This window comes from Urocampus carinirostris, chromosome 4 (assembly GCF_059441175.1).
Source record: "Urocampus carinirostris isolate Australia breed hairy pipefish chromosome 4, RoL_Ucar_1.0, whole genome shotgun sequence".
Lineage (NCBI taxonomy): Eukaryota > Metazoa > Chordata > Actinopteri > Syngnathiformes > Syngnathidae > Urocampus > Urocampus carinirostris.
The window spans coordinates 39,760,874-39,821,821 of record NC_142352.1 but is presented as its reverse complement, the minus strand read 5'-3'; the positions used below and the strand labels follow the sequence as shown (position 1 = coordinate 39,821,821).

The 60,948-nt window shown below is 40.7% G+C and overlaps 1 protein-coding gene and 1 pseudogene across 4 annotated transcripts; one reads left to right on the top strand and one right to left on the bottom strand.

Moving 5' to 3' along the window:
- Nucleotides 1-11,877: 11,877 nt before the first annotated feature.
- On the bottom strand, nucleotides 11,878-12,039 carry LOC148367541 (U2 spliceosomal RNA; annotated as a pseudogene).
- A 165-nt stretch (nucleotides 12,040-12,204) lies between these two features.
- Nucleotides 12,205-51,007, top strand: LOC148367540 (uncharacterized). Of its 4 annotated transcripts, XR_015850339.1 has the most exons (11): nucleotides 12,205-13,469; nucleotides 18,207-18,358; nucleotides 18,496-18,612; nucleotides 23,424-23,678; nucleotides 24,160-24,304; nucleotides 29,134-29,264; nucleotides 35,749-35,867; nucleotides 35,965-36,330; nucleotides 36,723-36,981; nucleotides 41,565-41,630; nucleotides 50,599-51,007. XR_015850339.1 is itself a non-coding variant. In XM_088334523.1 (9 exons), exons 1-9 carry the CDS (start codon nucleotides 12,571-12,573, stop codon nucleotides 36,921-36,923), a joined length of 2,382 nt encoding a protein of 793 aa, XP_088190649.1. In that variant the 5' UTR covers nucleotides 12,205-12,570; the 3' UTR covers nucleotides 36,924-38,315. The 4 variants fall into 4 exon arrangements, 2 of the variants coding, with proteins under 2 accessions (XP_088190649.1, XP_088190647.1); XR_015850338.1 differs by lacking the exon at nucleotides 50,599-51,007 and having other exon boundaries at nucleotides 41,565-42,591; XM_088334523.1 differs by lacking the exons at nucleotides 41,565-41,630; nucleotides 50,599-51,007 and having other exon boundaries at nucleotides 35,968-36,330; nucleotides 36,723-38,315.
- Nucleotides 51,008-60,948: the final 9,941 nt, after the last annotated feature.

The following is a 60,948-nucleotide window of genomic DNA, read 5'->3' as shown; positions in this document are numbered from 1 at the left end:
AGCAACACTTGGTTCACTAGTGCGAATCTTGACACACATTTGATTAATCCAATCTGGAATACCATCAGGAAAAAGATCCATTTGTGTATTCAAAATTCATACTTCCAAATATCTAAACATGACGTAAATTAGGAACCATCTTTGTGAAATTGGTGTTTATTTTTGTTTGTTAGTATTTGTAAATAATCACAATCAGTAGTCCAAGTAGGGTACTAAGGTTCCATCCTACGTTATAGTTGCTAGAACATACCTGTCAAGCTCCATGGCTCCATGCCCTTACAAAATGTCGTATTTTCCCTTACAAAATACAAAAAAATCGTACATTTTTTTTCAAACGTGTTTACTCATGTAGTCTAACATGTTATATTGTACATGTGTTTTGTTATATCATTTTGTACATGTTCTTAATTATAAAATGAAATTGTTAAAAGCGTTACTGAAATATCCTTTAATAACACTTTATTTTTTGGAGGAAAAAATTAGGCATTTGTATTTTGTACACCAAATCACAATATCAACCATTGATGCTTTTATTTTAAATTTGAATGAACGAATGAATAACTTTCTTTCGAACATTAAAATAAAAACAGAAAAAAAACAAAAACTCAACAACAAAATAACGTTTTATTGTTTGAATAAGCTTATAACATAGAAAACGATTACTATTTTCGGAAGCGCAGCAGAATGCGCGTTCACGCGAGGCGGGGGAGGATTTTGCAGGGGAGTCAAAATTAGGCACTACAGTGGCAGACGCATGCGCACAGTAGCATCAAACGCTCGCTACGTTTGCAACGAAAATTATATATATATATATATATATATATATATATATATATATATACACAGTGCATCCCGAAAGTATTCACAGCGCTTCACTTTTTCCACATTTGTTATGTTACAGCCTCATTCCAAATTGTATTAATTTAATCTCAAAATTCTACACAAAATACTCCATTATGACAATGTGAAAACGTTTTTTTTTTAATACTTTTTTTGAATTTATTAAAAAAAGAAAAGTAAGAAATCACATTTACATAAGCCTTTGCTTAATACTTTGTTTATCCACCTTTGGCAGCAAATACAGCCTCAAGTCTTTTTGAATATGATCCCACAAGTTTAGCACACCTATCTTTAGGCAGTTTTGCCCATTCTTCTTTGCAATAAGTCTCAAGCTCAATCAGGATGGATGGCAGACGTTTGTGCACAGCCATTTTCAGATCTCTCCTGAGATGTTCGATCGGATTCAAGTCTGGACTCTGGCTGGGCTACTCCAGGACATTCACGGAGTGGTTCTGAAGCCAATCTTTTGAGATCTTGGCTGCGTGCTTTGGGTCGTTGTCCTGCTGAAAAATGAACCTTCACCCCAGCCTGAGGTCAAGAGCGCTCTGGAGCAGGTTTTCATCCAGGATATTTCCATATATTGCTGCAATCATTTTTTCTTCTACCCTGACTAGTCTGCCAGTTCCTGCTGCTGAAAAACATCCCCACAGCATGATGCTGCCACCACCATGCTTCACTGTCGGGATGGTATTGGCCTGGTGATGAGCGGTGCCTGGTTTCCTCCAAATATGGCGCCTGGCATTCACACCAAAGAGTTCAATCTTTGTCTCATCAGACCAGAGAATTTTTTTTTCTCATGGTCTGAGAGTCATTCAGGAGCTTTTTGGCAAATTCCAGACGGGCTTCCATGTTCCTTTTACTAAGGAGAGGCTTTCGTCTGGCCACTCTGCCATACAGGCCTGATTGGTGGATTGCTGCAGAGATGGTTGTCCTTCTGGAAGGCTCTCCTCTCTCCACAGAGGAACGCTGGAGCTCTGACAGAGTGACCATCGGGTTCTCGGTCACCTCCCTGACTAAGGCCCTTCTTCCCCGATCGCTCAGTTTAGAAGGCCGGCCAGCTCTAGGGAAGAGTCCTGGTGGTTCCAAATGTCTTCCATTTACGAATAATGGAGGCCACTGTGCTCATTGGGACCTTCAAAACAGCAGATTTTTTTCTGTATCCTTCCCCAGATTTGTGCCTCAAGACAATCCTGTCTCGCAGGTCTACAGACAGTTATTTTGACTTCATGCTTGGTTTTTGTGCTCTGACATGCACACTCAACTGTGGGACCTTATATAGACAGGTGTTTGCCTTTCCAAATCATGTACAATCAACTGAATCTACTGCAGGTGGACTCCAATTAAGCTGTAGAAAGATCTCAAGGATGATCAGTGGAAAAAAGATGCACCTGAGCTCAATTTTGAGCTTCACGGCAAAGGCTGGGAATACTCATGTAAATGTGATTTTTTAGTTTTCTATTTTTAATAAATTCAAAAAAAGTTAATAAAAACTTTTTCACATTGTCATAATGGAATATTTTGTGTAGAATTTTGAGATAAGAGATTAAATTAATCCAATTTGGAATGAGGCTGTAACATAACAAAATGTGGAAAAAGTGAAGCGCTGTGAATACTTTCCAGATGCACTGTACATACATTATATATATATATTTATATATATATATGCATGTGGTGGGTTGGCCGGTCCAAATTGTCCCTAGATGTGAATGAGAAAGCGAGTTGTCTGTCCCTGTGTGCCCTGCGATTGGCTCGCAACCAGTTCAGGGTGTCCCCTGCCCACTGCCCGATGATTGCTGGGATGGGCTTCAGCACCCCCGTGACCCTACTGAGGATAAGCTGCTGATGAGATGAGAATGAGATGAGATAAATCTACTTAGAATATTCATTGCATGTATATGACATGGCTATTTTCCATCTGCCTTCAGTATGTACCTGTATTTACCGGTACTCATTTTCATTCATGCAATGTTTGCGTTTTGTCATCTGCTACAAGCCAAGTGAACTTCTCTTTCCACGATGCTTCTAATGTACCTTTTTCTGTTTTGTAGCGTCATCAACTTTGTTAGCTTCTTTTGAATCATTCTTCTGGGGCTAAGGTTTTGGCTTGATTCCCAACCACTTATCCATTTTTCTTGTTCTCTGTGCATCTACTTTGGAAAATGATATGCACGACCTTATAACGCTCGGGAAAGTCCGGAAGCATGAAGTAATTCGATGCAGGCTTCTGATTGGCTGCCAAGTATGCAAATTGCCAAACGCACCGAAATTCCGAAATTTTCAAACCGAAAAAAGATTTCAAAATCGGAATAAAGCAAACGTTTGTTTCAAAGAAAATTAATAATAATAACGAAAACATTTTTTTTTAAAGACAGAGACATTGTGTAAGTTGTACGCCCGACGTAAAAGATGCTCGCCCCGGGCGTCTGGGCAGACGTTATTTCAAACACTGGTAAAACTAAAAGTACGCATTTATGCTCAGATTTGTCAATAATAATGATAATAATAATAACAATAACAATTGTGTAGCGGTGTACCTGACTTTGATGTTAGCATAATGGATTCAGTTCCTAACAGGTGAATGGTGAATGAGAATCTACATGTATTGGCATCCCCTTGAACTTTGTGACCTTTGGCAACATTTCAGACTTAAACCATAACATTCATGCTTTTAATCATAAACAGGGCATTCTATGCTAAGATATGTTAATTTTATGCCCTTGCTCTTTTTGTATGTAATATTTACCTTTTTAGGAGGTATAACGACTAATTTGTTATTTTATTTCTTTAATTCATTCACAAGTAAGCTACTTTTAGTTGTGTATTGATTCAATTGTTTGTTTGTTTGTACATGATTCAAATTGAATCGTTTCTTCCGGCGCCGTCACGAATGGCAGCCACTCCAGCAGCTCCCGTGTTATTTTCAATTGTTCTCGATTGTTCTCGATTGTTCTCAGCTCAGGGATGCTGCTGGAAATGTGAATTTCCCTTCGGGGATGAACAAAGTATCTATCTATCTCTTTCAAGCAATCCAGTATGTAGTCAGCACAGGTCAAGCTACCCAGGATCCTGATAAACAGTATAGAAAATGAATGAACGGCTACATTGGCAACTCTTTTTTATTATGAATCCAAAAAACATATTGCAAACTACACTGACAACATAGTTGAACTTAGTTTCATAAAATGCAAATAAAAGCGCTCAACAGAAATCCCAAACTAATATGCAGGCTTCGCAAAGAGCACCTGCGAATTTCTGCTCGTACTCCCTGGAAGTTTTTCCACAGCTGTTCTCCATGACTCGTGTTACCGGATGTAAGAGGATTATTTTAGCTATGTGTTTATCCATTTTCTCAAAAATAGGAGTACAGTACAAGACGTTTTTTAAGTCCCGTGAGGTATGAACCAGACGAGTACATTTTCAACAGGTTTCTGGGGAAAGAAACTTGGAGAAGAAAAGTTTGGAGAAGTGTGGGATATGGGGCTGTTCCTCATGCCTACTGAAGCAGTAGCACAGATTATGTTCTAATTAGTGTAAAAGAAATTCTACAAAGAAGTAATGGTCTGGGTAAATCGGGTCAAAAGGGTTCATGACTACAGCCATGAGACTCTTTAACTCCACCCGGGGGAGTAAAAGCCCACACATTAAACCCCACCCCCACATTGCATATTACCCTATTTTTATTACAGTGTGTATTTTATGTATCACTATTTAAATACTCTATATCAACACATTATATTGGGTATTTCTGTATTCTATGTATTTTATCTTATTGTATTATTATTTTATTTTCAACACAAGGATACTGCTATCCATCCATCTATCTATCTATCCATTTGTCATGAAGCATTACAGGCTACATGTAGAGCTGTAGCTATCCATTAGGCAAGGGATTCACAGCCCCAAAGGTTGAAAGAGTCATTTCCCATTAAAAAAGTAAATAAATAAACAGCTTTAGGGTCCCACAGGTTAGTGAAGCCAGCACTAAGCAAACCAGAAAATTGCTTGGGGGACGCTATTCTTTTACATTAGAACAGTCAAATTTTCTAAAAATCAGCCCTCCCTCACTTTACTTTGCTCATAGCATGCAACACTTCGAACATTTTGGTGTAGAGAAATAAAAACGAGATGACGGTAGAGAAAAACAAAATACATTGGGGAGAAAAAAAAAACAAAAATGTGAATAGAATAAGTAAATGTTGTTTAGGGTTTTCTGAATGTATACACGTGTACTAGAATGACAATAAAGTAGATCTGAATCTGAATCTGAATGTGGAAACAGGAATAAATGCGCAAATGTAATTTCGTTTTCTTCTTGACGTTTGTTTTTTGCCATGTTACTCACCGTTATTATTTGTATTTACAACTTAAGCCCATCTACAAGCACTACCGTGTAAATATTTAACTATTTATCCTAACATTATTTAGTATCTTAATTTTCTCTTGAAATTATTTACTCCATAATTATCCCGGAATGCCATGAGTATTTTTGTTGTAAACAATGCTTCCTGCGATTTTATCAATGACAATAAAGGCGATTCTAATTCTAATGCTATTAAATGCTCCTAGATTGTCATGAAAAAAAGAAGTGATATATATTATGGTACTCTTTTAACGCTTTTATTACAGAGGGAAAAAAGTCAAACAGGTGGTGGTAGGGGTGAGAAGAGTCTCTTATAATCGGTATCACGAGGCTGCAATGTCCTCCAGACTTATATTTTAACCGTCTCACAACCCGGATCTATAATTTCTTGTTCTTCGAATAATTGTTCAGCCAAATTTGCTTCCTGCTATTTGATACAATGTGCGCATTGATGAAATAGCCGTGCTATATCTAGTGCCATGTCATTTTCAAGTCAAGTCATTTTTATTTGTATAGCCCTAAATCACAAAGAGTCTCAAAGGGCTTCACAGATTGTTACACTATATTACACAGACTATTTTCAACCGACAAGAGGAGTAGGTTATTCGTATGCAATGGAGTAGAAGTGAGTTTTAAGTTTATATTTAAACATTTCCACTGAGGTTGCAGATCGGATCTCAGGGGGAAGAGCATTCCACAGCACCGGTGCCCGGATGGAGAACGCTCTCGCACCAGCAGAAGACTTCTTTGCTCTCGGGATCATCAGAAGACCGGCACTCTCAGATCGTAGGCTTTGGACCGGGACATAGTGGCAGATCAGATCTGAAAGATAAGAGGGAGAGAGTCCATGTATGATTTTGTACAATACTAAGAGAACCTTGAAGTCACATCCACATCTTTGGCTAACTGGGAGCCAATGCAGGTTAGCCAAAATCGGTGTTATGTGATCGTACTTTTTTGTCCTAGTTAAAAGCCTCGCTGCGGCATTTTGTACTAGCTGAAGAGACTTGATTCTGGACTTCGGGAGACCGGAGAGTAGTGCATTACAGTAATCGAGACGGGAGGTAACAAATGCATGAATTATTGTTTCCGCATCAGACTGAGACAGTATTGAACGGATTTTAGCAATGTTACGAAGATGGAAGAAGGCAGTTCTAGTAATTTGCTTTACATGCATCTCAAAGGATAGATCAGGGTCAAATGTGACACCTAAATTTTTAACTGAGTCACTCTGTGTGATGTGACATTTGTCAATGTTCACAGCAGTTTTTGAGAATAAGTCACGGCATTTAGAAGGACCAATGACTAACATTTCGGTCTTTTCAGAGTTAAGACGCAAGAAATTGAGTGACATCCACTCTTTTATCTCAGTGAGACAGGCCTCCAAATTTCCACAGTTTAGTGTGGAAGATTCCTCCAACGGAAGATATAGTTGAGTGTCGTCTGCGTAGCAGTGGAAGCTGATATTGTACTTGCGAATAATATCACCTAATGGAAGCATGTAAATGTTGAAAAGTAGGGGGCCGAGCACTGAACCCTGCGGAACACCGCAGGTAACATTAAAGGGCTCAGATGTCGTTTCACCATATTTAACACAGTGCGTCCTATCTGAGAAGTAGGATCTGAACCACGAGAGGACGGTTCCTGAGAGACCAATCCATTTTTCCAACCGTTCTAGTAGGATATTGTGGCGCACTGTGTCAAAAGCAGCACTAAGATCCAGCAGCAGCAAAAGTGATGAAGCGCCAGAATCCATTGACATTAGGAGATCATTTGTTACCTTGATCAGAGCTGTCTCAGTAGAGTGGTTAGCCCTGAATCCTGATTGCATGGATTCAAAAAGGTTATTCTCAGATATGAAAGCATTCAGCTGCTGTGCCACTACTCTTTCGAGTAATTTAGAGAGGAAAGGTAGGTTTGACACAGGTCTGTAATTACTTAAGATTTCTGGATCAAGGTTGGGTCGTTTCAGTGTGGGTTTAATAACAGCGGACTTAAAAGCTGCTGGAACTACACCTGAGGAGAGTGATGTATTTATAATATTTAGAACTGAAGGCCCAAGGACGCTAAAAAGACTTTTAATAAGTGAACCTGGGAGCGGGTCGAACTGGCAAGTTGTCGGTTTGGCCGCAGTCACCACTTGTTTGAGATCATCAAGTGACAGTTCACTAAAACCGGCCATTTTCCCAGGGCAGCCACCCTGTCGTGCATCTGTAAATTTCAGTCCTTTAATACGTGTGGTACTAATAGTATCTTTAGCAAATTCTTCCTGTATGCATTGAATCTTCTTAGTGAAGAAGACCATTAAGTCCTGAGCAGAATGTGTCTAACTATCTGCGATAGTCTGTTGCCTAGTAAGCGATGCTACAGTGTCAAAAAGGGCTTTGGGGTTGTTCTTTTGAGACGCAATCACCTTCGAAAGGTAGGCCGATTTTGCAGAGGCAAGGGCCGCTTTATACTTTAACAAGCTGTCACACCAGGTTTGATGGAAAACCTCAAGCTTGGTAGCGCGCCATTTTCTCTCCAATTTCCTGCATTCTTTTTTAAGGGTTCTAGTTTCATCAGTAAACCAGGGTGTGCGTCTTTTAGGACGTGATTTTAGTTTTATGGGCGCTATGGAATCCAGCACACTAGTCAGGGTGGTATTGAACTCATTCATGAGTTAGTCAATCGAGCCATTGTATTTAGGAAAGGATGCAACTGCTCCAGGAAGGAGTTCAAAGAGCTCAGAAACTGTGCCAGTGCTTATATTGCGTCCGCTAAATCCTTCAGCTTTTTTAACACTACATTTAGTTAGCACCTCAAATGTCACTAAATAATGATCCGAGATAACGGTAGTACACGGTAACACCATAATGTTTGAGGTTAAAACTCCTCGAGTCAGAATCAAGTCTAGCGTGTTCCCACTTTTATGGGTTGGCAAATCAACCAGTTGAGTAAAACCAAATGCATCAATTAGAGAACTAAACGCAATAGTAAGTGAACTGTGTGGGGAGTTCATATGAATGTTAAAGTCTCCCATAATTATAATTTTGTCTGCATAGGTTACTAGTTCAGACAAAAGTTCAGCAAATTCGTCTAAGAAAGTTGTGTATGGCCCAGGTGCACGATAGATAGTTATTACATCAATTGACAATAGAGGGGACCGCATCACAAGAGCCTCAAACGTTTTGTAATTATTAGAGGTCCGTGGATTAAATTTGAGCGATTTTTCAGAGATTAGCGCAACACCACCACCCCTTTTCAGCGTGCGTGCTATATGACTACTCTCGAAGTCTGGGGGAGAAGCATAATTTAGCGCTAAGTACTCATCCGGGCGTAACCACGTTTCACAAAGACCCATACATTTAAGTTTATAATCACGAATAATGTTATCAACAAGTAAAGCTTTTGGAGCAAGCGATCTAATATTTAACAGACCAAATTTTAGCTTTGCTGAATCATTTGACTTAGCTGAACTCTTTGTAGTCTTTGTCGAGATCTTCAAAAGCTCCCGGCGTTGGGGCCGTTCGTGAGCGCTGAGTTTAAAGCTTCGGTTGTCCGGCGAGGAATGAATGGTGGAATTAGTTACATCCTCGCGTCCATCTTGCTGCTTAGACTTCACACGCTTCACACATCTACCTGCACGGCAACCACGCTTCTGTTTTCTTTCTTTACGGCGCCGCCGCCGTCGCTTATTAAGAGGAATAGATGTCCACAAGGATGCCGGGTCTCTTTGAAGTTCGCTTGGTATATCATAGGCGGTATAAAAAGTGCCCGAAAAGTCGAAATCTAGACGCCCACCCAACCGAATAAGTTCGTCCCTACTGTAAGTGTTTTTGGCCACACATGTGTCCAAAAGTGAAAGCAAAAAAGACAAGAGAACGGCAATAAATAGAAGATTAGCTGGAGAGCTACGAGCCGCAAGCATGTATCCATGCGCAGCCGCCATCTTGAATAATGTTCGCTATGTTGTTGTCAAAGGAGATAAAGATAATTCTAATTTTAATGCTATTAAATGCTACTCAATAGTCATGATAAGTCAGTTTATTGTCAATTCTGCAGCATAAACAGAGAATTGAAATTCCTTTTCTTTCAGCCCTAAGTATCTAGAAAATAAAAAAACACTGCCATGACAAACATGTAGATCCCAAAAGCCAAGAAGAGATCCGCAGGTTCGAGAGCGTTCTCTATCCGGGCCCCGGTGCTGTGGAATGCCCCCTGAGATTCGATCCGCAACCTCCGAGGAAAATGTTTAAATCCAAGCATAAAACTCACTTCTACTCCATTGCATACGAATAACCTACTCCTCTTGTCGGTTGAAAATAGTCTGTGTAATATAGTGTAACAATCTATGAAGCCCTTTGAGACTCTTTGTGATCTAGGGCTATACAAATAAAAATGACTTGACTTGACTTGATTTAATTTGCAATAGTCTTTGATCAACACAGCACAGCCCTTTGAGACTCTTTGTGATTAAGGGCTATACAAATAAACATGACTTGACATATAAATAGCGAGTGCACACAGAAATCATAAAGTGCATAATGGTTCTGAGTTGTGCAAATGTATGTATGTAGTTAGCATATTTTTTATATCATTTTACTCTTTTAAATCTTTTATTACATCTTTATCCTATCTTATCGGCACACATGGGAAGTCTTGTATCTCATTAGTGCTTGGAATATTCAGTAAAACAAAATTTCAAAGAAGTAATTTCAAGTAATTAAAATGACTCTTCATTCCTGAAGTTGAAAAATGCAATTTCAAACTGTAGATACAAAAAAATACATACAAACACTTTGCAATATTTTGTTGTTTGGAGACCTCAGGAATCCTTGCTAGCGCACTGGCTCACAGTGCTCACATTTCTAGTAATGACACAAATTTCTCTCAGTCGACTAAGAATATATATACATCCTTTTTTTTCTTGCGGATTTCTGTCTTTGATATCTAAGTATCATTCATACCTGTCAACTTGTACGTTTTTGTCGTACAAAGTACGTTTATTATGCATTTTAAGATGTGTACGACGTACAAGAAAATCTGTACGGAAAAACGCAAATATGTGAATTATGGGTACTATCCGGTATATCGAATATCACGAAACGGCAAATCAATCAAGTCAAACGAGTTCGCTGCGGTAACCTCTATCTCGATACTTTTTTTTTCGTTGCAAACGAAGCGAGCGGTTTGATGCTACTGTGCGCATGCTTCTGCCGCCTGGGGATTTCCCATCATGCATCATTCCGTGGTAGTCGTGTAGTGAAAGGAAGTCCGTCTCTTTTTAGAGAACCGGCTTTTTCGGCTCAACTCATTAAAGAGAGCCGGATCTCAAACGGCTCACTTGCTTTGATGCATTATATTATGAATTATAACGTTCAGATTTCAGATTCAGAGATACTTAATTGTCATTCGTGTACACGTGTATCCAGAACGAAATGTCGATACATCTGACCCGCACAGTTTCCCTGAGCGTCACCAGGGATAGATAAGTTTAACCATGTCTTTGTCAGAATTATAGCGCAGCAGTTCGTCATCTCGCGGTTCGATGTTATTCCAGTTGTAAATGGTCCAGTTTATTGTCCAGAGAGCGAACGTTGGAGAGGAAAATGGATTGGAGAGGCGTTTTGAAGGGTTTAGTCTTTAGCCTAGCGGTTAGCCCGGCCCGACAACCTCGCTTCCTCCTCCGGTCACACCGCTCTCTTGCCACTCTGCTTCGCTGTTTTGTAGGCCGCTGGGTCTTGTTGACGTAGCAGTCCGAGGCTAAGTAAACACTCCCGAGTGGTCGTAGCACCGAGCGCTTGATTTCTGGATGATCGCATATCCAGCAAAAAAAATAATAAATTAATCTGCTGTTTAAATTGACTTTGTTCGCCGTCAAAACTGAATCGAAGACTGGATTTTATGACCAAAGTGTCAAAAAATGTAGCGAGCCGATGTAGCCGCAGACGAACAGGCCGCCGCCATCTTTTTAAAGAGGTTAAGAAAAAAAGGAAGTATAAAAGGACAAAATGAAAAAAGACAGATTTGTGGTTACCCCTTTAATCAGAATATTACCAATAATAATTTAATGCAGGAAATGAATTAATTTGAATAAGAAAATTCTTCTTAATTATATTTGCATGTACTTTTTCCTTCTACAGTGAACGTCCAAGCTACCTAATTTTAGAACTTTTTTAAATAATAAACCTCATTCATGTCAAGCAACTCAGAATCTCACAACAAAATGTTAATTAACAATGTATATGATATGAAACACATGTACAATATAGCATGTTGAACTACATAAATAAACACGTTTGAAAAAAATATGGTTATTTTGTATTTTAAAAGGGAAAATATGACAGTTTGTAAGGGCATGGATCCCTGGAGCTTGACAAGTATGGTAATGACACCAATTTCTCTCAGGGAATATATATATCCTTTTCTTTTCTCGGGGATTTCTGACTTTGACATCTGAGTATATCGTGTGTAGAACAATCAAAATGCACGTGTTATTTTAGGGACATAAACACACGTGTTATTCTAGGGGGGGTTTGGGGTTTTTAAGGGTTATTGATCTATCTTCGTTATTCATTATCCATTATCCGTTATCGGTCAGTTCATAATACGCTACAAAGCCTAGGAGCCGGGACACTTACTCTCAGCCAAAAGGCCAAGCTAAGGTCCTAGCCCTAAAGCCTTGCTGCGATCATTGCGAATGCACCGTTCCCGGAGGTACTGCAATACCGGGCCGATGCGTGGAGTGGACAGAGCAAGCTCATATTCCATCTCCGAAATGCAAAAATAAAAGGTAGTGACTTCATAGAAAGTACACAAAAGGCCAAGCTAAGGACTTAGCATCAAGGCCAAGCTATGAGTTCTATCCTTCATAGACTATGCCATAGACTCCTCATTTAATTAAGGAAACCGAACATGGGACATTTTCGACATGTGTTCACGTCAAGGATACATCATTTAGAACGTACAACATTTAACTAGGATATCAAATGTTTGCGTGTTGAATGGACACAAAGTTTCACTTCGGCCTGAATTCCCGCAAGCAGCCCAACCCCAAGAGTAGCCCGTGAAGACGCAAAGCGTGCGTAATAGAAGCGCCCTGCCCACTTGCTGCCAATTTGGAATACGCAAAAACGCGCAGCGAAGGCGCACTGGATCCAGATTGCTTTGTGGCTTTACCGTGATCGCATTTGCGTGCCTCCCCTTCCAAAAATTGTCTCGCGAACACGTTTTCTTTCCACACAACCGCTCGTCGGTTTTGTTTGTTGACAGCTATTTTAATAATTTTCTTTTTTAATTCATCGGGGGAGATCCTCCTTACCCACATCCTTTGAAGAGGCTCGCGATCTTGGACGTCACTTGGATCATCCCGAACAAAAAAAAGGAAAATGTTCTCCGGAGTTGTTAATCACACACTTCGGGACATGCTCCAAAGCAGCAGCACGTTATGGCCATCTCCGTTTCTCTGGGAGCCCGCGATGGACGCCGGTGACACTGGCGAGCACCTCCAACGCCCCGGGTGTTTGTACCAAGAGGAAACCGCCAAGTACAGGTGCACTCGAGAAGAGCGGGAAGCCATGTTTCAAACTCCCGAGACGACGCCGGTTGTCCCCGCCGCTTCTCTGGACTTTTACCCGGGGGGCTCCGTCGCCTTGAATTCGAACATACTACACCACGTGACGAACATCTTAACGCCGGTCATGGCGCACCAACAAACGGAGGTGTTCGGTTACGTCCAAGATGGCGAATATCCACCGGAGGCCTTCGGCGTCAGCGTGAAGTCCGAGCAACGGAGCGAAGTAGAGGCTCCGTGGGGCAACGCGTACAATTGCCGCGTCTATAACTCATACAACAACCGCGGCGGCGAGAGATTCTGGGGTCGACAGAGCGCGGCGACACCTCACGTCAGCGGGGCGGACGCGGCTTTCGTCTGCGAGCCGTTTGAGAGGAACAGCGGGCGAAGCCAGTCTTGGTTCCCCGGCAATGGGATGCTGACGATGCCCTACACCAACGCCACCCCGGCTTTTGGATCCACCTACACGTGGTGCCGGGGAGCCCCGAAAGGGGTACGAAGAGGTCCAAGCTACACTGCATATCGTCGTTTTCGCCACGCCGAGGTGCCCAGGCTCCGACACCCCGGGAAGTCCCTAAAGGAGTCGAAGAAGGTCAGGGCCAGTAGAGGGAACGCGAGAGACGACGTTGCAGTGCTCAACAACAACAACAACACTAACGCCAACTTTATCAAGACCGAAGTGGCACAATGGATGGACCTCTCCTACGATTCCAGGTAAGAAGCAAACTCCGAAATGTTAAACCCTTTAACAAAAACAAAACTTCAATTAAAATAAATCTCGGAAATTAAACTAAAAAGAACCCTTTATTTAACCTTCGTGCTGTCCTCACTTTCATACCTGTCGCGCTCCAGGGGCTCCATGCCCTTACAAACTGTCGTGTTTTACCTTACAAAATACAAAATAATCTTACACCATATTTTTTTCAAACGTGTTTATTCATGTAGTGAAATTTCGGAATTTCGGTGCGTTTGTCAATTTGCATACTTGGCAGCCAATCAGAAGCCTGCATCGAATGACTTCGTGCTTCCGGACTTTCCCGAGCGTTATAAGGTCGTGCATATCATTTTCCAAAGTGCGGAGTTTGTATGTTCTCCCCGTGCTTGCGTGGGTTTCCTCCGGGCACTCCGGTTTCCTCCCACTGTTCCTCCCACGTTCCAAAAACATGCATTTCAGGTGAATTGGCCGGTTCAAATTGTCCCTAGGTGTGAATGAGCGAATGAGTTGTCTGTCCCTGTGTGCCCTGCGATTGACTGGCAACCAGTTCAGGGTGTCCCCTGCCCAATGCCCAGAGATGGCTGGGATGGGCTGCAGCCCCCCCGCGACCCTAATGAGGATAAGCGGTACGGCTAATGAGATGAGATGAGATATTGTTAATTGACATTTTGTTGTGAGATCCTGAGTTGCTCGACATGAATGAGGTTTATTATAAAAAAGAGTTCAAAAATAAAGTAGCTTGGACGTTCACTGTAGAAAGAAACAATGCATGCAAATATATTAAGTAGAATCATCTCATCTCATCTCATCAGCTACACCGCTTATCCTCATTAGGGTCGCGGGGGGGCTGGAGCCCATCCCAGCCATCAGTGGGCAGGGGACACCCTGAACTGGTTGCCAGCCAATCGCAGGGCACACAGGGACAGACAACTCATTCGCTCATTCACACCTAGGGACAATTTGGACCGGCCAATTCACCTGAAATGCATGTTTTTGGAACATGGGAGGAAACCGGAGTGCCCGGAGGAAACCCATGCAAGCAGAGAACATACAAACTCCGCACAGGAAGTCTGGAGTTGGATTTGAACCCATGACAAGTTCCCATGACATGAACTGTGCCGCACAAACGCTAACCACTGCGCCGCCGTGCTGCCCAAGTAGAATAATACATTTTCTTATTCAAATTATGAATTCATTTTCTGCATTAAATTATTGTTGGCAACATACTGATTAAATGGATAACCAAAAACCTGTTTTTTTTTTTTCATTTTCTCCTTTTATACTTTCTTTTTCTTAACTTCTCTACACAACATAATTCGTAATATAATGCATCAAAGCAAGTGAGCCAGCTTTCTTTAATGAGTTAAGCCAGAAAGGCCGGTTCTCTAAAAAGAGACAGACTTCCTTTCACTATAGCAAGCCGCTCGCTTCATCTGCAACCAAAAAAAAATGGTACAGAGATAGGGGCTTCCGCTGCGATCTGGTCTTGATTGATTTGCTGTTTCGTAATAGTCTGTCTATACCGGATGGTACCCATAATTGACAAATTTGCGTTTTTCCGTACAGATTTTCTCGTACGTCGTACACGTCTTAAAATGCATAATAAACGTACTTTGTACGGCAAAACCGTACAGGTTGTCAGGTATGAGTAAACCCTTAAACAAATTCATGAATTGAGTAAAATAAAACACAGACTGCAATTAAAATAAATCTTCGAAATTAAACTAAAAAGAACCCTTTATTCAATCCTCATGTTGTCCTCAATCACCATCTTTGTACTGTACTTTATTTACAGCTTACCTGAAAATATGTGTGAAATTAAATATTTTTATACTGCTGAGACAACATTTAAAGTTAAATAAAATATAATTTGGGGATTTTTTCTGTGTATTTAACAACACAATGGGAAGGGCATTTTGACTTCAAGACAACCGATTGATTTATAAAGTAACTCTTTTGATATAAAGAGGGACCAATTGTTTCACACGAGTTTTACTTTGTTGCCATGCTTTAAAAAAATAATTACCTCAATCTCATCTCATCTCATCTCATTAGCCGTGCCGCTTATCCTCATTAGGGTCGCGGGGTTACCTCAATCTTGGAAATTAAAAAAAAATAACCCTTTGTTTGGATTTTTTTTTCATGACATTTCTAGAATAACTTCGATGTCTCAGTCCGGAGTAACTATTTTTGTCTTTATATAAAGAGAGAGCAACTATTTCACATTTAGACTTTTGTCCTTATTCTGAAAGAATAACTTTTACTTTGTTGCCATGCTTGAATAAAAATAATCACTTCAATCCTGGAAATTTAAAAAATAACCCCTTGTTTGGAATTTTACATGTATTTCATCACATTTCTAGAATCACTTTGATGTCTCAGTCATAAGTGACTATTTTTCTCTTTATAAAAAGAGAGCAATGATTTCACATTCAGACATTTGTCCAAATAATAGCAGTGAGAGAATAACTTTTTTTGTTACCATTGCTTAAATAAATCTATATGGTGAATACAGACTTGTACATTTTGAAATATGACAGTTTGTTTAGAAGTTGACATGTATTTCATAGTAATATCTGCTTATGCAAAGAGAATAACTTTGATTTGGGTGTCTCAAATTAAATTCTAACTAATTATTTTGTCCAATATAAAGGGGAAACAATTTTTTTCACATTAAAACATTTATTATTATGGAGAATAACTTTGGCTTTGAAATAAGCGATCCCAATTTGGAAATGTATAAATATAAACCTGAAATAATTTATATCTGTAATTGTATTTCATTTATTCTTCCCCAGGGCCATCACAACCCTAAACAAGCATGCAAAACTGATAATATATTTGGTACGACTTATTTCGGAATTTTGGGGGTTTCTGCTAAATGTTATTGCACTACTTTTTAATGCATTATTCTTTAAATGCACGTTGATATCAATGACAATTAAATACATTCATATTAATGATGGGGAAATAACTTGGACGTGTTAATTGTGAGTTATCCTATAAGTAACACTTATGTCTTGTAAAAAAAGGGGAGAAAGTAGTTCAAACATAAACATTTTCATATCGCGAGTCTTAAGCAACTCTTATCTGCAATATAAAGTAGGAACAATCTTTTAACAGAAACATAGAGCTAAATGTATAAAAGAAATAATTGCTTTCATGACACACCTTAAAAACAATAACAAATATTGTCTTTAAAATAAACCGTAATATCAAATATCTATTTTCATTATTTGTTTTACTATGAAACTGTTGATATTGGGAACATTTTAACCATTAAAATCACATTTAATTTTATCCAAACTATGTTTAAGCTTTCAATCAGACATGAATACGTTTCTGATAAATTCTTGAATCTTACGGCTTCCTATCAAAATCTTGAAAGTACCTCCTCCCGAGAGTGTTCAGTTGTAGGGTCTCTGGGGAAAAAAAATTGCGGCTCCAATTTTTGTGTGCAGTTTTGCCCTGATTCTATAAACTTATTAATTCAAAATCATGTTATTTGAAGACTTTCAATTTGTGTTAGTGCTGTTTTCTTTTTAACAAATATGTGTCTTGTGATTATGTTGTAATTTATTTCAGTGGTAATCATGCTCAAAACCAGCTGGGACAAACTCAAGGATGAGTGGGAGAAGTAAAATAATATTTATGGCCGGATTTAGAAAAAAACCTACGGTCGATATTAACATGTTTTCCAAACAACATGGTGTTTTTTTCATCAAGCAATAAATTTTATTATTCTATTTCCATATTACGGCAACTTCATGTACTACGTTAGGAACGTTGTAAATTAAAAACCCGTACCATAAAATGGCATAACTTGGGTCCTATTTTAAAGGAAGTACATTTGCGTTTTAACTGAATGTTACAAATAACAGTTGCAAGTCTCCAGTCCATAATTATGAGGAACAATCATTTTTCAAAAACTTGTCAACAGAGTTTAGTGGACAACAGACGCCTGCTGTCATCCCTCACGCATTTGGGCTATTTTTGGTCCTTGTTTCAGCTCAGTACACCGAGACTATAAATCATATTCTATTGGTGACGAATTACGATCAATCATGAGAAATAGGTGGTGAGAAAATTTAATGTATAACTCACGACGATGATAACTGTGTTCTCACTAAGTTTGTTGTCACTCAGCATGTGATTGACTCCAGATGTAGATTTACTTAAGAGTCAGATGTTTTCTGTTTTAACTGAAGCACTGTACAAAAAGGCCAGAGGAAAACTATCTTGGGCAGGGCCGCAGGTCCTTTGGCATATAAAATGCCCCCTTCACCCCAAGAAATAATTTTATAGCTCCCTTTTCATGAGCCAAAGTGGTTTGCTGGGAAAGCATGATGTCACCTCTTGATAGCAAACAAACCTGGACGAGCGGGTAGCTCTTGACTTGACTTGACTTGACTTGACTCTTGTCGTAGATGTCTTCAGAACTTAGTCAGGGCACGTTGGGATCATAGAGGGATTGGAGTAAAACCATTTTTTGATGGTGAAAGAAGAACTAATACCCAATGCAGGTCAAAACATTTTGATAGATGGTTTCATCCTAAATGTGTCATTGTTTGTGTAATTGTTTTCTTACAGGAAAGGAAGGTTTATCATGATTTCTGCACCTACAGAAAACATTTGAGTCTACCTTATATTTGTAAAACGTTTTTCTATGCAGTAGCTAAGAGCGCAGCTTTTCCAATGTTGTGATCAACAATTATACACACGTGTCATGTTTGCAGGTTTGAACCCCGCAGAGAGCACATGATGCCAATGGAGTTCTTCTACCCGCCACAGAGAGCATGTCTGATCTGTTCTGACGAGGCATCCGGGTGCCATTATGGGGTACTCACCTGCGGCAGTTGCAAGGCTTTCTTCAATAGAGCAGCAGAAGGTAAACTGGGTCAGAAATGAGTACCGCGGTGGGAAAACTCACAGACTGTAATATATTGTACTCAAATGACACTTGAGGCACTGCTCTTAGTTTCCTCCTGACCTACACCTGACACTGGCACTTGTTTTTATTGAAAGGAAAGCAGAATTACCTGTGTGCCAGCAAGAATGACTGTACCATTGATAAGATGAGAAGGAAAAACTGTGGATCCTGTAGGCTGAAGAAGTGCTTCGAGGCTGGGATGACTCTTGGAGGTAGGGTGGATGAAATACTATGAGAATGGGAAAAAAAATTCTGCACGAGCATGGATTAAAAATCCTTAAAGTAGTGGATTAATTCCTTCTAGCTTCAATCCCAGTGTTGCACCCTTCGAAAAAAGCGGGTCATTTGTAAACACGTTTCACTAATGGAGCCTTAGTGCTCTTGAAAAACAATGCAATGATAAACAAGGATGTGCTTGACACACAGCTTGGTGTGTTGTGTATAAAAATGTTCATATAATTTCATTTTATTTGATCATATAACAGGGAAGACATGGCCTACTTGGTGATATAAATCATTTTACTCTTGTAAAAATCTGATTTATTGTCAGTTGTTACCCATTAAGTAGTCATATTTCTTTTAAGCACGGAAACTAAATCATAGTCTGCTAATATTGAACAAAATAGATGCCAAGTTCTATTTTCCAATAAATATTCAAACTGAAGTTTGATTTGATACCATTCTGGGAGTAATTTTAAACATTTCGATAATGCATTCTTTAGTGTTGTCCCTTTCGAGATGTTCATTATGATGCAGCACCAGGATCATTGGGTACGTTTCAATAATAATATAATAATAATAATTTCCTTGTATTGTCATTCTGTGTAACAATGTACACAGAACGAAATGTCGATTACACCTGACCCGTTGTAGCGAGCCGATGCAGCCGCAGCCAACAGAGGGCGCCGCCAGCCATTTTTTAAGTCTTAGGTATGACTCGGCCGAGGCGCGAACCAGCGACCTCCCAGTCTCAAAGCGGGCGCCTTTCCATCTAGGCTACTGAGCTGGTTATGCAGGCAATAATTCGATTGGACACAGAATATTCCTAGTATTCCGATTATGTAAAGCCATGTAAACATGCACAATAATCCAAATAAGGTTTTAGTCTAACTGTGAGTATCCAGATTGCAGTGGGTGGGTTTGTCTTTTGAATTTTCCAATTACACAACCATGTATGCGCATTCATGTCCACACTTTCCCTTATTCGGGATATTGTTATGCCCCAAAGCACTGTGGGACTTGTAGTATAGAGGTGAACAATACACACACTAACTTAGTATTAGTGATTTCTCTAGGACATTTCTATTTAATTTCTGCCCCAATGGCAAAAAATGGCACAGGTGTATCCATCTATTAGCAGTGTAGTAAATGTCACAGTTGTATACATCTGTATATTGTATAAGTCTACATTTTTGGCTAGCCACGTATGAGCACAAGGGATGAAGCACAAAGCTGACATGCGAGCGGCGAATTAAAGCAGCAGCAGACGTGCTGCTCGGTAATTTAGCCACTCGTCGGTGACAAACCCGCGGCGCATAAATGCCTTCTAATGCAGTGATTGGTGGTAAAGAGGCACACCGTTTCTAGTTGGGGGCAAAAAGAGCCTCATTTCACTTTCACTCGCATCATGAATGTGTCATTCGCTTACAGCATATCACAGAAATACATCTGAGATTAATTTTTCCAATGGCATCAATGCACATTTTTGCAGATTTCGGAGATAATCCATATTTAATTCATATTATGCAGGTGAAAGAAAATAGTTTCTGTTAGCTGCTTCTCATTCTTTCCCTATTGCACATTTTTTTTAACTCTGTGAGAACAAAACTATATAAAACTTGATGTGCAACTGCGGCAGGAACACGATAAAGTGCTTTCTTTCTTCCTTTTTTTGGCTACGATCCAGATGTTGGTTTGTTTCATAATCCTGGAGCAAATTAACATTGCTCAGCCATGGCGGAGGTCAGCGCGGGATGGAGTACCTACTGCTAGTTCATCGTGGAATAGTACATGTAGTACACATAGTTTCCTTTTTAAGTAAGATGCACTTTAATTTCTTTCAGGTCTGGAAAGTCTTTACTGTAAGGAGAAGCTACGTCGGTTAATTTGATGAATTGTATTGAGTTTGGCATCTGCTCTAGTATCATTTAAAAGGTTTAATTTCTGATGAAATGAATTCCTTATTATACCTGGAATGTCATTTGTTATAAAAAGAGCCAAGTAGCTATTTTGTATAGTGCAGGAGCAGGAATCGCATCCTGCAAGCTGTCCTCATTCAGTGATCATCCTTCCCTGATATTAAGAGCTTTTCATCTGATGAATGATTATTTTTTTATTAAAAAGAAAAGCTTAATAAGGTTGTGCACATAAAAGACAGATCATCTCTTTGTAGGGCTCAAGATGGTATTCGTTTGAGTTTATCGTAAAAAAAAACTCTTGCGTCGTCACATTGTCACAATTATAGCTTGCCATTATTCACATCACCTGGTCATGCAATTTACAATAATAATTTTGACATCTCAAATGATGCATTAAAATACATGTACCATTACTGAATTCTCTTATTGAGAAATTGCTGCTTTGTTTTGCCTCAGCTCCAGGACGGAGACTCTTTTAAGTTTCGTTCACTCGAACCTGTTTACGCTATTTGATGAAAGAATTGAGTAAGACAATTCCCAGCTGTAACATTTAATTAAGTATTTTAATTTGATCTTTGTCCTGGGATCAAAATTGAAGATACTTAGCCTGGCAAATGATAAAATCTGCAATTTTCACTTACTTCAAACTCATTCCAGGTAAGCATAAGTTATGTCTAAAATTGGCACTTCATTATTGAGCACAGTAAGTTTTGAATAGAACTTCAAATAAGCTGAAAGTGAGTGTAACAAGAAAAGGCTGACTATCATTCAACAGGTAGAATTATTAACATGAACTGTCTACTTTGTGTCCACAAAGAAGGACTTCCGTTCTGCAGCAGTGCTTCGTGAAACTCGTCAAGGAAGGAAACTGAAATATAAATTTTCATACTGCTCTTTTCCTTGTATTCTTCTCGGTCCAAAAGAAGCACCAAGAGTCGAATACATTTGGTTTGATTCCCAAGATTTTAAGGAAAAACTGGAAACATAATTTAGATTGGAGATTTGATTAGAATCAGAATTGTCATTACTGTCATTGGTTCCAACATAGCATATTTGGTTTGCAGCATGATTAGACCTGAAACTCTATGATAAACATGTATTGAACAAATTTAAAGAAAGTTATAAGATAAAGAAGAATATTTGGTTAAATAAGCAATAATTACAATGTAGTGCTTGTAGACTGGTTTACGTTATAAGTGCACAAATTAACAGTTCAGTGGCTTTAGGCCACAAAATAATAATAAATAATAAAATATGAATGTATTTTTTATCTGAAGGCAATAAGTTGTCACAGTTTTGTGTGCCTGTTTTGGGGAGTGATGGCTCTTTGATCCTGTTAGGGTTTGTTAAAAGGATAGGAGAAGCCCCTAATCAAGTTGTCGGCTCTTACTGTGGTACAGTGGGACCTCGCTACTTTGCGGTTTGACGTTCGCGGATTCAGAGCTTCGTGATCTGTAATGGTTAGAAGAAAAAAAAAAAAGGTGGTCACTCCCGGGCCGCGCGACGGAGCGAGTTCGGCGGACGCGGCGTCACCCTAATAAGGATAAGCAGTGCAGATAATGAGATATGAGATTTTTTTTTTTTTTTTTGACGGGGCGTCGCTACTTTGAAGATTTTCACTTTTAGCGGGTGGTTTTGGTCCCCATTAACCGGGTCTAAAAATAATGATAATAATTTATTTATTTTTTATTTATTTTTTTTAAGGGTCGTCGCTACTTTGCAGATTTTCTTTTTTAGCGGGTGGTTTTGGTCCCCATTAACCGGGTCTAACAAATAATGATAATAATAAAAAAAAAGAAAATGTTTTTTATTTTTGTTTTTCTTTATTCATTTTGAAGGGTCGTCGCTACTTTGCAGATTTTCACTGTTTGCGGGTGGTTTTGTTGCCCAGTAACCGCGATAACCGAGGTCTTACTGTACCTCTAGCCGGCAATGTCCTCCAAACTGGGCAGATAGCTGCCGCTGATTTCCTGGGCTGTGTTAATGACCTGTAAGGTTCTCTTCAACAAGCAAAGCAAACTTTCCATCAATGTATTCTTCTTATTTCTTATTCTGAATTTATCAAACTCTTATATGACTTCAAATTAATGACTGGTAGCTCAGTAGGTGCAACTCAACACTGAACGCATCAATGGCCTGAAACCATCATAGCCCAGGGAAGCAACGTTATCCACTAGTTGATGATATTACCTTCTTTGGACGAATGCAACTCATGAGTCAGCTCGGTCTGAAATTGTAAGTTTCGAATGCAGCATGCGCACAGATCAGCGGTTGTGCCTTTTTCTTTATTCCTCAATTTCACTAGTGCACTTTTTCCATTTGTTATTTCTCCATTCCAAGTCACTCTGCCTTTTAGCGCGATATGAATCCCTAATATAATGCAAATGGAAATCATCTTGCCAGTTGTATCCTTCAAGGATGTCTTTGCTACCTTGCGAAATATTCTGTTATATAAATATCTGTTCAGGTTGACTCAAAGGCTTGGGAAATTAGAAGATTACTCTGTGTACTATTGGCTTAAATTATTTTTGTACAAGGTAGGGGTTTGACAAATTGAAAAAAAAAACTGTTTTCAATTGCAATATTAGTAGACTAAGTGTCCTTGGGCAAGACGCTGAATCCCTAATGCCTCCAAAAAGCTGGTCGGCGCCTTGCATGGCTGCATGGCCGCTATTGGTTTGTGTGTGTCTGTGAATAGGTAAGTGTGAAGAGCACATTGTAAAGCGCTTTGGGAGGTCTTCATTGACTCAAAAAGCGCTATATAAATGCAGACCATTTACCATTAGACTGTCTCCAATTCTCTGAATTTAATGCACGCCAACCTGCCACCATCTCATGATTGATCCCACATTTGTTTCTCCCGTCCCCTTTTCTCTCTTTGTCAGGATGCAAACTGAAAAAGATTGGACAACCCAAAAACGTCCAGGAACATCATGCCAATAAAGTCAAGGTTATCCAAAATACGTCGTTCAAAACCAGGATAGTCTTTGTGAACATCCGGAAGTCCATTGAGCCGGAGGTGGTGAACGCAGGTCACGCTTCTGGCCAGCCTGACTCTGCAGCCAGTTTGCTCCTCAGCCTCAACATGCTCGGAGAAAGGCAACTGTTCGAAGTGGCCAAATGGGTCAAAAGGCTCCCTGGTAAGATGCAGGCTTCCATTTTTGAAAAACTCTGTGCCGTTTTAAGCAGAAGACAGATAGCCACAGAGATGCAAAGATACAGTCTGTGAGGAAGAGCATCTGGGTCAGAAATTGCCAACCCTTTTTGAAGCTGAAAGCTACTTTTTGTTACTAATTAGCGCAAAGTTTGATAAGTATTTCCAAACTATCAACTTACGTTATTACTATGTTGTTACTATGTTATTACCAGGTTAAGCACTAAAGAAAATCTATTTACTAGAAAAATCACAACAACCCAGCACTAATCATGTCGTGGATTTCTCATACCAATGTGAAATAAAATTGCCAATAACATAACAATGTCTCATCAGTGGTTAGCTATTTTCAGAAGCAGTCCGCGGGCTACTCGGGTGACCGTGGGCACTGCGTTGGTGACCCCTGATTTTGAAATATTGAAATACTAAGGTGGTTTCAACACCTGATGTGTAATAACTGTTTGCAGGTTTTGATGCTCTTCATCTGGGTGACCAAATGAAAGTCATACAGAATTCCTGGATGACTGTGATGGGGTTTGCTCTGAGCTGGCGCTCCTTCAAGATTAGCAAGCTCACGCAGCTGTACCTTGCGCCGGATCTCATCCTTAATGAGTAAATCATCCTTTTTAATATGACAAATTTTTCCAACTTTGAGTCTCACCCAAAATCCCAAATTGGACAGAATATTGAAGGTGCGCCTTATAATAGGGTGCCCCTTAATGTATTTAAGACAAAAGTAGAAATGAATTCCCATCCATCCATCCATTATATGCACCGCTTATCCTCAGTAGGGTTGCGGGGAGCTGGAGCCCATCCCAGTGGCTATGGGACACCCTGAACTGGTCACCAGCCAGTTGCAGGGCACACAGGGACAGACAATTCGCTCACTCGTTCACATCTAGGGACAATTTGGACCGGCCAATTAACCTCACATGCACTTTTTTGGAATGTGGGAGGAAACTGTAGTGCCCAAGGGAAACCCACGCAAGCACGGAGAGAACACGCAATCTCCACACAGGAGGTTCGATCTCATGGCCTCAGAGCTGTGCCGCACACGCGCTAACCACTGCGCCGCCGTGCTGCCCATGCATTCCCATATTTGTGCAATTATTGATCAGTCGTTACATTTTATTACTGACCAGAAATGCATAACAATGGTGGCAACGGGGATCGAACCGGACAACAATGGTAAGAACACGAAATCCTAACCACCAGGCCACCAGGGACATTAATGATTGTTCACAATTGCATAACGTTGAATGCAACGGGCAACGAACCCAGATGTCGACGGGGAAAGCACTGGATCCTATCTTTCAGATGACTATAAAGACATATCACGCTATTTTCAGTCACAGTAGCAGATAAACTGTAATCTGTTAGGGCAGATAGAATGTTGTTTCACTTTTTCCCGGCACAAACTAAGTGACAAACATTTCAAATATGTGCAGACATGTATTCATTTATATATTTCAGAGCGACGGAATTACATCCCCACATTGCTGTTCTCTTAGTTCAGAATGACCTAATTACTTCCTACGATACCTTTATCGTCATTCTGTTCCGAATCCTGTGCGCTTCGTAAAGACTTTGCGAGTCGGCTGTACAGACCAGTTTAATGTCTGACAATATGCTCCCGGCACGGCCCAATAATAACATCAACAATTTGGCACAGTGACTGTAGATAGTGTGATAATTTGAGATAAAACCTAATGCCGTTTCATGTGTTTTATGTATCGCTAGTTGTCTAGTGGATAGGATCCGGCGCTCTCCACACCATGAAGTAATTTTAATTAAAAACTAATTAGAGTAGTTTTTATCCCATGCGCGTTATAGTCCAGTGCGCCTTATATATTAAAAAAATGGGGGGAAGACTATTTTGAATTGGTGTGAATGGAGTTCACTTTTTGGTGAAGAGAACAGCAAAAAACAGCTGCAAGGCCCTACAGAACTCCGCTATTCAGGTCTATTCTGGGTTTAATAGATTGTGACCACAGCTGTGCATTTTAGGCAGGTCAGAACGGCACGTCCCCCGACAAAAGTCTCTGCTCGTAGCAATATAGGATTGGGGATAATAGATCCCGGCCGGACGAGTGTAATACACTTTTTGGTGAATAGAAAAAGCTGCCAGGCCCCACAAAAAGCCGCGATGCACCAAGGCGGGGATTGCAGTATTCAGACATATTTTTGGGTGATACAAGCAAGTCACGTTTTAATCCCCTACATTGAATTTAGCGTAACTGTGATCCAAAAGAAGGAAAGTGGGTGAGAAAGTTGGACGGATATTGGTCACGAAAATGTGTCCCTAAATGGTGTCGAAATCAATTTCCAACCACATTCTGTGACATTAGGCTCCACTTAAAAGTTGTTCAAATGACATTTGAAAATGAATCCTATCCACTAGTTGTCTGGTTGATAGGATCCGGCGCTCTCCACACCATGAAGTAATTTTAATTAAAAACTAATTAGAGTAGTTTTTATCCCATGCGCGTTTAAGTCCATTGCGCCTTATATATTAAAAAAATGGGGGAAGACTATTTTGGGGGATTCCACCTTATAGTGCAGAAACAACAGTATATAACCCTTGGCCCTAAAGGGGATTCAAGTTTGTAATTCAAACTTTGATGCCGCTCCCCGTGTGGAACTAATAAGGTGAAGATTTGCTTTCACAAAATCAAGGAAACCCATGTGAAAGAATACTTGCAAAAATATGTAGGTATGTCTTAGATAGTTTCTTCCTAGTGATAAACTAAAAACTAGTTTCAAATACGTTCAAATGTTTTCAATTAATTGTCTCCAAATGGATCCTCAAACAAGCTACGTAGTAGCTGTGGAGTCGATTTGATGATGAATATGCTGACTGCCAAGTGGGCTCGAGAAGGCGAAGGTAATATAGCTTTAGCCTGGCAGGGAAGTTGGGGGTGGAAGTAAATTGTATGTCCATTAGTCTGTTTTTTTAATTTCTCATATTTCAAGTTTTTATTTTAAGGGTGAAACCACACTGCAACTATGCAAAGCAGCCACAAGAAGCAGCAAGAGCTAGTAAAAAAAAAGGAGTGTGGGAGTAGAAACCAGCAAAATGGCTCAAATTAATAAGTTCTATTTTTTTGATTTGGGGCGGCAGTAGCTCAGGAGGTAGAGCGATCGTTTTTAGGATTAAGGGATCCCAGTTCGAATCCCAGCTTGTCCGTGTTACATGTCGAAGTGTCCTCGGGTAAGACACTGAACCCCCCAATACCCCCAATAGAGGGCTCCGAGCTTTGTGCTAAAAATAGTAACACGGCTTCGCGCCGCCATTTCGGAAGTCAGACGATTACAAGCGGTGATAGCGAGAGGAGCAAATATTTACTCAGTTTGTCTATTTATTTACTCAACTAGCTTAGTTTGTGTACGGATTTTGTCCATCAACACTATGGAAAACTACGTGGAGAGTTTAGACAAGCAAGCACGCGAGCGGTACGCTGCAAAGTTGCATTTTATTGGAAAATTGGATCCCTACAAAATTAAAAACAAGGACTGGAAGTCTGATCCCGATTTGTTGCCGTGTGTGACTTACATCGAACTTGTTAACTATCTTATTTTCCACCCAAGTCCCTTTTGTGAACTGAAGGATTTTCAAAATTACAAAAGTATGGAAGCCTACGACAGATTTGTGTCTGGTTGGGTTCGGGATGTGTCTGTGCACACAAGCGAAGGTGAGGAAAACAAGATTGTGAAAGGGAAAGTTCTATATTCTCAGAGTTTGTCTCAGCCAAGTTTACAACCATGGATCATTGTTGACAAGTCATCATAGATTCTGTGTGCCCATTGCAACTGTGTTGCAGGTTTAGGGGAATGTTGTTCTCATGTTGCTTCCCTTTTGTTCTATGTTGAGCAACCCGGGAAAGGCAACGCTTCTCCGAACGGCGCACCAGTGGCTAAGTTAGCTTAGCTTTCGGGGACTTTAAATACTCTATTGACACGAGTTGAGTGAGGAAAAGAGACTCTCTTTCCCTGAAACCGCGTTAAATTTCTCCACCAAAATAGTGTACGAATGAGAAACGGAGTTTTGTTCGGTTTTTAAATGTCGTTTTCGGCGAAATACCTCACATATATGTTATAAAAGTAGTTTGGGGTCGTCGAGCTGTTGTCATGAAGTACACATGTCCCATAACCTTTTTAAAATTTATTTCTACATCATAAATAATTCAATTTACCTGTCAGAAAGTGGTCAGAACAAACACGAACACAGTCAAGCTTTGGCAAATTGGACCGGTTGAAAGCTGCCAGCCACACTCGTCTTCGCCGTTCGCTTTTCTCCTGAGCTTCAATCCCCTGATCGTAAACACACTTCGAAAGTCTAAAGAAGCCTTTCCCACCCTTTTCCCCTCGGCTACAACAGCCAACAATAACGCACGTATTCGGCATTACAATGTAGAATCTAACTGGTTCGCTGAACAATAACAATGAAGTGAAAAGCTTTGTTGACTTCCAAAATGCCCGCCAGCAATGCATTGTGGCTAATCTTAGGACCTCGAAGCACTCTAAAGCAGGTTAGCGCCTTACATGGCTGCATAGATCACGGCCAAGCGCTATATAAATGCAGATCATTTCAGATCATTTCATTTGTGGGAAAAAAAAACACATCAAGATTCCTTACCATAAGACTTTTTATGTTTTATTTTTCCACGTTGCATAAAATCCAGAAACAAATATTTAGTATGTTACATAAAATAATAATTTTTCCCTGTAAAATGTTGCTCGAGTGGCAAAAAATTTAGCTAATTATGAAAATATTATTTTTAGCAATTAACAAATTGCGTGGTTTTGCCCATTTTATATATTATTATTTTGCAATATTATTTTTAGTATAAGAGAAAAATGTTAACATCCCACCAAAAATCCTTTTTTTTTGGTAATCTTCTTTTGAGAAAAGAAATCTTTACAAGAGTAGAATATCCAACAGGAGCATCAATTCTAAATAGTTTTCCTTTTTTAAGTCTCAATTTTCTTGACTCAGAAAAGGTTGAAAAAAGACATTGGACAGACAATATGAATCAAAATGTAGAGTTTGTATCATCACAGAGAAATCATTTGGGTTGACTTTGGATTTAATGTATCCTGTATGGCCCCATTAAGTATAATTTGTGTAAAATTTGAAAGTCCATTTGTGAGGTTGTGTAATAGTTGGAGCAGTTTGCCCCGGAATTGAAAATGTTCCATTCAATTTTCAGTCTTCCATTTAGAACTGATGTCATATTATTCTTCCTGGCGAGTCCTTGCTTCACTAGTTTTTTTTTTCTTTTGAATTGGCGGGTTATTTCCCATTTCTTCATCAAATAGAACAGAATGATTTATGAGTTGTGGCAAATTTTATATTGCACTCCTTAACATTTTTGAAAGGGAAAAGCCACGTCTGAAAAGGTTTGATGGCCCTCACTCTTCTCTTTTCTTTGTGGGCACAGGGATCGGATGCGCATTTCCAGCATGAACGAGCACTGCGTCCAAATGAAGCACCTGGCGCAAGAGTTTCTGTTGTTGCAGTCCACTCTGAAGGAATTCCTCCGCATGAAGCCCCTCCTCTTGTTCAGAACTCGTAAGTTTTCTCACTTGTTAGTTATCAGTGACATATAAATATAAACTACTATCTTCCCCTCTTTCTCTTCGGTTGTAAGGCAGGGGGTCAGGAACTTTTCTGACCCAAAGAGCCATAAAAGCAAAAAATGTTTTAAAAAGAAATTGAGAGAGCCACATCATATATTTTCAGACAAAATAGAATAGATGTGTGTTTTAAGCTTAAACTTGTTTTCCTTCAAATTTGTGTTTTCCTTGAAGGGGATGACCTCACGTACAGTCCCTTCTCAAGGTTTCTTCATTTTCCTCATGTCGAGGTTTTTGAGTTTTTCCTTGCCCTCATGTAGGTTTTAGATCAGGGGATGTGTCTTAATAGTCTGTACAGCCCTTTGAGACTCTTTGAGATTAAGGGTGTCACAAATAAACATGACCTGACTTCAAATAACAAATATTTGCATCAAAATGCCGTGGTAATCAAATGGAACAATTTTTTTCCGATACAATTTTATTGTGTTAAGTGTATACACTTTGGTACCGCATGGTTTTGGAGAGAGGCCAAAATGTGCAGGAACGGCTAATACACTGCAGAAAATGAAAGTATGGACTAGTGTCATTTACTTGAATTAAGTGTATTTATCTGATCACAATTATTTTTGGACTTATTTACTTATTCATGCTGAAGATACAGGGAGTGCAGAATTATTAGGCAGGTTGTATTTTTGAGGATGAATTTTATTATTGAACAACAACCATGTTCTTAATGAACCCAAAAGTCTCATTAATATCAAAGCTGAATATTTTGGAAGTTGGAGTGGGGCTTTTTTAGTTTTAGCTATTTTAGGAGGATATCTGTGTGTGCAGGTGACTATTACTGTGCATAATTATTAGGCAACTTAACAAAAAACAAATGTATACCCATTTCAATTATTTATTTTCATCAGGGAAACCAATATAACAGCTCAACATTCACAAATATACATTTCTGACATTCAAAAACAAAACAAAAACAAATCAGTGACCAATATAGCCACCTTTCTTTGCAAGGACACTCAAAAGCCTGCCATCCATGGATTCTGTCAGTGCTTTGATCTGTTCACGATCAACATTGCGTGCAGCAGCAACCACAGCCTCCCAGACACTGTTCAGAGAGGTGTACTGTTTTCCCTCCTTGTAAATCTCACATTTGATGAGGGACCACAGGTTCTCTATGGGGTTCAGATCAGGTGAACAAGGAGGCCATGTCATTAGTTTTTCTTCTTTTAGACCCTTTCTTGCCAGCCACGCTGTGGAGTACTTGGATGCGTGTGATGGAGCGTTGTCCTGCATGAAAATCATGTTTTTCTTGAAGGATGCGGACTTCTTCCTGTACCACTGCTTGAAGAAGGTGTCTTCCAGAAACTGGCAGTAGGACTGGGAGTTGAGCTTGAGTCCATCCTCAACCCGAAAAGGCCCCACAAGCTCATCTTTGATGATACCAGCCCATACCAGTACCCCACCTCCACCTTGCTGGCGTCTGAGGCGGACTGGAGCTCTCTGCCCCTTTACCGATCCAGCCACGGGCCCATCCATCTGGCCCATCAAGACTCACTCTCATTTCATCAGTCCATAAAACCTTAGAAAAATCCGTCTTGAGATTTTTCTTGGCCCAGTCTTGACGTTTCAGCTTGTGTGTCTTGTTCAGTGGTGGTCGTTTTTCAGCCTTTCTTACCTTGGCCATGTCTCTAAGTATTGCACACCTTGTGCTTTTGGGCACTCCAGTGATATTGCAGCTCTGAAATATGGCAAAACTGGTGGCAAGTGGCATCTTGGCAGCTGTACGCTTGACTTTTCTCAGTTCACGGGCAGTTATTTTGCGCCTTGGTTTTTCTACACGCTTCTTGCGACCCTGTTGACTATTTTGAATGTAACGCTTGATTGTTCGATGATCACGCTTCAGAAGCTTGGCAATTTTAAGAGTGCTGCATCCCTCTGCAAGATATCTCACTATTTTTGACTTTTCAGAGCCTGTCAAGTCCCTCTTCTGACCCATTTTGCCAAAGGAAAGGAAGTTGCCTAATAATTATGCACACCTGATATAGGGTGTTGATGTCATTAGACCACACCCCTTCTCATTACAGAGATGCACATCACCTGATATGCTTAATTGGTAGTAGGCTTTCGAGCCTATACAGCTTGGAGTAAGACAACATGCATAAAGAGGATGATGTGGTCAAAATACTCATTTGCCTAATAATTCTGCACTCCCTGTAGTTAAGATACTATCACTTGTTTCAAGAAAAATAATATTGTGCCAACTAACTTAGATTATTCAAGTAATTGTAAGCAAATGTATCTTAAATTGTTGAAGAGATAGCCTATAGGCATATTAACAACTCAGCTTAAGGATATTTTTTAATTGTTTCAAGACTCACATCAACCTGTTTTAAGAATGTAACCCAACTCATTGAGATAATGTAAAAATTCATTTTATGCATCATTGTATGTATTCGTTTACTCAGGTACAATTCAGTGTGGCAGTGTGAATGGTTGTTTGTCTGTCTGTGTTGGCCACGTGATGAGGTGGCGACTCAACCAGGGTGTACCCTGCTTATGCCCGAGGTAAATGGGATAGGCTCCAGCCTCCCCACCCGTCACCCCGAAAGGGACAAAGCGGTAGAAGATGGATGGATGGAAGATATAGTGTTCAATAGAAAACCTTTTACCCTCGCTATGACGGGTTAAGAATAGACATTAGCAGACTTAAACTCAGCCATTTCATGCTGAGCAAGGGTATCGCCACATATAGATATTACTGCACCATATATGATTTGACCTGTCCCAATTTTGACACAATTGTACAATTCTTTTAAATCCTTTTCAATGCGTTCTAAAATAGCATCAACACCTGCTTTTGCAATGTCCTTAGCTATGGCAATAGCAAGTAGTCGTATAGCAGCCAGCTTTGACCTAAACTTGGGGTCTATGTTTCCTAGTGTATAATAAAACATGAGTAACTTGTTCACAGAAGTATGTGGTCCAAGAGGGTTACATAAGTCTATCTCATCAGAATACAATATCAACTGTAAAGCAGTGGGCTTCAATGAAAATAACGGATGACTTTTGAAAAGGCTACCATCCACTATGTCACAGAGAAATCCATCTTTGTTACAATTCTCTGGAGGAGTACTGGCCGTACTGTGTATTCTTGGGTTGGACAACAGCTGCTCTAGGCTCTTGATAGAATAGAACAATAGAATAGAATTCACTTTTATTGTCATTCTTTGTAACCATGCACACAGAACGAAATGTCGATACACCTGACTCGTACAGTTAAACTGTAGCGAGCCTATGCAGCCGCAACCAAACAGGGCGCCGCCATTTTAGACCCAACTGCTGTGTTAGGAGTCAATAGGTGACCAAACCCCCAATTCCAACCCTTAATGCCGAGCGCCAAGCAGAGAGGCAATGAGTACCAATGTTGTAAGTCTTAGGTATGACCTCGGCCGAGGCTTGAACCAGCAACCTCCCAGTCTTGGGAACATAGAAAAAAACCTTGTTTTTGAGTTTAAGAACCCGTGAAGAACCTCTCTTTACTCTACACAGTCTTTGGGATATTACAACCTCCTCCGGTTCAACTGGGGTAAAATGTTCCTTAATGGTTTGGTCCTGCATGAATGTTGTGGTCAACATGGAGAATGGATCTGGAAAGTCATCAAATGTTGCCAGAGCCTCATGCTGCAGGTGTTCTATGTTGTCTGAATGGCCATGAGTGTCAAAAATGTCTTTTACTCTTTCTTTCAAGGTTTCTACAAGATGAAATTGAAATTGTTGTACTTCTGACACATTGCTGTTGACATTCCTCTGTAGAGAGAGAGAGAGTGAGAGAGAACTCATTTGATATATCAATCAACTACAGCACAAGTAATGTGATTGGGTAGAGGGGTCACGGAACAGAAGCATTTGTCAGTATTTTAATAAGAACCGTTTTAATCTGCAAACCAGGCTTAATTGTCAGGCGAGACGGAAGGAAAACTGAGATCACTTGCATTCGTTTCTTGGTTTTTATTGGAAGGAAGGAATGACAGGACGTGAATCTTCGATCCGTTGTTTGACGGATTGTCAAGACTTGACAGGCGGGTGAAGGCTTGGCGGGAATGGTCGTGAACAGGCGTAGTCGTCGTGTTGTTGGTTGGGGCTGGAGAAGAAGGGCGTCGTTGTGTTCGGAAGAGAGATCAGGAGTCAGGCGGGCAGGGCAGGTCGCAGGCAAATTCGGAAACGGGTTGGCAACGGAGATCAGGTAGAAAAACAGGAGGCAGGCAAAGAGTCGGAGGTACGGGCTGCGAAGTAGCGACGCCCCTTCAAAAATGCTTTAAAAAAAAAAGTTTTTATTTTTTATTATTCCTTTTTTTTTTTTTTTTTTTTTTTTAGACCTGCGAAGCTCTGAACCTGCGAACATGGAACCACGCAGTAGCGACGCTCCTTTAAAAAAGCTTGGGGGGGAAAAAATATATTTTATTTTATTATAGTTATTTTTTAGGCCCGCGAAGCTCTGAATCCGCGAACGTCGAAGCATGAAGTAGCGAGGTCCCACTGTATTGTGCCCTTCAAATCATCAAACTATTAGTCTTGACGTTAATGATATTTTTTTCATTCTAGAATGAACATCTTACCCACATCTCTCCATAACTTAACCCTATATGATTTCCGTGCAGTGGACTTTTTAAATATTGTTTTTGGGTGCATCAGTATAGGCCTATATCTGACGAGAACATAAGTTATGTAGGATATTGTCATGTTCCAACAAACATGCAAATCATGTCAAAAGTACAAATGACATGAACAAAATAGCCTATGGTCGTATTTTAGCAGCTAGGTTCAACTTATTGTTCAGCAATAAACAGAACGAGCTGTGGGAGCCTAGATTTAGCTTAACATGTCAGAACAAGTCACACTAATTGAACTGCATCACAAAAAAGCCAAATTGTTTTACTTTGTCGCTTTCAATATGAGAGCTTACATGTTCCTTCATAGTTGGCTGAGTATCGTGCACTCGCTCTTGGTTTGGCATTCTGGCGCGCTCACCGCGGAAAGCATCTTTTTGCGAGAGGGCGGGCTGATTGCAATTTGCATCATCGCTAGTCACAGTACTTGAGGTCGACTCTTCAATTTGGTTGCTAGTGGGTGTAATACAGTTTGAAAATATTGCTGTGTCGAACCTCTCACTTCCAACCCAGCCTGAGCGAAAACGGCACGCACTGCATGGGTGGGCGTCCATTGGTCATATATGAAGCATGCCTGCGTTTGATGTGATAGTAAAACGAATTGAATACTCAGTACTGTTCTCTGCATTCATTAATTCCACAAATTGAACGAAAGTTCCTATTACGTCCGTGGGCTATATTAATGTGACTTAGGAGTGCCTTCAAAGTCAACGCAATAAATGCAAAACAAATAAGGCAGCGCCATCCACCCATGTCTGCTACAGCAGTACTGTAATCAAATCGAGAGTGGTTGTGTTGATGGTGTTGCATACGTTAGGTGCTAGTTTCCGCCTTTTTTCGCGCTCGATAATTCTATATCAAAACAAGAGGGATGCCATTTACAATGCAAGTGACTGGCCCGTACGGTGTCCTAACTAAAATTGGATAGTCTTTACTTCGAAACACAAATTTAATATTTATAAATGAGAACATTATATTTTTCCCTGAGGTAGTTAATAGATTATGTTTAATAATTGTATAGTGCGTTCCTTTATATGGTTCCGCCCATTTATTCGGACCTACTTGGACTCGCTCATACAACCCCAACGTTCGACGAACTCCATTCGGTATTTTGACTTAGAGAGAAGTGAAATACTTTTACGATTAAAAGGTTTGTATTGTCTTAACATTTAACAAGAAACAATGTGATTAAGAATAAAATATTATTCTCAACGGTGTTTATGCGTAGTTAACGCTTTAAATCGACGACCGTTTGGTAAGGGGTTAGCTCAACTTTATCTCAGTTCGTTTTGCTTTACTCATAATATTTCTGTGATAGTTGCTTATGAAATGTGTGTTTATTCAGTACTACAAAATTTAGAGATATTGTGCTGCTGTCTCTATTAATGGCCTGCATGTCTTAACCTCTAAGCATGTTGGAACAAGAGTTTTAGGTAAAGGAACGTAACAGTGCTAGAACTACATAATCTCTGGATTATTCTTAATCAGTTGTCATTATTCTTCAAATCATTTTCCTCTGTCTTGGGGCGGCAGTAGCTCAGGAGGTAGAGCGATCGTTTTAGGATTAAGGGATCCCAGTTCGAGTCCCGGCTTTTCCGTGTTACATGCCGAAGTGTCCTTGGGTAAGACACTGAACCCCCAATACCCCTAATAAGCAGGTTATCGCCTTACATGTCTGCACAGATCACGGCCGCTATTGGAAAATGTGAAGCACAATGTAAAGCGCTTTGGGAAGTCATTGACTTGAAAAGCGCTATATAAATGCAGATCATTTCATTTTTTTATTTGTCTCTATTTATACCACAGTGGCGGAAATTGATGCAGATGCTCTGCGCAAACTTTCAATGGATGATCTGCGAGACCTTTTTCCAGGGCCTGAACATTTTCTTAGGAGAAAATTCATTTGGAATGTTGTGCATCCTGAGGTATGACAAACTTGTCTCATTGTCCCTTAAGATTTTCTTAAGACACCATCTCAGCAAAGGTAAATTTGTCTTCTTTTCATGGATTTATTCACTGAAGCAGGCCTCATCCAGCAACCACAACCAACACCCAACAAACGACGATACAAATAAAGAGGAAAGTCCAGCCAAAACCATACAACTTTCGAGCCTCCAATATGTTATTTACACAGATAGTGAATTAGAGCATGTTAGAAAACACTATTTTGAAATGAAAAAAATTGGACGAGGAGGAGAGTGTGAGCTCTCTAGAAAGCTCTCTTGTAGGCTCATTAGAAATACAGTGACTAACATGCTCTCTATATTGAGGGCCTCGACCGTTGACTTCAGAAAATACCCTACCAAAGAAGACCTGCAGTCAATGGCAAGGAGACTTGTTTTGTATTACCCAATGTTGTCCGATAAACTGGATCTACAACGCCCATGGGTAAGCAAGCATTTCAACATGTAATCATTTCATCACAATATGAGTGGAAGGGTACAATGACTTGGTGATTGGTATCCTTTGTTGTCATTATTTTTTATATGAATTGATGAAATGGATATAGTCAGCCACTTAATTTGACTGATGGGAATTTCTTTTCCAGTCTCAGACAATATGGGAATTGGAATGTAGATAGTATGCTACCTATCTTATCTATAGACAAGTAACTAAGTTTGATAAACGTATTGATATCTTGGAACTAAATGGTTCTGTATTAACATCTGTCCCTTGCACACTCCTAACCAACACAAGTAAATGGATTGTTTGTCTTTGTTAGTCCATGTGCTGTCCTAAATGTTTCCATTTGCTCATGGTCTTTATATTTCATGTTTCAGTTCAAACTCTTTAACCAACTGAACAAGAGGTTGCAAAACATCAGGACTCTACGCACAACCCAGGGGGCTACACCAGCAGGGGGAAAAAAGAGACGCCTTGAGTTTGGCGCCACAGAGAAAGAAAATGAGGGGGATTTTGACTCCAGCACTTCTACTGTCATTGTCTCCCCAAGCTCCAGTAGCACCATCACCAACCCGTAAAGTGAAGGGGAACCCCAATTCATGACCAGCACTCCAGCAAAACAAGCTGATACTCTTGGTAATTGGATAGAAAAAAATTGTAGCATTCTCAATGGAGTAGACCCATTCATGGAAATTACACAAAATACAAGACAAATCAGCACTGCACATCGTTCTACTTCTTTTAGGAGGGCACAGACAAAACCTTTTATTGAAATTTTCAACTGGTGGGCTGAACAGAAACAAGAAAAAGCAGAAAAGGACAAGGCCAGGCACCAGAAAACTCTCATAAATACTATTTTTTTACAGGGGGGTGAAAATCTTGACCTTGTAATTTTTGCCTTTTCCTGTTTCTATTCAAGTAACATAATGAATGTCTTCATTAGATGTAGTGGACATTTTGTCTTTGTTCCAGTAGAAACAGTTAGTTTCAAGTAAGATCAATGAACAATGTAACCTTGAAAAATAATCAGAGAAAAACATGGTCAGGTAGTTGCTTTTTGTCCAACAAAAAAGGGCGAATTTTTAACCAAGTCGTATAATTTACTCAGCAAAAATTAAACCTTCCCTTTCACATGGTAGACGAGATATACTCTGTTTTAGTTCTCATTAAGATCACATTGAAACATTGACCGTGTCGTGGATTTTGAAGCGCAATTAACTGCAAAACACAAAAAGAAAACAATCAATCAAATGACCTAAATGTCCCTGAACACATCATGACCGTGCAACTGCGCTGCCCAATAGGCAGGTGCCTAAGCAGCCTCACAAAACTGCAATCTCGTGCTAATTCAACCAAACGAGTGCTACATTTAAGGAGAAAAAAAATATAAAAATAAAAGTGTTTTTACCTGCAACACAAGTGACAATCAAGCAATCTGCACAACAAATAGTTACTACAATGCGCTCTCATTTTGAGCGTAAGCCTCATTTCTCACTGTCTCTAAGTGTCAGTAATTGAAACTAAGTCAAGTCATGTAGTGTTTTTTAAGCTTAGATTTAAACATTTCCACTGAGCTTGCAGATTGAATATCAGGGGGAAGAGCATTCCACATCACCGGGCCCGGATGGAGAACGTTCTCGAACCTGCGGAACTCTTCTTGGCTCTTGGAATCACTAGTAGACCAGCGTTTTCAGAGCGAAGGCTCCGGACCGGGACATAGGGCGAAATTTAATCTGCTAAGATGTGAGGGAGCAAGTCCATGTATGATTTTGTATAAAACCAACAGAACCTTAAAATCACATCTTAAGCTAACAGGGAGCCAATGCAGGTTAGCCAAAATCGGGGTTATGTGATCAAACTTTCTTGTCTTAGTTAAAAGCCTCGCTGCAGCATTTGTACCTGCTAAAGGCTCTTGATTTTGGACTTCGGGAGACTGGAGAGTAGTGCATTACAGTATATTGGCCTAAACAGTGCAGTTCATTGTAGTTGGGCCATAATCACAGACTTTAGCGGGCTGAACCGTGGAAAAAATGCACTGCAACTGTCGACCAGGGATAACGGATTGCGGCCACAACCATGCATGTCGTATGAGAGAGAATGGATCGAGGTCGCAGAAAAGGAGTTTACTTTGCTGGATAGAACGGTGAAAATGTCAGGACCAGAATGGAAACAGGACCCAGTTGCGTAGCAATTACGACAAGTTTTATTGAAAAAGAGAGGAAGGGCTGCGCCCACGATCCAGTGTACGCCGTACGCACTCGGACTGTGATCTAAAGACGGAAGTGGAATTTCCGTAGCGAGCGATGGCGGTGTCAGGGACGGAAAAACTGGTCAGTAGCCGGGTCTGGGAGATCAAGTCGGGGTCGGAAACGAGTCGTAAGCCAGGACAGGAGAGTAGGCGTAGTGAAGATCAAAAATCGGTTGTAAGCCGGTACGGGAGAGCAGATATGGTCAGGAACAAAACTGCTCATAGCCGGAGACAAACAGGGGCAAAAACGGGACGGACGGGAGTCAAGGTTGAAAAAGCCTCACCTTGTATACACAGAGGTTCGGAGACGGACTAACAACAGGAGAGTGACAAGACTGCGTTTAACACTTAATTAAATGGAAATTACTCAGAGAAAAGTCATAACGTGGTATTAGAAAGATCTTTCTTGCGTAACTGAACAAAAAAAGATCGATTGAAGGGGTGAAACAGTCCAGCGTGAATAGAACGAAAACATCTTTGACAAATTCATCATAAATAGTGATCAAATATCAGCACACATGCCAACCATCTGACATTAAAAGGCGGTAGATTTTATCGTTTACTCTTTCCGTCTCCAGAATATTAAAAACACAAAACTAAACAAAGAAAAAAATCTTGTGGCAAACTTTGACCAAAATGGAAATCTAATGGAATGGTTTTGAGTTGATTATTCTTTAGAGACTTCCAAATACAGCAGCCGTACACTAAAATACTACTTTCAAGTCAAGATTTTTTTTGGGGGGGGGAGGGGGTCTGATTTTGAAAAAAAAAAAAAAACATGGCTTTTTGAAGAGGGAGAAAAGTGGTAGTCAGTGTAGGAAAAAGGTTATTTGACAAACTGTGTCCACTTAAATGTAGAGTCGCGATTGTCTTGGCGCCCAATTGGCCCCGCCTGTGTGGCGCCAGCTTCTGTCATGGTTGACATGGTGCCCAATTTGCCCGCCCGTGTGGCACCAGCTGCAGCTTATTGACAGATCTGCTCCCGTCAGTATTAAAACTCGTCCTCTCAGTTCCCTTTTTCGGTCTGTCTGCGAAACTCCGATTACGCTAGGCAAGCTTTTCGACCCTGACTCTCTCGCGTTCTGATTCCCGTCTGTTTCCCGGCTCCGACCCCTTTTCTGATCTCGACCACGATTTTTGCTCCCCCGCCCCGGCTACTGATCTGTTTTCTCCGCTCTCGACACCGCCATCGCTCGCCACGGAAATACCACTTCCGCGTCTGAGCAACCTGCTTCCCGCGACCAGCAATCTACAGATCGTGTGTACCATCCTTTCCCTTCTTCCCAATAAAACCAAGAGAAAAGCACGCAAATGGGTCCTGTCTCCGTTCTGGTCTTGACAGAAAGTCCGCTGACTATAAAGTGGCTAGATTACTGATTTAAGTAATCAAATCGGAATGCAAAGTAGTAACCCCTTAATGTATTGCAGTTTGGCTTCTTTGCGGATTATTATAATGCTTTGTGTTATAAATTTGGATCGCCCCGCCTTTTTTCTGCCTGTTTCTGCCTTTACGTCAACGACGATGTAGTGCGAGTTGTGCATTGACTTTAAATAGATTTACGATCCTACATTATATTATCTTTTTGAACTTTAGGTTCCCTGAAACTCATCCAAAGTTCTCTGAGAGGACAAAAGGCAGAGTAAGATGCTTTCTATTGGCAAAAAAAGTTGAACTTCTCCACCTGCTGAACTTGCTCTGGAACGTATGTCTCTCTTTGGCGCTCCCTAGTGGCCTTCTGGTGTTTAAAAAAATGTTTGACAATGGAAGGACAACAGGAAGACAAAGATTTTTAACATTTGCCAATGACAGTGTCTGAAACAACGTCTGACCGGGGCGTGCATCTTTTACGTCGGGCGTACAATTTACCAAATGTCTCCGCCCGAGTGGCCGACAACTTTTTCAAGAAAAAAAAAGAAACTTTTTTTTTTCAAATCAAACGTTTGCTTTATTCCAATTTCTGAATCTTTGTTCGGTTTGGAAATTTCGGAATTTCGTTTCATTTGGCAATTTGCATACTCAGCAGCCAATCAGAAGCCTGCATCGAATAACTTCGTACTTCCGGACTTTTCATAAGGGGGTGCATATCATTTTCCAAAGTAGACATACAGAGAACACAAGAAAAATGGATAAGTGGTTCGGAATGAAGACAAAAGATTCAAAAGAAGCTAACAAAATTTATCACAAAAGGTACAAAAGGTAAAAGTACATTGAACGCATCGTGGAGAGACGAGTTCAAGTCAAGTCAATGAAGATGAATAAATACAGGCACATACTGATGGTAGATGGAAAACAGCCATGTCATATATACATGCAATGAATGTTATAAGTAGATTTATAATAAACTTAATTTTAAAGTTCTGTCATATATTCTGATTATCAACCCTTAATACTTAATACAATGTTGTCTTATTGCGTTTCAAGTTGTGAAACATGGTAACTTCGCACGAGTTTCAGACACTGCCTATGGATATAGATAGATACAGTATGCGTTTCCTTAAGACTAATACAATGATTTTATTTTTTCGGCTCTAGACATATTTTTAGGTTCTTTTTGTTTTGTTTTGTTTTGTTTGTTTTCAAAAGGTGTGTAAAATCAGTTTTGCATAACATCCACACGACGGCGACAAAATATCCTTTGAAGTAAAAACGTTGTGTCATACATGCCACAAGATTACTTTTTTTTAATAATAATTTGACAATTTGAGTTATTTGTAATAAAAAAGAAAAGAACTGTACTTGCCCAAGACACACCACAGGAAATGGTACCCTACTGCAACCAACCATAAAGTTAATAATCCTAAACAAAAGATTAAGCCTGAAAAATGTTTAATAAATAAATAAAGGATTCTACTTTGCAGGTTTTGACTCCCGCGGGACGTTTTTTTTTGCACTTTATCTGTTTCACAATCTTGATTTTAAAGCGACAGAACCTCATCTAAAAGTAATTTTTTTTTGTCCCCGTTTCTCTAGACTGTGAAGAAACTTAAGCAGTTTATATTTGACCTGTACCTCCAAGCTAAGTCGCTCAACACCCAGGTGAGCTTCCCGGATATGATTGGGGAAATCATGTCAGTCCATGTCCTGAAGATCCTGGCGGGATTGGCCAATCCCATTTTGTTTCACCGATAAAACCTGGAAGATTTTGGTTCCTTTTTCAGTTTCTTTTGTTTTGCAATCAAGAAGTATCACATCTTTTGCTGCGAGCATTAACCGTAACAATAGCTTGTACTGTTTGCCGACGATAATGAGCGCTTTTACATGTTATCTGACACTTGCATGTCCTCTTTGAAGCCATATGTAGCCATCTATAGCCATCTATATTGTTGTTCTTTTAACACGGTCGCAACCGCAGATGCCACAAAACCGACAACACACCGACTTTTAAGGTGGGTGTGGAAATTGTAAGACTCCAACACAAAACTGGGATATGTAAAAAGATATAAGAAGATGATCATTCTTAGTTGGGCAATCAATGAAACCCATTCATTATTGTTAACAAAAACTTTGATTTTAACAAAATACCGATACTCGACCATAATCTTTTTGGGATCGGTGTCCGTCCACCAAAATGTTGGAGTACCGAAACAAGTTTTCCCTTACTATGTAATGGTACTTATTTTTATACGTTCCAAAACGCCCCAAATCTACTAATTGTGGACTGAGCAATTCGGAAAAACGCTGGACTGTGTCATGTAAGATCAAACATTTGGTTGTCTCCGGGAACTCTGTTTGACCCTCACAACACCCCCCCCCCCTCCCACGCGCGCCGAGGACAACAAAGTCAGTTAGTACTTTGTTCCTTTGTTTCTTTGTTTGGAGTCGTCCAATTTCGTTGTCACAGCATATCCCATGTTGTAACAATGACAATAAAGGCATATTCTATTCTATTTTATTCTAAATAACGTGTACCTAAACAATCCTAAATAGATGTTAACTAAAGATGTAACGAGGCAACAATCCTTATTTAAATGTGTACATAATAAAGATTAACACTCTACATTGCTCTTGTTATTATGTGATCATTTCCTTCTTCTGATTGTTGGCCCTAATGTTTTCCTGTCTTCTCCTTCCCATTTTCTTTTAGTTTTCTTGTATCTGTTAACGTTTTACAGGTGGACCCAAACACAGGAAAGCATGATCAGAAGCAGATGTGCTCAAAAAGAAGGATGGTTAATAACAAAAAAGAAGTACAAAGTAGAAAACAAGTGGTCACAAAACAATGAAACGTCCGAAGCATGATCAGAAGTAGATGTGCTCAAAAAGAAGTATGGTTATGTCAGGAGGACCAGAACAGAGCAGGAGACCCCAGAGCGTTCGTACAATTCTTTTATTTGGGGAAGTGTAAAGGGTTAGCGGGAGACGCGATGACCGTCGAACGTCAGCAGCAACGCCGTGAAGACAACTCCGGAACACGTAGCCAATCGTTGCGTGGGACGGAAGCAGGTCGAGTTTACCGGGACTGGAGAGAAGATCGTAGCGTGGGACGGAAGCAGGTCGGATCGGAGGCAGGCAGAATCAGGTAAACAAGTCAAAAAGGCACAGGTAAATCAGGAGAGTCAAACGGGGTACAAAAGTAATCCTCAGACGAAGAGGTCTCGGCGTAGCGTGCTTAAAAAGGGAACATAAACCAATCAGGAAGCGCATTCCAGCACGTCAGATGATTACCCCAGGTGGCTCCACTTAGGTAATCATGACAGGTTAATAACAAAGGAGGTACAAAGTAGAAAACAAGTGGTCACAAAACAATGAAACGTCCGAAGCATGATCAGAAGTAGATGTGCTCAAAAAGAAGTATGGTTATGTCAGGAGGACCAGAACAGAGCAGGAGACCCCAGAGCGTTCGTACAATTCTTTTATTTGGGGAAGTGTAAAGGGTTAGCGGGAGACGCGATGACCGTCGAACGTCAGCAGCAACGCCGTGAAGACAACTTCGGAACACGTAGCCAATCGTTGCGTGGGACGGAAGCAGGTCGAGTTTACCGGGACTGGAGAGAAGATCGTAGCGTGGGACGGAAGCAGGTCGGATCGGAGGCAGGCAGAATCAGGTAAACAAGTCAAGAAGGCACAGGTAAATCAGGAGAGTCAAACAGGGTACAAAAGTAATCCTCAGACGAAGAGGTCTCGGCGTAGCGTGCTTAAAAAGGGAACATAAACCAATCAGGAAACGCATTCACGCACGTCAGATGATTACCCCAGGTGGCTCCACTTAGGTAATCATGAAAGGTTAATAACAAAGGAGGTACAAAGTAACAAGTGGTCACAAAACAATGAAATGTCCGAAGCATAAACAGAAGCAGATGTGCTCAAAAAGGATGGGTAATAACAAAAGGAGGTACAAAGTAACAAGTGGTCACAAAACAATGAAATGTCCAAACTAGAAACAAGAAACAAACCAGGATGAAACTGGAAAACATTGTGACTTAGTATCTTGTCCAACCAGTCTGTAGAATAGGTTAGGGTAATCACAACCAAGTATGGAGAGATGAGGCCTATGGGGGAAGGTGGCATGTTTAGAGATCAATGATCTTTCTCAAAATCATTGGCCAAGATGGCTGCTCATCTTACTTCAGGAGTTACAGTGGCTTGCGAAACTATTTGGCCCCCTTGAACTTTGTGACGGAAAAACGGGTCAGTAGCCGGAACAGGTGAGCAAAAACATGGTCGGGTTCGGAAGCGAGTCGGAAGCCAGGAAAGGAGAGTAGACGTGGTCGGGGACAAAAGAAGTCGAAAGCCGGCATGGGAGAGTAGACGTGGTCAGTATCAAAAACAAGTCGAAGCTGGGGGAAAGACAGTAGCAAAAACAGGTGGGAGTCAGGGTCAAAAAGGCCTGCCTAGTGTTGACGGACTGACAACAAGGGACAGATAGGAGTGGGTATAGATGGGAACAGGGAGACAATCAGAGTCTGAGGGAGTTAGGCACAGGTGATTCACACCGCTAATCATGACAGGCGAGTCATGTAAATGTGACATTAGCGTTAGCAACAGGAAGAATAATTAGCATGTCGGGAATCCGATATATTGGAACAAAGAAAAAAAACTCGTAGAACTTGTAACAGGTCAGCAGCTGAAAGCCATAAACTAGCTGCCTTGAGTCAATAAATACCATCTTGACTTTTTCAAAACAATTGTGAAATCGCACCAAAAAATTTGGCATTAATGCCAGAGTCGGGAACCAAAGAGCCTTCAAAGCAAATAATATTTCGATTTTTTAGGAAAGAGCCACACCATATAAATTAAGACAAAATACCACAAACCCGCTCTTCAGCTTTTCATCAGAAATTGCCCTGACAATGAACATATATTATTTTATGAGCTTATAAAGGATTACAGACGCTGCCCTACTTACGAAACGAGATCGTTCGTAAATTGAATTTGTTCGTAAGTTTCTTCAGTGATAAATTTTGTATGGAATATATTTTTAAGGTTTCTATAAGTAACCTGTATTGTTTTATACCAAAAAGTAAACATTTCATGGAATAATATCCTCTATAAAGAGAAATACATTTAAATTTAACTTACTTTTGGAAGGTGGGCTTCAAAAGGTCCTCATCCGTAGTAGAGATGATGGGGAAAAAAAAGCAATCCACCCATTTTCTCAACCGCATCAAGTTTTCTTATTCCACTTTGATTTCAAAGAAACGGCTTGCCACTTCTTTACGCTTCACGCCAACCAATTTGAATGGATGCACAAGATATTGAACAATAAAAATGTCAAAGTTCTTTGCGCGCTCGAGATACACTATAGAATGTTTACACACAAACTAGGAAAGGGAAGCAGATTTCTTCTTTGGGGTGGATGCTGGGTGAGCTCTCACAGCGCCACACGCCGGTAGTGGCGGAAAGAAGCACTACAGCACTGTCCACTACTCGGAAAAACTTGCACAAAATACAAAATCTAACAGCAATGTCGGAAATTTTCAGACATCCCGATTTTTTTTTCCGTATCTATCGTTTTATGTAAGTCGAACGGACGAAAGTCGGGGAGTAGCGGACTAAACCTTTGGCTACGTGTGAAACGCGGGAAGGAATCGTATTGCCAAAATATCCTCACGAGGATCTTTAGATGGCTCGTGGCTCCCTCCGTCCCTGATCCCTGCGTTAATACCAAGAAATAAACCGTAACCATCTGTTTCAAAACCCACCAAAACCGATGGCGACCGTGTCGAAATGTGAAAAGAAACCGACCGGATTGACGTCGGGTTTCCCCATCCCCGGACGGGAGCCCGCAGGGGCCCCCGAAAACCACAACATATGAGACTGGCTGGTGTTTGCGCCACCCGTAAAGTCTTTTGGCTTGCTTGGAAAACAACTTTATAGTTCTTTTTAGTGTTGTATTGCTTTTAAATTAAAAACCACTGACTTAGCCAAGATACAGTGATGGATCTCTAATCCAACGACTCTATTCGAAGAAATCCGTCCCAAAAATGAGTCCTCTTCGTTCCCGTAGTAGAAAAGTAGTCGCAGGAATAAAGCCCAACGAGAAGGTGATGATCGGCCAGTTTAGCTACCCGAGCCCGGTCGGTGAGGATCATTTCGAGAGAGGGATCGACGATAGGCGTCAAAGAGGCGTCCCGCGGGCCCAATCAGCCCCACCGAGGGTTTTAATCGGGCCCGCAAGACAACACTGAGAAAAATGAGTTGCAGTGTCAAATATGTCCACTTGATGTCAGCCAAGTCGGGCACTGCTCGCAAAGCAACTGTAGAAGTATTTACTCTCTCTCGCTCTCTCTCGCTGTCTTTCTTTTTCCTCTCCCTCCAACTCTCTTTCTTACCTTATCTGATTCGTTTTCTCCTTTTTTCTATTTCTCAATTTTCTTTCACACCCTCTACCTCTCTCCTTTTTCTTGCTGTCTTTCCATCCCTTTTTTCTATCTGTCCCTCTTCTTTATTCTCACGTTTTCTCACTCCCTTTCTTTATCCCTCTTCTCATGCTCACTCTTTTCCTCTCTTTTTATTTTCTCCCATGCTTCTGATCTTTCCCTCTCTTTCTCACTTGCTATCTTTTTATTTCTCTTATTGTTTCTTTCCCTTTCTTTTTCTGTCTCTCTTTCGCCCTCTCTCTCTCTCTCTCTCTCTCTTTACCAATTCCTCTCTCTTGCTGTCTTTGTTTTCCTCTTTTTTTCCCCTCTCTAATTCTCTTTCTCTCTCAGCCTCTCCCTTTTTATTTATCGTTTTTCTTTTAAACCCACTCTCACAACCTTTTTTCTATTTCTCTCTCTCCCTTTTCTTGCTCTCCAACCCTTTTTTCTCTATCTCCTTTTTTCACTCTTTTTATCACTGTCTGTCTTTCTCACTTCCTTTCTTTATCCCTGTTTTTTGCATGCTCACTTTTTTCTCTTTTTATTTTCTCCCATGCTTCTGATCTTTCACGCTCGTTCTCATTTTTGCTCTTTTTATTATTATCTTTATTCCTCTCTTTGTTTCTTTCACTTTCTTTTTCCAACTCTCTTTCTCTCTCTCGCTCTTTACCAATTTCTCTTTCTCGCTGTCTTTGGTTTTCCTCTATTTCTTTGTCTCTCCAACTCTCTCCTTGTTTTATTTATCGTTTTTCTTTCTCACACACTCCCACACCTTTTTTCTAATTGTCTCCCTTTTAAGCAGAAAGTCAATTTCTTAACGAGCCGCTGCTGGCACCACACGGGTGGGGCCAATTGGGCACCATGGCATCCGTGACAGAAGTGAGCTGCCTTCTTGGCTATTCTTGCCCAGTCAGTTAGCATTATTTCGAGAGACATCGTCAATCTGACACCATGTGTTGAGAATTGATTGCGATTATAATAATGGGTACCCAGGAAGTTAGGGATGAGGGGAAGAAAAAGAGGAAAACAGAACAACGATCGAGTCGAAATAGGAAATGATTCCGAAATACAAAAATGGTGTACGAATGAGTGTCTGTCATCGAACCTCTGCTCAAAGGTACAGTAAATGGTTTCCAATTGTTTTATATTTTACATCTTTATTATGCAACAACTCCTCACTTACGGTTGTTTAGGTACACATTTTTTAAATATTTGGAGTTCCTCTGGTTGTTCAGGTGCACCTTTTTTCAAAATGTTGGGTCGTTTAGAATGCGTAGGAACGAATCAACAGAGGTACCATTACTCCCTATGGAAAAAAAATGTTCCATATTTTGAACAACTTTGTTTTCGGACACCGATCCCGAACGGATGACGGTCGAGTACCGAGATATTATACTGCCCTTGACAATCGAGACACAAAGTGCTAATCTGAATCATTTTTAAGGATGTGCATACGGTAGCCGGTGACTTCAGCTGGGTTTTTCGCCGATTATAAGCGTTAAGGTGAAAGATAACCCAACGTAGCCAACAACGTTTTTATATGTGCATATTAAAGTGCTTCACTCATAGCCGAACATGTACAGTGCATCTGGAAAGTATGCACAGCGCTTCACTTTTTCCACATTTTGTTATCTTACAGCCTCATTCCAAATTGTATTAATTTAATCTCTTATCTCAAAATTCTACTCAAAATACTCCATTAAGACAATGTGAAAACGTTTTTTTTTTTTACTTTTTTTGAATTTATTAAAAATAGAAAACTAAGAAATCACATTTACATAAATATTCACAGCCTTTGCCATGAAGCTCAAAATTGAGCTCAGGTGCATCTTTTTTCCACTGACCATCCTTGAGATCTTTCTACAGCTTAATCGGAGTCCACCTGCAGTAAATTCAGTTGATTGGACATGGTTTGGAAAGGCACACACCTGTCTATATAAGGTCCCACAGTTGAGTGTGCATGTCAGAGCACAAACACCAAGCATGAAGTCAAAAGAACTGTCTGCAAACCTGCGAGACAGGATTGTCTTTAGGCACAAATCTGGGGAAGGATACAAAAAATGTTCTGCTCCTTTGAAAGTCCCAATGAGTATAGTGGCCTCCATCATTCGTAAATGGAAGACATTTGGAACCACCATGACTCTTCCTAGAGCTGGCCTGCCTTCTAAACTGAGCGATCGGGGAAGAAGGCCCCTAGTCAGGGAGGTGACCGAGAACCCGATGGTCGCTCTGTCAGAGCTCCAGCGTTCTTCTGTGGAGAGAGGAGAGCCTTCCAGAAGGACAACCATTTCGGTGGAAATGTTTAAATCTCGGCTTAAAACTCACTTCTACTCTATAGCATACGAGTAACCTAATCTTCTTATATGTAATAACTTGTGAAGCCCTTAGAGACTAATTGTGATTAAGGGCTATACAAATAAAAATGACTTGACTTGACTTGACTTCTGCAGCAATCCACCAATCAGGCCTGTATGGTAGAGTGGCCAGACGAAAGCCACTCCTTAGTAAAAGGAACATGCAAGCCCGTCTGGAATTTGCCAAAAAGCACCTGAATGACTTTCAGACCATGAGAAACAAAATACTCTGGTCTGATGAGACAAAGATTGAACTCTTTGGTGTGAATGCCAGGCGCCATGTTTGGAGGAAACCAGGCACCGCACATCACCAGGCCAATACTATCCCTACAGTGAAGCATGGTGGTGGCAGCATCATGCTGTTTTTAGCAGCAGGAACTGGCAGACTAGTCAGGATAGAAGGAAAAATGAGTGTAGCAATACATAGAGAAATCATGGATGAAAACCTGCTCCAGAGCGCTCTTGACCTAGGCTGGGGCGAAGGTTCATTTTTCAGCAGGACAACGACCCAAAGCACACAGCCAAGATCTCAAAAGATTGGCTTCAGAACCACTCCGTGAATGTCCTGGAGTAGCCCAGCCAGAGTCCAGACTTGAATCCGATCGAACATCTCAGGAGAGATCTGAAAATGGCTGTGCACAAACGTCTCCCATCCAACCTGATTGAGCTTGAGACTTATTGCAAAGAAGAATGGGCAAAACTGCCTAAGGATAGGTGTGCTAAACTTGTGGGATCATATTCAAAAAGACATGAGGCTGTATTTGCTGCCAAAGGTGGATCAACAAAGTATTAAGCAAAGGCTGTGAATACTTATGTAAATGTGATTTCTTACTTTTCTATTTTTAATAAATTCAAAAAAGTAAAAGAAAATATATTTTCACATTGTCATAATGGAGTTTTTTTGTGTAGAATTTTGAGATAAGAGATTAAATTAATACAATTTGGAATGAGGCTGTAACAACAAAATGTGAAAAAAGTGAAGCGCTGTGAATACATTCAATATGGCGGCGCCCCTGTTCGGCTGCGGCTACATCGGCTCGCTACAGTTTTTTTACATTTCGGCCATAAGACCCAGTCTTCGACACAGTTTTGACGGCGCACAAAGTCGGCTCGAACTGCAGATTTATATACGATCGCAGTTTTTTGCTGGATATGCGATCATCCAGACATCAAGTGCTCGGTGCTACGACCACTCGGGAGTTTTTATTAGCCAAGGACTGCTACGTCAACAAGACCCAGCGGCCTACAAATCAGCGAAGCAGAGTGGCAAGAGAGCGGTGTGACCGGAGGAGGAAACGAGGTTGTCGGGCCGGGCTAACCGCTAGGCTAAAGGCTAAACCCTTCAAAACGCCTCTCCCATCCATTTTCCTCTCCAACGTTCGCTCTCCGGACAATAAACTGGACCATTTACAACTGGAACTAACATCGAACCGCGAGATGACGAACTGCTGCTCTATAATTCTGACGAAGACACGGTTAATCTTATCTATCCCGGCTGACGCTCAAGGAAACTGTGCGGGTCAGATGTATCGACATTTCGTTTTGTGTACACGTGTACACGAATGACAATAAAGTAAATCTGAATCTGAATACTTTCCGGATGCACTGTATATATTGATTCAATGTTGCTTTCGGTATCGTGATTCCCCGCCTGAGTGGCGCCAACTGCGGCTCGTTGACAGATTGGCTTTTCGTCTATTTGAGCTCAGTGCTCTCTCTCTTTCTTTGTCAGTCCGTCAACGAACCTCTGCCCCACAAGACGTGGGTTTTGACTCGGTCCTGTTTCCTGTCGGTATTCCCTGTCCGGTATTATTCCTGTTTATTTTTGTCCTGTTTAATATCGGTTTCCAGTTACGTTCAAGCACAGGGAGTTCATGCAAACCCTGCACAAGAAGGTTGGTAGCTGGATTTGTTCCCATGACCTCAGAACTGTGCTGCCGACGCACCAACCACTCAGCTGCCGTGCTACCCTACCAAAACACCAAGGCTCACGCTGCCACCGTCAATGGGACCAACCAAGATCAACGGGGCAGTAACATTAAATTAGGAAAACAAGATGCGCATGATAAAGTTGTGTGTGGTAATAAGTTGTTTGATATGGTTGTTACGAGGAGCAGAGCTCGAGAAATCGCAACGGCGGATGGGAATCGCGGGTCCGGAAGTGCAGCCGGAGATCCGAACAGCGGCGCTGCAGTTGCAGACCTTGAAGCATCAAAGAGACAGCAGCCCGGTTAAGTGTGACGCTACTGTACAACATGCCCAAACCGGTGAGAATTTGGAAAGTCTCATCTCATCTCATCTCATTAGCCGTACCGCTTATCCTCATTAGGGTCGCGGGGGGGCTGGAGCCCATCCCAGCCATCTTCGGGCAGTGGGCAGGGGACACCCTGAACTGGTTGCCAGCCAATCGCAGGGCACACAGGGACAGACAACTCATTCGCTCATTCACACCTAGGGACAATTTGGACCGGCCAATTCACCTGAAATGCATGTTTTTGGAATGTGGGAGGAAACCGGAGTGCCCGGAGGAAACCCACGCAAGCACGGGGAGAACATACAAACTCCGCACAGAAAGTCTGGAGCTGGATTTGAACCCACGACAGGTTCCCATGACATGAACTGTGCCGCACAAGCGCTAACCACTGCTCCGCCGTGCTGCCGACAATTTGGAAAGTACAAGTACATTTTACCTTATGAAAGGCTGACTGGCTCCAAGGTATGGAAGCTCAAAAGTACCAAAATGAAATTGTTACGGAAAAAAAAAAGTGAGAAAGACGAAAACGTGCAAATTGTCATTTGTAGAATATGGTGTCATAAGAAACATGCACTCAAAATCTTTTAAAGGGACAGTGTGTATAATTTGACCCCAAGATGTCTCTGCATTGTGTAGTGCAACCGAAATAAGAGTGCTTAACAGGAAAAATACAATGCAAAAAATAAATGAATAAATAAATAAATAAAGAGAGTCAAAGTGCCGAAAAAAAGCACTATTTTCTTCTAATTATTATTTCATATCCGCTGCCTCTAGGTGATGCTCATGTTATGGAAAACTCCAGTAAGTCAAGTTTACAGTCACGCTGTCACACCAGCAGTCCCCGTTTTGGCTGTAAATTGCTAAAACTACTTTATAAGGAAGCTGATTAAACAATTTAGGTTCACTATCGAGACATTTTTAATAGAAACTCACAGAAAGAACTTTAACCGAAAACAAACGTTTTATTCAGAAGCTGTAGCGAAGCACCTCAAACAATTTGATTGGGTAAGTGTTAAGAATAGGCGGAACTATAAACAGGGCATGCGCACTTTTACTCCATTGCCCAGCGCCTGTGCTAAAAGTAAATACGGAAGTATCTTCAGTTTTAGGAATTTTCGACATTTTCACAAAATAACTGCTTGCACCAGGTTTTAAATCAATAATTTAAGACAAAATGACAGACAAAATGAGCCTCAGCACTCATAAGTAACGGCGGGAGGGAGTCGAATTTTAAGTCCTATACCTATACCTCCATTGATATGGAACCCTCAAACGTTGCACAGTAAAATGACAACAATTACCAACAACAATGACGTAATCTCAAAGCGACGAGGTCTCGTTAGCCAAGATCAGCATGCAGAAAAATAAAAACTCATACCGCAAAACCAAAATAACGATGAAAAGTTTGTAGTGCAGTAAATCTTTGTTAAAGAGTAATTAAATGATAATGACAATTTAAAGGAAAAGGTTGCGTCCCCAGCATAAATGATGCGTCTAGGACACAGCTACATGGGCAAATGAAAACACTGAGTGTATAATACAAGATAATTATACAGAATAGTTTAAAAGTCATAATAGTTTCACGTAAAAAGATTATTTCCTTAGTTTTTTCTCATATTATATCTTATCTCAGTCTAACTAACATCAAAGCGGCGCTGCCACGAGCGGCTGCCTTTTCCAGCAGCTGCCCAATTGTTTTATTGTCTGCTCCTATCTTCGGTGTTTTTTCTTCCCGTTTTGACAACTACACTATGGATTACTTCTATCCTATGGACATGGGTTTTAGCGCACAATAAATGTGTGTACTCAAGAAATTTCAACTCCTTGCCCTAAAGAATTCTCGTGCCGGCGTGATGAAGGGGCCCATGGTGAAAGGACAGCCGGAGCTAGCGAAGCGGCTAGCGAAGCGGCTAGCGGCGTTATAAGTCTTCGGTACCATCCGCAATCATAGTAAATGCGAATTCACGACCAAATAAGATCATCGAGTGCTTTTTGAAAACATCGAAACGCACAGGGAGCGCAGTTGCTGTGTTTTGCGGAAACGTGGCTCACGTTTAGCATTCCGGACGCTAACGTGTAGCCACCCGAAGCTACCCGGAGCAATCCGGCTTCAACGCCGCTAAACAGAAACACGAAAGCCGGGGGGAATCGGAGAAGAGGCGGACTTGCTAACACGAGGTCGTGTATCCCTGGATTTTCACAAAGAAAAGATTTCCATCTGCTGCAGGGATGTCGAACTTTTGGACTGGCGTGACGTCATCCGCTCCGCTACAAGCACCCTAGGGCATCATGTTAATCTGTTAATAAACAACGGGGTAGACTGCTGGAAGTGTGAATTTCCCTACGGGGATGAATAAAGTATATATCTATCTATCTATCTATCTATTCAATAATAGATTACTCTCAATAAAATAATGCACACAAAAAGAGCAGGTGATATGAATCATTTCGAATAATCAAAATTTTAAAAGAAGTTTGAAAATGACGCCATATTAACACAAATAAAGAAAATTCGAGACTAGAAATCATTAATATCGTAGCTGAAGCTATTTCAGTCACTGCTTAGAACTAAGACTATTGCGTAAAAACAAAGATTGTTGAGCAGAATAAAAAATTATGATAATAATATAAAATAAATACGAATCAACAAGATAATTCATAAGTGACAAGTATGTATTGCTTCATATTGAATCAATAACAAGAGATTATGATTACAGAGAGAGGAAAAGACAATTAGAAAGTTTTGACATTGAGTTCGAGTTGGCATTTTTTAAAATCTTTAGAGATTTTTGGATGATTAGATAGTGTGAGGGTTTGGAATTTTGATGAGTTTAGCTAAAGGACTAGATGGAATTAAAATTAACGGATCAATGGATTTCGAGACATATCATAGTGATTTAAAAATATAACTGCATGGGAAATGAAGGGATAGAAACTAATTAAACTAAGATAATGTCTACTAGACCTAAGATTTATGGCCCGAGCCCAAGCCCGAACCCGAACCCGAGGCAATTTCGGGCCGGGTCGGGCCTGAAATGTCAGTCATACGGTCGGGTCGGGTCGGGTCCGGTCCTGCTTTTTTTTTTTTTTTTTTTAACATTAATTAATAATTATAAATATATGTTCATTAAAAATATATACTTAAACCATGTATGGATACTAGACCAAGGAATACTTGTTATAAAATAAATAATTTGGATAAAACGGAGAAGGAGCTGTAATCGCTATTTAACGGAGCCAGAGCATGCTCTGTGCACGTGACGTGAATGTTGTCCTTGTAGTGGGTTGTACATAATTCACCTACGGAACCATTGTTTAGTTAGCGAGTTCCTAGGGGGACTCTTAATTCGGCCGGTTCTAGCGACTCCCGTGTTTGTTTTATTATTGCAAGTTTACATGTCATTAAAGCAGCTCCCGTTGGCACCTTTGTTTGGCACTCCGCCTACGACTCCCGTCTCTGCTCGCTACATTCCTCTTAATAATCTTCCCCTCCGCAAATTCGCATGATTTTGGCCTGGTATCCCCGATATGGAGTCGGACCAACGAGAAGTGAAGGAGAAACTAAAGAGAGGAGAACTGACAAGGAAAACACACTCTGGTAAGAGTGAACTGTGGAGCACTTTCAAATTGATAGTCGAAAATGATACAGAGACTTGCGTTGGCTTCGCTGAGTGTCAAACTCTTAAGGACGTACTGCTGCTGTGGATTATGGCCCAATGATCAAGTCGTCAAAATGACGGACGCCCTTAAATGTTTTCGCTACCTCTAAAAAAAAACCGTCAATGACAGATTGTCGCTTAATGTAACATCTGCAGTGCAGACACAGAAATATAAAAGATGTAAATGTTTATACAGTTTTATTTAACTTAGGCCTAGATGTTGTAACAAAAGGCAGAGTTTAATTTGTTATCATAAATCACCCCTCCTTATAAATAAAATATGTAATTTCGGGCTCCTCTCGGGCCGGGCCAGCAAATCCAGTTAATTAGTCGGGCTCGGTCTGGGTCGGGTTTAATACCCCTCGGGCCTGCGTCGGGCTCGGGTGCTTTTTTTTGGCCCGATCTTACCTCTAATGTCTACTAGTACTTAAATTTAGAGAAAAATTTAAGGACATTGAATAATCCGGCTAATTTACTAAAACATCCCAGTACGATAAAATTAATGATACTCTAAGTGCCACTGAATTCCACAAAATACTTAACCTAATATATTGTTTTGCTTTAATTCTGAGAATAAAAAAGGAAGACTAAGACAAATATACAACATATTAATATACAACATGAGTTATTTAAATAAGAATAATTCGCTGAAAATTGGGTTTGAAAAACTTGCGACAAAAGTATGAAAAACAACACATGTAGTGTTTTTGGAGTTCCTCAGGGTCTTGAAAAGCACTATATAAATGCAGAACATTTATGATAGAATAGAATATACCTTTACTGACATAGTTACAAAATGGGTTAACATATTGTGACTGACAATGAAATTTGGCATGACACTCCATCTTCAAAGTGAGGTAGAAGAACGGAAAAGATAAGGTTATAGTTATAATTAGTACAATATTTACAAAAAAAAATTGCATGTAAAATGTTACATACAGTTGAGGTTTGTGTAATATGCGTTTGGTGAAAAAATAGTCATTGTAGTGAAAAAAGTTGTCAGCATTGTGCGAAACATATAACAGTATTTTTATAGATAAGCTATAAAAATAAAAGAAAATTATCAAAAGGATGAATATCTAATTGAAGGCAAACAAACCTAGACATGGGCAGCGCGGCGGCGCAGTGGTTAGCGCTTGTGCGGCACAGTACATGTCATGGGAACCTGTTGTGGGTTCAAATCCAGCTCCAGACTTCCTGTGCGGAGTTTGTATGTTCTCCCCGTGCTTGCGTGGGTTTCCTCCGGGCACTCCGGTTTCCTCCCACATTCCAAAGACATGCACTTCAGATGAATTGGTCGGTCGAAATTGTGTGACTGAGCGAGTGAGTTGTCTGTCCCCGTGTGCCCTGCGATGGGCTGGCAACCAGTTCAGGGTGTCCCATGCCCACTGCCCGATAATTGCTGGGATGGGCGACCCTACTGAGAATAAGCAGTGCAGCTAATGAGATGAGATGAGAGATGAGATAAAAAGAGGTAAAAGTGGATGTAGTAGCGGGAGTGACGTGTGCGTGCTCCCGCGACAGGGGATGTAATTCTCTGCATAACACCTGCCGAATGCGCCGTGATTGTGTTGTGCCCAAATCCGACTCCTGTGCAAATTCCTCCCCCCCTTCCTCCCCCCTCGCCTGAACGCCTTCTGCTGCGCTTCCAGCAAAAGCGATCGTATTCTATCTAAAACGCTTATTAAAACAATAAAGCGAGCTGATTATAACAATTGGGAGATCCTAGTCTACAGTATATAACACGTTTATTTAAACAAAAAAGCGCGATCTTATTCTACAAATAAAAGCCTGCCCAAATCCCCCCCCTGCTAACTCCTTAATAAAAACTCCAAATGACCCCAAATTCACTGTGCTGACTTAATAATGCCACAGAAGGTTACTCTAGAAGTTACAAGTTTATATCTCCAACAGAGTCTGTTTTAGGCGGGGGGGGGGGGGGGGGGGGGGTGTGGGGGGAGGGAATTTGGGCAGGCAAGAAAAATCTGACTACCCTGCTAAAATCCACATAATAATAATAATAATATAATGCAAAGTGGAATGCATCCTTAATCCAGGGGTCTGGAACCTTTTTGACCCAAAGATCCATAATGGCAATATATTATTCTTTATTTCCTTTTTTGTTTTTTAGAGAAATATATATTTTAAGACAAAATTAAGCAAAAACACCGAAACTGCTCTCCAGACAAAAGCAAAATGTTCAGCACATTTGATTTATCTGTGTGATGTTTGATGATTCGAAAACATTTTTGAAATAATAATAATAATTCCAGAACGTTTGTCCCGTATCAACAAATATACCGCTTTAAACTTGTCTCCCTCCCGGAGTTACTTAATAATAATTGAGGCTCATTTTGACCTTTTTTTCGTCAATTATGTTTCAAAACGAGGTGCAAGAAGAGTTGTTTTGTAAAAATGTCACCAAAAATTGCAACTGAAAAGACTATGGATGTTTTTCCCTTCAAAGCGGTAGACACATTTGAGAGTGAGAGAAGCGTCCTGTGTGTGTGCATAGCTCTGCTCACCCAATCAAATCGTTCTGTGCTTGGCTGGCGTTTTTTTTGGGTAGTTAGAGTTTGTTTTGAGGGTTTTTATCATAATGCTTTATAAACAATGAACATTCATTTTTTAATCAGCTTCCATATAAAGGACGTACAGCCAACACAGGGTCTGTTGGTGACAAACCTTGACTGTAAAATGTAAGTAAGATTGTGTCCTTGATATGCTTGACCAAACAGCTGGTTTTATCAGCCTTGTGTAACGACCCTCAATCATGTGTGACACAAGGGTTCACAGTCACTCGGTTTATTGCCTACATTCAGTAAACAATACAAATAAGTCAGGGCGTCTGTCCACGACTGCATACATCTTCAGCACGAGGTGATATAGCTCAAGGTATGCCAAGCAAACAACATGCGAGCACATTGAGAGGGAAACTTTGATAAAAACAATGAACATAGCTTTCCCACGTACCTGCATTCAAACCATTAGAATGAACACCCCTACCCATAGGAAAGCCCCTAAATTCATCATTCCGACTACTATTTACTTCAGCTTGATTGAAAGATTAGGAAATAAAATGGGGGGGGGGGGGGGTCAAAAATAGAAATTAACTAATAATTGAACTACTGATGACAAATGCACAGTGTCAGAAACGCGAGACTAAATCAGAGCACCAATGCAGTGCAACAGTACCCTCTAGTGGACACAAGAAGAATATGCAGTAACGCCGGCGATTTGCTCGCGGAGCTGATTCAGATGATCCAGTTGGAGTCACGGCACCAGCGTTATAACAGTAATGCAACAAAAAACACAGATTTTGTGAGAATTAAAAAGAAAAACTCAAAATAATCAAATTTTAACTGTTACACTTGCTTCATCTATGCATCCACCAAACTTGATTTGGGGCTTGTCAGAATTGGAACGCTACAGAAGTTCTTTATTTATCTCCGAGCCATTTGTACACATGAAAAGAGCCAAATCGGGCTTGCGAGCCATATCTTCCCGACCCCTGGCCTAATCGATACAGTTGTGCAATAAAATGGCAAGATTATTCAGGAGTTATTTGCAATTACAGTAATTTACTTGAGCCTATAAATTAAGCAATAAATCAATAATTAAAAATAAAGGTTTCTACTTCAACGGTCATTTTTGGCAAGTCCCGTTCCCCGGGGACGAAGACTTGAGTCCCTAGAGGATTCCTCTCCAATCAGAGGTCACTAAAATCAGTCCGCGCACCCCTCGCCCCGGAAGCAGAGACGTATTTTTCGCTGATAACGGCAACTTAGGCTCGCCGTGGACCGTCCTGAGCCCACAGACGTGCTCCCGGCGTCGGCGCGCGGCGGACGAGCCGGAAAACGTTTTTTGAAATCGGGGCTGCTAGAGGGCGCTCTGCGTCCGAAGACTCCACCTGTAGACCTCCGCCACCGACCGCCTTCCGGTTTGGGACTCTTTTCAGGAGTACCGACCAATGCTCGTTTTCGTCCGGGTCCAGGACAGACGCCGGGCCGGGTGGCTCTTTCGGCTTGCTTACCTTCTTCAGACGTTTGGGAGGGAAAAGAGAGGCTGAGGAGCCGACTCTGAACCCGGCCAGCCCGATTTAAGTTCATTTTTTTCATTACATTAGTTAATAATTGTCTTCGTAGGGACTACCAGGGACTTTTGGGGCCGTTTGGGGTGCCGACCATCATTCCAAAATGCCTCTCCTTTGACATAAAATGTTTTTAATGTCCTTTAACAGCGTTAATAAATGACATTTTTGCTACCTTGACTTGCGAGCCGATGGATGATATTTTAAAACCATTCCGTTTGACATGATCAGAATTTTTATTTCATGGTGAAGGATTTTATACATTGGACTATAAATGATTTTATACGATTGGAAACAAATTACATTTAATGCAAAAGATATTCACTGGCTGGGCTGTGGTGTGAGGTCAGGGCACCCTGGTAGAAAATGTTGTTTACAGGAACGGCGGGAACGGGACATAAGGCTGATGAGATAATCAGCACATCCAGAAGCAGAAAGGCCCTGATGACGTAGAAAAGCTCGGCCTTGTTTTGAGTATCCCAGACATTGCGACACTCTTCGACAAAATGGCGAAGCCCAGGGGGAGCTTCCTTGGCACGCGTATGGGAGGAACTGGCACACCATTCATTATCATTATTGTTACTTCAAAATATCCGACTTGCTGACGCCATCTTCTGGCTGGAGTTGTCATTGCAGCCTCTGTCGTGATGTTTTGTTGCCCGTACAAGTATGTGAAATTCCTAGATGTGCTCAAATTAACTTTTGTTTATCATCTTTCTGGAGGTTTGGGTTGGCATTTGGACTGAATTTATAAGAGTCCTTTTCTTACTTTCACCATTTTCATCCTTGTAGAAAAGAAAATCAACAGCATGTATGCGAAATCACTCCACCGAGGGTAAAAGTAAGCTAAAAGCTGACGGGCACGGTGGGAAAAAAACTATCTTGGAAGTCAGTTGGGCATTGTTAACACATACAGTAGTTAATAAAGAAAATACTTTATTTTAAACTTTATAAGGGCAATGGGCGTAATTAGCCTGTTAAATTGAACCCAAGCAACCCCAAAAATGATAGCATTTTAAGAACCCACTTCTCCTAGATAAAGGACAGGATTGGCTTTGATATAATGAAATATGTTACCTAGAATAGAAAAAAATAAGTGAAACAGAACAAAAATGTGAACAACGTAGCATGGAAAATACTCCACTGCCTTGAAAGGTTCAGTGAATTTGCTTCCTATTCCTGCCTTTCTCTTTCCGCTCCTCTTTCGCTCGGCCGGTGTCACTTGCAGGATAGTGGCGGAGTCTGTGGAGGGTCCCGGTGTACAGTGGAACCTCGGTTCTCAAACATAATCCGTTCCAGAACCCTGTTCGAAAACCGATTTGTTCGATCACCGAAATCATTTTTTCCATTAAGAATAATGTAAATCGTTTTAATCCGTTCCAACACCCTGAATGTTTACCATGAATGTTTAACGTAAATTAAAGCTAACCCAGGCTAATCGTACGTTCGCGTTATCGTAACCTTCCGTACAAAAGATTACGCTAACGTGAACGTGTAAAAATACAAAAATCAGGTCGTTTACAAGTCATTTAGCACCCGGGTCTCCACAACAAGTGGTGAGCGCTTCATGGGAAAGGGGGCTCCGTTCCAACACCCTGAATGTTGGGCTCCGTTCCTACACCCTTAAGTTTACCTTGAATGTTTAACGTAAACTAAAGCTAACCCAGGCTAATCGTACGTTCGCGTTTTCGTAATCTTCCGTACAAAAGATTACGCTAACGTGAATGTGTAAAAATATAAAAAAAGGATAAGGAAAAGAATTATGAATAGGATTTCTTACCTTTGTGGTTGTCAGCAGAAGGCGCAGGTGGACGGTAGGGTATTCCCTAGCAAGATCAGACACTCGCACACTTTCATATTTTGCTATTATTTCTTTTCTTAAATGCAAAATGCAATAGTTGTACGCACTACTGTAGCAACTTTTCTGCTTGCACTGACTTTCTTTGGAGGCATAATTAGGGGCTCAAACACTTGGTACACATCTATTAAAAGCGAAAGCAAAACAAAGCACGTCCGCACGCGATAACAGTTGGTCACGAATAGAGCGATCTACACCCGTACGCCGCTCAGCATGGCACCCTAGCGTACCCGCACACTCACGCGTTACCGGCGTTCGAACTCCGACTTTTTGACCAAACAGCGAAGCAAGAATTTCTCGAAATTTTTGGTCGGACTCCGATTTGTTCGAACTGAGAGGC

Bases quoted from the DNA above. Each gene is read 5' to 3' on its own strand.
- LOC148367540 (XM_088334521.1), top strand. From the start codon at position 12,571: ATGTTCTCCGGAGTTGTTAATCACACACTTCGGGACATGCTCCAAAGC. The intron at 29,265-35,748 runs GTAAGTTTTCTC...TTTATACCACAG, and splicing joins CCTCCTCTTGTTCAGAACTC to TGGCGGAAATTGATGCAGAT. The intron at 35,868-35,964 runs GTATGACAAACT...TATTCACTGAAG, and splicing joins GGAATGTTGTGCATCCTGAG to CAGGCCTCATCCAGCAACCA.